The following is a 60514-nucleotide window of genomic DNA, read 5'->3' as shown; positions in this document are numbered from 1 at the left end:
AGTGCTCATCTCTGGGCACCCAGGACTCTAGGGCCACAGCGTCAGAAGCCTCATCTGTCACCTACTACCCTGTGCAGACAGAGCCCAGGGCCCTGGAAGGTTGGGGGACCAGCCCTCAGTCCTCCTGCCCATCAGTGGTCAGCCAGGACGGCACGCAGTATGCTGGGCACCCCCTCCTTGACAGGCCCCCCCAAGCACAAACAAGTCTCAGAGAGTTCGAGAGACACACAAGACTCAAGAACACCACATCCCACTAGGTTGACACAGTTCTGGATTTTATCCACAGTCATACGATCACAACTGATATATATATATATATTTGTATTTATATACCTTTAAATTACACAATCATGTACAAAACAGGTGCATTGCTGAGACCACAGCACTTCTCGGAGTGTCACAAGTGTTGGACGAATGGAGTCAGGAAGCCTAGGGCAGCAGATGGCGGGCGGCAGGGCAGCCCCAGCCCCTTGCAGAGCCAGGCTGTAGAATGGTGATTAACTGGGGACAAAACACATTAGTCGCCGAGCCCCATGGGGCGGGCCCGTGCAGCATTGAGGGTGCAGGTAGGGGCTACAAGAGATGGTGGGCACGGTGAGGGGTGCGGCCCCCACGCTTGGTGGTGAGTGCCCTGACACCAGCACTGACGGGTGGGGCTAGGCCCCTAGAGCTCGGGGTGGGGGGGACGGCCAGGTGGGAGAGCCTCCCACTCCGGGGTCCTGAGGAGCCAGGGGACTAAGAGAGAGTGGTCCCAAATTGGGCCATGGAGGTGGTTGCTCAGAAAGAATGAGATCTCAAGTCCCTGCCCCAGAAAGGGCAGCTGGAGTGCTGAGGGGGACAGGCCTGGGATCCAGCAGGGACCCCAGGCCCTCCCCACGTGCTAGAAAGCCACTGGCACAGACAAGGGGAGCCCAGGCCCCAAGGCGCAGATGTGCCAGCTTCCTGCCTTCCAAGGGTCCATGGTGAAGGGCAAAGACTCCCAACCCCAACTCCCACCCGGAGGAGAGGCTGAAGAGGCTTTTGGTCTGGAGTCAGATGGGCAGAGGGCTTCCAAAATCCTGCTTTGGGCTCTGAGGGGCCTAGGGCACATCTCAGGCTGCAGCAGACGCCCAGAGAGCAGACAGTAGCAAGAAATGGGAGTCCACCTGTCCCTGGGGGGTGCCATCACCCCCACCCTCCAACTCTCCTGACCCTCAGGGAGCTCTGCAGAGTCTGCCGGGATCCTCCATGCACACGCCAACAGGGTCAGGGCCTGGAGACTGGGGTCCACCACCTGAAAGTGGACTGATGGCAGAAGCAGCCGGAGCAGAAGGACTGAGGGGTGCCAGAAGGCTGGGGTATCACCCGGGCACCAGGTGCTGTAGAAGGGGGTGGGGTGTCTGCAGCCCTGAGGCTCAGAAGCTCTCCTGGTGCTACAAGAAGTCCCAGAGGTTTCCGAGAGACTCCTCTTCCAGCCACCCCCCCACCCCCCACCCCGGCTGCCTTGAGGTTTTTGTCCTGCCCTGGTCTGGTCTGCTTCAAGCCCCTGTGCCCACATGTGTGGGAGAAGCTGGTACCTGGTACTAATACTTGGTAACCCAACCCTGCTTTCCTTCACCAACCACAGGAAACACTCTGACTCTGGGCAGGTCCTTTGCCTCCTCTACCCCCACCCCCTACCTCCCCAAAAGTCCTTTGAGACCCAGGCCTAGAGATACGGAGGGGCTGCCAGCAGGGGAAATGCTGCTCCAGGGGCAAGGACCAGTTGAGGACGGGACAAGGAAGAAAGACACTGTGACTGTCCTGCTCCAGAGAGCCTGGGAGCCTCCTTCTTGCCAAAGCCACATCTTTCCCATTGGTGCTACTGTGTTCCTCCTAGTGGTCCCAGGCTGGAAAATCCCTTGGACCCTGCAGCATCTTCTCGGGAAGGCCAGAGAAGGGGAGAGAGGGATGGGAGGCCACAAGGCTGTCTGGCAAAAGGGCGAGTTGGCGGGGCGGGGGGAGGGGGTGCTGGCTGAACTTGGTGAATCTAGGAAGATTCACAAGGAGGGGGTGCACAGGGAGGGACAGAGGTGGTTGGGCAAGGTGCCCTTCTCCCCAGGGAACGGGAGGAGGCTGCTACAGTTGCTGGCTTTGCCCTGGGCTGTGAGGCCTCTCCCCCTGCCTGAGGACTTAGGAGAGAGGAGCAGGGTTTCTGCAAGTCACTGAAGGGTATGGCTCTAAGCAAGAGCCTGTGCCCAAATCGCCAACAGCTGGAAAGAAGCACCCCAACCGGGTCTTGGTGCCACAGCTGAGCCTGGTGCTGGGGTTGCTGAGGGCCTGGCCCCCCTACACTCATCCTTCTATACCCCAGTGACACTGTTACCAACTCCAGCTCACCCCGTCACATCTGGGGGCGTCTAGGGACCCCAGGACATGGCTATGGGAGAAGACAGCGACTGTTCCTCCTCCAGGCCCACCAGTCCTTAGGGGTGAGGCCAGGGGAAGAAGGGTACTCCCCAGGACAAAGTGGAAGACTGAAGACTGGGAGGGCCCCCTTCTCTGGGGTCTGAAGGGGAGGCCTTTGACAGTAGGGTGGTGGAGGGAGAGGAGCATGGCGGGACAGAAGGAAGAGGTCGGGAAAGCAGGCCCCGAGGAGAGGATGGGGAACAGGTGCTGGCAGCCTGGGGTTGGGAAGTGTAGTCTGTGGGGAGTGCGGGTCCAGGAGATATCCCTCAGGGCTCAGGAGACTCTTTGGTGGGATCTGAAGAGCAGAAGTAATGTCTCTGTTGGGCTAAGTACTAAGACCCTCACCTACCCTGGGGCCATCACCCTGAGTCCCACCACCCTGGCCTCCAGGCGGCCCTGCAAATGCTTCTGTCTCTGTATTTTTTGTTTTGTTCTGTTTTGACTTTTAAAAAAATAAAAGCTTGATCGGAAAATATGTCTGGAACTCTATGGCGAGGGAAGAGGGACGAGAGAGAAGGGAGGGGAGGCAGTGGACGAGGGGTGAGGGGGGTGTGGAGAGGAGCAGGGCAGCTAGATGGCCTCCACGTAGTTTGCAGGGTAGAGGCCCAGCTGCCCACTGTCCAGCCGCCCGCGGCACCATCCCTGCTCGTCCTCCTCGCCCAGCTTGGTGAGCTCATCTCCTAGGAAGGGAACACAGAGGAGCTCATCCACAGGGGCTCAGAGAGAGCTACCCCCACCCCCACAGTGCTAGGTGAGCTCTCTAAAACTGGTTAATCTGGGCCATCCCACTGCCCTCCCATCACTGTTCCAAAGCCTGCTCTGGAGCCCAGCCCCAGCCACATCCCGACACCCACGTGCGGCCCCCAGCCAAAGACCTGAACTGGGCCTCGGCCCTGCCCCCCAAAGCCCAGGCCCCGCGTCTGGGGATCCAGCCAGGCTTGGCCGGGCCCCAGCCGCACTCCTGCCCAATCCCGGCGCCCCCCGTACCAGCCTTGAAGCTCAGCTCATCCTGCTCCTGGCCGTCGTAGTCGTAGAGCGCACGCACACGCACTCCCTTGGCGTCGTCCTCAAAGGGGTTGGAGCCCCCGTTGGCCTCATTGCCCCCAAATGGGTTCCCACTCTCGTCATCTGACCACTCGGTAGCATACGGCTGGCCCCGGTCGTAGCTGCTAACGCTGGGACGCAATGAGAGGACCCTGCATAAACTGCCCCTCCCCTCGTCTCTAGGGCTGCCCTGTCCTGCCCATCAGGGCTCTGGCCCCAAATTCCACCAAGGCTGGTGTAGGGATGGGCCTCGTAAGAGGGGGTCCCAAGTCAGTGCCGCTCATTGACAGCTCTTTCGATAAATATGAGGCAGGACTATTAGCATTATTACCCAGCCCTTGAGTGAGGGGGCACTGCATGGGACCCCTGAGAACATCTGACCCTTCATCTGAGAAGGGCAGCAAGTGGATAAGGAGCTTGACCTTTTTTTGTTTGTCTTGTTTTGTTTTTTAAGATTTTATTTTTATTTATCCATGAGAGACACAGACAGAGGCAGAGACACGGCAGAGGAAGAAGCAGGCTCCCTCCATGCAGGGAGCCCAGTGTGGGACTCGACCCTGGGACTCCAGGATCACAGCCTGGGCCCAAGGGAGGCGCTCAACCACTGAGCCACCTAGGTGTCCCAGGAGCTTGACCTTTTGGACATCATATCCCAGCTCTGAGGCTTACTAACTAGCTGTGTGGCCTTGGGTAAGTCACTTAATCTCTCTGGGTTTCAGTTTCTCCATCTGCAGAATGGGACTCTCTACACACTTCTCAGTGTTGGGAGGCTTCCAGGAGTTAATATATGGAAAGGGCTTACAGCAGTGCCTGGCACGTAGTAGGAGCTCTCAAAGGATGACCTACCACTATCTTTGAGAGAAGCATGTGATTCCTGTGATTCAGACCATTTCTTGTCTCCTGAGGTAAAACTCATCTGCCCCAGTATGTGGGCCCCTCCAGCCCCCTCAGGAAGTTCTGCAGGAGGCACTCACCTGCCACGGTCCCCAGCCTGGGATGTGGTCTCCACCACTCCAGTGGCATTGGTCAGCGTCACCCCCTCTGCCTTCTTGGGCTGTTTCTCTTTCTTGGTGGCAGTGTGAGGAAGGTCTGGGTTCCACTCCTGGTGGGTACCAGGGGAGCAGTGAGGCAGGGAGACCCCTGAGGTCCCTTCCAGCCTTTTCCGACTTCCCTTCCCCATCCCCACACTTCCTCACCTCAAACTGGGGCCAGTTCATGGGCATACCAGGGCCGCTGGTGCTGCGGAACCACCTGAGGTCATCCTGGGCATCGGCCCCCCGGATAGCCTGCTCCAGCTCCCGGTACACATGGACATAGCTGTGCATGGGGGAGACGGGGAGTTGGGGGGCAAGATGCACCATGGTCCCTTCTCATCCTCGCTGAGGGCCAGAGGGAGCCCATTCAGGGCCAGCTAGGTAGAAGGTGGGCTGGCCAAGGAGCGATCCCTGAGTGGGCAGCCCCGGACACACCAGGGGGCACTCTTATCCCCACCTCAGCCACTCACCCATCCATCCGGGCATGTTTCCCCGGCAGCCAGCGCTGTATTTGGAGCCTCTTCCTTCTTGGCCCTTGCAGCTCTGCCCACCCCTCCTGTCCCAGTGACATCGGGCCCAGGGGGCCTTGCACACCACTTCCACTCCCTGCCCTCTGTGCCCGTGCCCCCCCACCCCCGTGCTGCCACGCCCAGCTACCTGCTATTCTCAGCTAGGTTTAGGTGACGTTTGATGTCCAGCAGCACCTCCTTGAGGAAGACCAGCCGCTTTTCCTCAAACTGCTGGCACTGTTCGAACACCTGCTCCATGCCCTCCATGTACTGGGGTGTGGTCTTGCCCACGTCATCCAGCACCTTCTCATACTTCTCCTGCGTCTACAGGCACCAGGGCGAAGGAAGGGTGAGGCCCAGGCACGCGGCTCCCAGCCCCCACCCACTCCCGGCAGCTCTCAGACCCCAGCCCTGGGGCACCTTCTGGACATCCTGCTTGCACTTGTCCACTTTGTCCTGCAGCTTCTTCTGCTGCTCGGGCGTCACTGACTGCTCCGTCTTGCTGTTCATCTCCCGTGTCATGGCCAGCTTCTCCTCTTTGCAGGCCAGATGGTAGGCCTTCTTCGCTGCCTCTAGCTGTGGGCCGGAGGGAACAGGAGGTAGAGCTCCTACTTATAATCAGGAACAGATGCGGTCACTCGTCAAGCCCTCCCACCTGCCGGGGGCTGGGGAGCACACGTCCTAAAGAGGCAGAAGGGATGTGGGCCCTTGCTCCAGGTATTTGGGAGCACTGCCCACCCATCTGTGGATGTTTCCCTGCACGGCACTGCCTGCTGCCTCTAGGGACACCCTCCCATTGGGCACCATGATGCCCGCCCCATCTGTGGCTATTTCTGCCATCTAGGCAATGCTGCTCCCCGGCAGGCACAGTCCCGGCGGGTGAGGTACCGCCCACCCTCTCCAATCAGACTGCCCCTCTGAGCTCAGCTGCCCACCCTCGCCCCAACCGCAGCAGCCACCCCTGGGCACCTCCTTCATCTTCTTGGCCCAGGGCTTCTGGGCCTTGCGGAAGCCGTCTTCAGCCTCCTTGGTCTCCTTGAAGCCGCCCATGATCTGCTTGTGATAGGCATCCTTTTGCCAGTTCTTGACCTTCTCCAGGTCCTCATTCAGCAGATTGTTCTTTACTTCCTGGTGCAGTTCGCTCACCTTGTCCGCCTCCGTCATGATGGCACCCCAGGCCCGCTCCAGGCTGCCATACTGTGGCCCTGAGGAAATGTCACAGGATCACGATGCCCTCATCACCCCCTGCTCAGAGGCCTCTCTCATGCCTCCTTTCTCTGAGGCTTTCCCCGTCCATGCCACATGCACAGAAATGCCCTCCCATGCTCTCTTTATAGTTTTATCCATCTTTCAGAGCCCATGTACCTCCTCCAGGAAGCTTTCTCTGACTGCTCTGTTCTCACACCCTGCGCTCACCCGGGCTTGGCCTGCAGCCCTCACTGCATCCTTTACACAGCATCTGCCCCTCTCTACTCCCTATCTCCCCAGCCAGCTGGTGAGCCCCATGGTGGGGGGCAGCCTGGACCCGGCAAGCTCTCACAAGCTCAGCACAGCACCTGGCACACAGCCGGTGCTTCAGGAATGTTGACTGAGTATAAAACTGAAGAAGCAGCTGGTGACTGATGCCGGGAGGCCACTGGAACCAGACATTCCACAGTCGTTTGTTTGTTCATCTGTATATTGGGGATCAACTCTGTGCCAGGCACAATGCTGGGGAGTACAGGTTTAGCCCCTGCCCTCATGGGATTTAGGGTCTCATGGAAGAAAAAAAAATTTAACAAATACATGTAAACCCTAACCTGAAAGTGTTCCAGATTAAAGGAATCTATACACAGGATAACTAAATGCAGGATGTGATTCTGGATTGGCTTCTGGACCAGCACAAACAATTGCTATAATAAAATTTGCATATGAGTCATATTAAATGTCCTGAATTTGATCGCTGAACTATGGTTATGTAAGCAAACGTTCTTATTCTTGGGAGATATATGAAGGATTTAGGGTAGAGTGGCATGTCTCCCACGTAAACAGTTTAAAAAAATGCATCAGAGAAAGAGGGACTGAGAATACAATGTGGTAAAACGTTAACTGGTGAACCTGGGTGAAGACTACATAGTTCTCTCTCTGATTCTTGCATCTTTTCTCTAAGAAGTTTTGGAAATAAAAAGGTCTGGTTTTGTTTTGTCTTTTTAATCCAACCTAAAATCGTACAAAGTCGAGTAGAACAGGGACAGGGAGACCTGGCTTGGTCTGGGAGGGTCAGGGCGCAGTGTGGGGCCGGGGCCGGGGCTGCAGGTGCATCCGCGTGGCGGGGCGCCCTGGGGCCCCGGACCGTGGGCAGCGCGCCGGGGGTGGGCATGGGAGCACCTTTCTCGAGGAGCTGGCGCCAGCGCTTGGCCCAGTCGGTGAGCTGCTGTGCGTACGCCTTCTCGATCTTGGCGCGCTCCTGCACGCAGTTCATCAGGTCGTTACACAGGCGGTGGCCGTCGTCGATGCGCTTCACCGTCCGCTTGTAGTTCCCCACCTGGCGGCCAAGGAGCGAGCACGACTCCCGCGGGCTCCCCGCGGCCCGCGCCCCCGCCCGCCCGGGACGCCGCGTCCTGCAGGGGGCGCCGCCGCGCCCTCCTTCCCCCTCCTCACCGCCTCGCCGCCCCGGAACGCGCTGGGGGCCCCTCCTCCGTTCACTTTCGGGGCGGGGAGGGGGGTTGCTCAGCACCCGGCGCCAAACCTCACGGCCTATACACTCCCTCACCTGGCTTGCCACACAATTTTCTTGCTGCCACAAAGTGCAAGATTTTTATAATTTGGACCCAGACTTGAATGAATTATTCATCTTGTTCTTGCAGCTAAACGTATTATATTTATAGAGTCATGTAAGTGTTGAGCTGAGCTGCAGCTTCTTGACATAATATTATGTTTTGTAGACATCTCATTAAACACTTATTAATACAGGCTTGGCAGTTTTTGCTTTGGGTTTAGGAAGCCGATCGAAAACATGTTATTCCTTGGTCTCAGATAGTTTGGGAGCCGCCTGAAATGCTGGCTTCTCTGGTCTCCACCTCTTTGTTGCTGTGGGGCTTCTGGAATTCACGCTACAGGGTAGGGGGTGGGGAGCCGCAGTGAAAGGCTGTGAAAGCTGTGAAGGCCTGCACCTGCCTTCCTGAAGGTCAGGGTCTGAGTGAGATTCCCTAGAGCAGCCAGTCAGGAGGAGCCTGTTCCACATCACAAAATGCAGCAGGATCTCTCCAGGGGCAGCTGTGGGGCAGAGGGGCTCTGGGCTTGGTGGGCAGTGGTTTTACCCCACTTCATGGCTACGGCTGCCTGTTGAACACCAAGGAATTTGGAGGGACCCGAGGGGCTGGGGAGCAAGGTTGTGGGTGGGTGGGAGCCTGGCTGCCACAGGGCCAGACCATCTGGTCTCCAGGACTGGGGAGCGTCAAAGCCTCACCTCCCAGAAGCTGTCAGTGGTCTCCTCCGGAGCTAGCGAGGCCTCGTCGTAGGAGCCAGACATGGTGTAGCCGTGGGGGGACAGGTGGGTGTGCAGTGGTGGTCAGCAGGCTGGGCTGCTCATGCGCTAGGAGGGTAAAGAGAGATCCCTGGAGAGGGGAAGTGCCCCATGTGGCCCATTCCAGGCCTGAGGCCCAAACCTGCTGTGGGGATGAGGGCTCCACAGGCTTGAGCCTTGCATGGGGATGGGGACTTCCTGCTGGGGGACAGGCTCCCCATCCTTACGGTAACCCCAAGAGTAACTTCGTAGCACCCCTTGTGTAGACCCCCCATCTTGCCTCCCTTCACTCCATATCCTCTCCCCCAGATCCATTCTTCAGCTCCAGTGTGGCAGCTCTTTTCAGAAGCCAGCCCCAACTGCCAGAACCATGGCACCCACAACTGTTTTTGTGCTCCTGGACTCAGTTAAAAGTCAGAACCATACACTTACATATTGCTTTATATAAACCTGCAGTTGGCCTCAGAAACACACACAGCTCCTCGAAGGCAGCAATCAGGCGAATCTTTATGCACATCCTGCCTCCCTTCCCCAGGACCTGGCATCCTGTAGGGCCCACTGAGGCTCCATGACCCCAGCTGGTTCTCAATCTGCCCCCCTTAGCACTGCCCCCACCCTGATCCACCTGAACCCTTGCACCAAATATACCCTCCTTAGCTCTCCCACCCAACAGAGTCCCCGGTCTCAGCCCCTAGAGCCTCAAGCCCCCCACCTGGAACCTGGACCTAAGCTCCCTGGGAAGCCGGCAGCAGGGCCCGCCTCCCATCTCTGGCCCAGGCTGGGCCCCTGTAAATGCCCTTTTGCCTGCCCCGGTGCCAGGCTTCAAAAGCCTCCATTAGCCACTTACGTGTCTCTTTAAGAGTCCCAAACATGCAGCTTCCTGGCCTACAGGTCAGACCACTGTGATCTGTGTGAGCACTGGAGTGGCTGTGTGTGGCCTGGATCTGTCGGCAGGCATCAAGGCTGTCCAATCTGGGCCATGTGCTGCCCCAGGGCTGGGATGCTGCCCTTCCCTGTGCCCCCACCCAGGCCTCGCTGCCAACCCATGCAAGAATGGCTCAGGAGACAGGACCCAGAGGGCCAGGGACCTGGTCTTCAAAGGGGCAGGGAGGCCAGGGCAGGAATGACGCCATGAGGAGCTGCCAGCCTCAGGGCAGGGGATGCCCAAGGGATGCCTCCCTGCCTCTGCACTGCTCAGGGACTATGAACCCTCTCCCGAGGGGCAGCCCAAGTGGCTCCGTGGTTTAGCGCCACCTTCAGCCCAGGGCATGGTCCTGGAGACACAGGATCAAGTTCCATGTCGGGCTCCCTGCATAGAGCCTGCTTTTCCCTCTGCCTGTGTCTCTGCCTCTCTCTCTCTCTCTCTCTCTCTGTGTCTCTCATGAATAAATAAATGAAATCTTTAAAATAAAAATTAAAATTAAAAAAGAACCTTCTCCTGTGAGGATACTGGGGGAGGGTCGGCCTCTGCGAAGTTCACACCCACCTGGGGGTCCCGGGGATGCCCAGCCCCTATGGCAGCTCACCTTCAGGCTCAGGGCAGGTGGCATCGCCACGTGAGGATCCTTGGTCAAGGACATCCCTGCCTTCCCTGGCTTCAGTCTCCCTGTCTGTCCAGGGGCTAGTGCCCTACTCCCAGTAATAACCCAGTACTGCCTCCTCTTTGCTCCTCCCAGGCTCTAAATATATTTTGTTCCACTCCCCTTCACAAAGCCTCAGACCAACCTTCCCACAAACTCATGCACAGTGGGGGTGGGTGGGAGGAAGGGCGGCATCAAGGGACAAAGAAACAAGTCTGGATTTTGATTTTTCTGAATTTGGCACTTTTCACCTACAAAGCAGCGTTCACTTCATAAAGAGCAACGCATGTAGATATGGGAAAGTGAAAGGCAGGGATATTTAATGAAGGACTTTCAGCCAGGTTAGATTAAGTATCTCTGGGACCAGAGCCCTCTCTAGAATCCTTGAAATCATACAGAACCGTGCTCTTTGGGGATTCAAATAATGCTCAGTTGTCATCAGGCTAGCAGTGGGCGCAGGAAGGGGAGGAGGGTAGGGACATGCCCTCATGAGAGCAAAGGTCGAACCCACCCAGGTAGTGGGGAAGTGACTTGACCAGCCTGGATCAGAGGGGGCGGGGTACATCTTCTCTCCCCATGACAGAGGAATGCCTCCCTCACCCAGCAATGCCACTCCTAGGAATTCACCTTCCAGCCAGCAGGGCGATGCTGCCTAATTCCATTTGCTGCAGCACTGCTTGCAAAAGCCAAAGGCTGGAAACATCCCTGCTTCCCAGCCAGGGGACTGCCTAAGGAGATTATGGTGCAGACACATAACAGAATGCTCTGGTCCTGAACTGAACCCTCCCCAAGCCATGCCACTAAGACAAAAGGAGCAGGGTGCAGAAGAGCGAGGCTGTGGATGCTTCCATATGTATGGGGGGAAAAATACAGACAGGGAACACTTCTGGAAAGCTGGTAGTGGTGGTTGCCTTCAGGGAACTAGTTGGCTGGGGAATGTGATGGGAAGGAGAGTAGGCATCTGGCATCTGTCGGTCCTTTATGCCTTTTAAATTGTGCCTTGTATGCATAAATTGCATATTTTTAAAAACCCTCTGGCCCAGGGCACTTGGGTGACTTAGTGGTTGAGTGTCTGCCTTTGGCTAGGGTCCCAGGAGTCCCGGGATCGAGTCCCACATCGGACTCCTGGCATGGAGCCTGCTTCTCCCTCTGCCTGTGTCTCTGCTTCTCTCTGTATGTCTCTCATGGATAAATAAATAAAATCTTAAAAAAAAAGAAAACCTTCTGGCCTGCATTGGAAAGGAGCTGAGGGAGCTCAGCCAGGACCCAGAGTGTACCAGACACACAGAGGAAGGGGACAGCTCTGCAAAGACCTGGCATGTCAGACGGGATGGGAATGCACGAGGGCAGAGACCAATCTCCACTCTATCCAGGCCCAGGGGCAGGAGAGTGGATTTGCTGGGGCCCCTCCCTCAGTGCAGGTAAGTCATGGGTCTCAGGGCTCCCAGCTGAGTTAGCATGTGTAGTTCTAGCCTTGGGGGTCCCTGCTGTGTCACCAAACTGCGGTGTGATCTCAGGCAATTCACATGACTTTGTCAGGCCTCGTTGTGAAATGAGGATGGTACGACCCAACGTGAGGCCTGGATGAAGTGGTGAGGGGCCAGGCTGGACCCGCACAGAGGCAGGCTCGGGGAGACAGGCAGGCAGCACTGGGGAGAGGATGCAGGAGGGGGCAGGCCCCCAGCACTGCCTGGCGAGACACCCTGCGCCCACCTCCTGCAAATCAGCCTCACACCCCACCCTGGGCGCAAGTGGGAGGCTTAACTCTGGCAAATGCCATGGTCTTCCTGAATGGTGGTCAGGAGCCGCCGTCACTGAAAACACTGCATTTCTCAGAGTCAGGAAGCTGGTGTGGCCAGCATCTATCATGCCCATGGGCAAGCCTGATGCACTCTTAGCAGAACCCACTGAATGGGCACGATGCCCATCAGACTTTTTTTCCTGGTGGTTGTAAAGCAATTGCGGCCCTACAAGCCCTTTATCATTGATAATAACAACTGGCATTTATGGAGCACATACTTGATGCCAAGGACCGTTCATGTGTCTTAATTCATCAAATCCTGCAAGCAAGCCACTACGGCAGGTGCTACTATCACCCCCACATTATCGCAGAGAGCATCCAGAGGCTGGGACATGACCGAAAGAGCTTGTCACCTCTCATTATTGATTTGTCACCATTGCTGTAGTGGGGGTGGCAGGCCCATGGCGGGGCCACGTGGGGCGGGGTGGGGTGCTATTTTTATACAGCCAGGGAAGGAGCCCGGTCTCTCTCGCCCACAAAGATAGTACAGCCCTCAGTGTGCTGACCAGGGGGCATGGGCTCTGCTCCAGCCCTACCACTTCCCGGTGGAATCCCAATCAAGTCCTGTCACAGTCCTGGTTTTCTAACTCCTCCGATGGGAAACAATATTTCAGTCTCATGTGACACTCAAATGGTAAAAGGGTAGGAAACTCTTATTGAAAAATACAGACCATTTATGGAAGTGTGAAGTTTGCATGTTGGCCTTGACCTTTCCTCTATAGGGAGAAAGGAGCCCCAGGGTGAAAGGTGTCCCCCTTAGGGCCCCAGGCTTCTAGTCAGATGCCTCTGAAAGCCTCTGGAGGGCTGGGGCCTGTTCACCCTGGCGTGAAGAAGGGACAGAGGATTAAGAGCATGAGCCCAGAGGGAGTAGGCCTGCTGTGGACAAAGGCACCATGTGGACTCGTGCATCAGAGGTCACTAACAACCATAGGCCTCAAAGTTGCCCCAGCCCATTTCTCTTCCCGCCACCACCCAACGCATCAGCAGATCCCGGGCCCTGCTCTCAATCACACTGGTCCCAGCCCCATCACTCTCCTCAGTGGCCTCTTCAGTGGCTTGCCTGCCTCTGACCTTGTGTCCTTCACCCCTGCACCCACTCCAGTCTGTTCCCCACTGCAAAAGCCAGGGGACTTTGGTAATTCCTAAGTCAGACCCCACCACTGCCCTACTCGGAATCCTCCCATGACTCCCCATTTCCTCCAAGTAAAAGTCTAATTATTTCCCAGGAGGCCCTGCATCTCCTCCAGCTCCACCGACCTTCTTGCTGCTCTAACCCCAGGGCCTTTGCACTTGCTAGGAATACCCCCAGCCCCAGATTTCCATGTTTGCTCAAATGTCCTGACCTCCCACCATCTCACTTGACACTCTTTTCCCACCCCTAGCACTCTCCTGTCTCCCTGTCCTCGCTTTAGTAATCTCCACAGCACGTGCTACCATATGCCAGGCTCCCAACATTAGAGTGCTCATCCTGTTTGTGTCTTCCTCTCTCACTGAAATGTCAGCTTGCTAAGGTCAGTAAATTTTGTCTGTCTGGTTCTCTGCTGTATTTCCAGCATCCAGAGCAGTGCCTGGCACATAGTTAAGTGTGTGATATGTTTCTGTTGAATGAATGAAAAAAAGCCAAGCACCTTCTGGAACATTCATTCATTAAATAGCAGAAATACTGAATTCTATACCTCAGAGGCAAATACGGCGTACAGTAGGTACTCAAGAAATGTTGATAATGATGTTGATACAACCAAAAGCCAGAATCTCACAAGAAGGCTTCCAGATCCCACCTGTCCTCTGTTCTCAGGCCGCTCACTTCTCCTGGCATCCCCCCTTCCTCTCCTCTTGGCCAACCCTCAGGGTCCAGTTCCAGGGTCTCTTCCTCCCAGATCCCAGTGACGATTCTGCCCTAAGGTGGTGCCCTCCCTCCTCGGGGATCCGCACCATATACAAAAGAGGCTGTTCTAGAACCCTCTCTTCACTCTCCCCCTATATCAGCTATGACAGTTGAGTACCTGCGATATGCCAGCCTCTTCCTACCCTTCACCTCCAATCCTCACGGCAGCCCACTGAGATGGGCAGTGACTCCCATCTTCTCTGAGACACAGAGAGGTTAAATGACTTGTCCAAGGTCACACAGCAGGGAGGACAGAGAGTCAGATCCAGGCCCAGGGCTGCATCCTTCTCCTGCCCCCCACCAGGTGCCCAGTGCAGAGCCAGCACCCCGCCCCCCCGTGGGTGTCACCCTGGCCCTCCTGCCTAAGGCACTCTCCCAAGGGAGCGGCTCAGCTCAAACCTGGACGGGGCCACGGGATGCTTGAGCTGCCTCCCCCTCACCCGGGGTGGGTCTCAGGTCCCGCACACATTCCCAGCGGCAGCCCTGCTCCTCCGGGTACCCTGAAGTGGACCTGCTCACCGCATCTGATGTGGGGCCACACGGGGACTCTTAGCAGCCTCTGCTGCCAGAAGAGCAAGATGCAGCAGGAAGGATCGGGGTCAGCTGTGAGGTGCCGGCCTCCGCTCTTCCTCCCCACCCTGTGTTCATTCCAGCCTCTGCTCCTTCGTTCACACCTTCCCCCTGCCCGGGGTGCGTGCCATCACTGCCTCCCATCACTGTCTCTCCCAAAATAAAATAACCCTGCTTCCCTTCCAAGGGCCCACTCAGTCCCACTTCCTCCAAGAAGCCTTCTCTGAATACGCCAGCCCTCACCTACTTCAACCCTACGCCCTGGTGCAGTTCTTAATCACACCTGCCACAAACCACCACATCTTGCTGGTTCCCTCTTGACAAGCAGAGAAAATCCTGCTATGTTAGCACAGTAGTTGAGAGCACTGCCTGTGGGGCCAGACAGATCAACTGAGTTCAAACCCCAGCTCTGCCATTCGCCAGCTGTGTGACCTTGGTAAGCTGCTTAAGCTCTCCGTGCCTCAGTTTCCCCATCGGCAAAATGGAGGGGAGGACACTGGCTACCCCATGGGGTTTTTGTGCAATGAGTGCCCTGGTGCAGGAGACCCCATGTTAACTATTGGTATTATTATCAGAGATGTTATTACCTGTGCTTCTACAGCTGCAGAGCTTTCAAAGCAGGAGACACTCATCTCCCTAGAGGGCTTCACACCCCCCCCTCAATTTGAGCTAATGCCCCCCAGAGACCTTTGCTAAAGACTGACTTGCATCCCCACTATATTCATGTGCTAATATTTATCCCCTCCCCAATGTGACTGTGGTTTGGAAACAGGGCTTTTAGGAGGTGATTAAAGGTACATGAAGTCAGAAGGGTGGAGTCCCCATCGAATAGGACTGGTGGAGGAAGAGAGATGCTCACTGTCTCCCTCTGTGCCGGCATTGAGAGAAGTCGGTGTGAGGACAGGGCAAGACGGCAACTGTCTGCAATCCAGGAGGAAAGACCTTCCCCGGAACCCAGTAGGCTGATACCTTGATCTTGGGCTTCCAGGCTCTGAGACTGCGGGAAATAAATGCCCATGGTTCATGCCACCCCGTCTCTGGTGTTCTGTGCTGGCCACCTGAGTTGAGAGTCCCTTCCATGACTGTTGGGCCTCATCTGGGACCCCCAGGTCTCCAGGTGCCCTGTGAGAAGAGTCCAGGCCTGGCTTCCTCTTGCCTTCTCTCTGGATATAAAATCCAGGCCTCACATCCTCCATCTCCTCTAAGGTAAGGCCCATGCGGCAGTCCCCAAGGGGCCCTCCCTTCAGAAATGAGTCCCAAGGTAGGGTGGAAGAAAGGGGATGGAAACACAAATGGGGAAACTGAGAGACAGAGTCTGGATCTGCATTGAGGCTGGAGGGCCCCAGAGAGGCCCAGGGTCCGGGGAACCAGGTAGGATCATCCTCAGCAGAATATGGTTAAAGCCAGTGATCAAAGCCACTCCACCTCAGCCACCCTGTCCTCTCCTCCCCTCCTCCCTAGACTCTGACCTTTGGCCTTTACCCTCCCTATTCTCTCCCTCTTCCACCATCCCCAGACACTCTCTCTCTCTCTCTCTCCTCCAGAAAATCATCACTAAAGGTGGCCCCACCCTGCACCCTGCCAGGGTCCCAGGCCAAGTGGATGAGGAAACATCTGATCCAGCGGCCTGTCCATCTCCAGGGGGCCCTAGGACAGTGCTGGTGTCCGTGCTGTGTAGCAGGCTTCACAGGGAATGAGGCTGGCCTCCCATGGAGCTTCTACCCGTGCCAGGCGGAAGGCCCAGAAGTGAATACATATCATCTTGCTTGCTAGGCAGTAGTGACAAGAGTTAGGGGGATGCCAGGCAGGTTGAGGGGGTCAGGAGCGGCCTTCAAGCAACGGGGGCATATGGTGCATACACACTCCAGCAGCCCCTCCTGGTAGGCTGAGCCTGGGGCGGGTCCTCCAGTGCCTCCCAGAGGTCCCCAGCAGGACTGCTTGCAACAGGCTCCCTGTCTCACCTACACATGCTCATTGTTTCCACGGGCCATCGCCCAAATCAAATCCTTGTCTCAGGGTCAGCTTCTTGGGAAGCCCAAACCATACCACAGATGACGAGGCAGGAGTGGGAGCTGGCGATACACAGGCCCCCATCCTCTGTGTTCTGGGTGCATCTCTCTCCTTGGGAGCAGTCATCCCGCATACCTGGCTCCCCGAGAGGGTGGGTCCTGTCCTGAGCCCTCTGCGTCCATGGCCTCCTGGAGGATGGGGGCCAGATCGGGCTGCTGCTCTGTAGGGGCAGCTCCCGATGGGTGCACTGCATGCTTCTCCCCCACCCCCAGCAGAGAACTTTGGGATGAATTCCCACCCAAAGGAAGCTACCCTCTGTCTTCAGTGGGACTGGGGGTGGAATGCATACAGCTCACTTTCCTCCCCTTCCTGGCCAGGTAGAGACATCTGGCGATGGCTGGAGCAGCTTCTGCACAACATCCTGTCCAGCTTGATGCCCCTTAGGCAACTGTCCAGCCATGGGGCCCTGCGCCCCTTCCCTTGTGATGGCCCAATCGCAGGCCCTTCATCACAGCACAGACGCAGAAGGCCAGCCCCAGTTTTATTCTGCAGTCCAGGTCCTTGCAGGGCAGCTCTGAGCTACGGTGAGCAAGACAGAAACCCCCATGCCCTCAGAGAGCTGACGTGCAGAGGCCCTGAGGTGGAAGCATGGCTGCCATGGTTGAGGAATAAGGGGGCCATGTGGCTGGAGGGGAGTGAGTGACAGGGAGAAGGAAGGAGTCAGGTCAGGGAGGTTGAGGTGGGGAGGCTGGGGCAGGAGGCTGACCCCACAGGGCCCTGTAGGGCAGAGTGAGACTTCTGACTTCCTCCCTCAGAGTGAGCTGCGGGGTTTGAGAAGAGGTAGGATGTGACTGGGCTTAGGTTTTGAAGGATCCTTGGCTGCCGGGGAGATAGTGATGAGGGCAGGACGGGAGGAACAGAGGGCAGGAGGCGGCAGGCAGGTGCCTGCAGTCCTTGAGGTGAGAGCAGACCAGCTCCAAAGGCAACCGGGGCAGGCACAAGTGGCTGCAGGCTGGAAATACTCTGACTCAGGAGTCAATGGGATTTGCTAATGGCTTGAAAGAGAGCGTGAGGCACAGAAGGAGTCAGAGACACTCTGGGGTTTGGGCCTGAGTGGCCGGCAGGTGGAGGACTATTTCCTGAGAAGGCAGCCAAGTAGGAGAAACTGGGGGAGCCTAGGACCTTGGCTTTGAAGACTTAAGATGCCCATAAGGAGCCTCCTTTCCCCCAGAGCTCCTACACAGGAGGAGCCAGCCTAGGGCTAAAGTATCCTTCCAGCCAGTCCCAGGACCCCAGCCCCTGGCTAAGCCCCAGGCCTCTGAGTGTCCTTTCAACCCCTTTCTGACACCGAGAAGACTAATTCAGAGAGGCTGGGTCTCACACTGGCTTCCACTGCAGGCCCACTGGGTGCAAAGGGGTAGACTTGGGAAATGTGCTCCAGGAGGCCATCCTGGTGGGCTCCCTGCCCCAAGTGTAGGGATAAGACAGAGACCCAGAGCAAGCACAGCCCCTAGGGACATGTAGGGCAGAAAACAATGAAGAAGAAGAATGTGGCCTAGAGAAGGCGGTGAGGAGCAGAGAAGGGCAGGGCCAGGCCCAGAGGGTCTGGGGGATGGGATGGCTCCTTCCAGCTCTTGCCAAAACAACCTGCCCCCTGTTCTGGCTGGGATGGAGGCAGGCTCAGCTGTAGAAGGTGAGGCAGGACAGATGACAGCCAGGCCTTGGTGGGGAGGGGGGTCCCCACCTCCTTGCGAAGGAGAGAGATGAGCAAAGAGGGTGGCGGGGTTCAGAGGAGCAGGGGGCCGACTGTGACAGTATATATGGGTTACCTGGCCACCAGTTTCTGGGCAGATTGACACGGCCACCTTTCTGGCCTTCTCACTCCCAGGCTGTCAGCCCCACGGCGGAAGCCCCCTGCGCCTAACGTTCAGCAGGTGCAACTAATGTTTGCAGAAATGAACGAGCTTCTTGGCGAGTATTATCCCACCCCATTACAGGCCCCAGGATCCCTCCCTGGTCCCTGCACCTGGTACTCTGACCCCCACGTGCCCAGGGAAATGGGAAGCCCCATAATGTGATGCCAAGGCCCAGCAGAGGACCCAGCCCAGCTCTCGGGGTACACTAGATGGGAAGATCCTTCTCTGCCCAGGCACATGGAGCAAACCAGGGCCGCACACACCAATCCCCTGCCCTTATTGGGCTAGGATTTGCCCCCCCAATGCCAGCCAAGGCCCTTCAGTGCTATCCCAGGGCAGGACCAGACCAGGTGCAACTCACACGATGAACTGCACGCCCTCTCCTGTCCTTTGGGCGCCCAGGTCCTCCCCGAGCCCCAGCCCCGCCCCCTCCTGAGCAGCGGGCAGAGGCTCCTCCGCAGTGCCAGTGCCGGAGCTCCCCAGCAGCCTCCAAGTCTGTCCCCAGGAGCAATGCAGCAGAGGGACAGACACGGGGGAGGGAGGACCACAGGCACCCCCACCCAATCCAACATGGAGACCCTGGGCTTGCTGGGGGAGGGCCGGGGGTCCCCCAGGAGGTCTGGGGCTCAGGACTGCAGGGAGAATGGGGAGCAAAGGGCCTGAGCTTGGGGGAGGAGAAGGATGCCTCTTGCCCGACCAGGGGGCTTGAAGCCCAATGCCCGAGATCACCTGGGGCCAGCAGAGGCAGCTGCTGTGGAGGGTGGGACGTGAATCTGCTGCTCTCCAACTGCCAGGGCCTAGCAGGGCCCTGAGTGGGAGCAGGGGATATCCTCACCTTTCCCTGCCCACCCCTCCAGCCTCAGCCTGGGGAGGGGTAGCCCTGTGGATCCCTGGAAGTGCCAGCCCCCCCGCAGCCCACGCCTCCAGCGGGGAGAGCGTTTCTACAGTCAGGACCTGTGGCGAGAGGGACAGGAGTGCAGAGGGGGAAGGCAGAGGTGGGGATTTGTCCTCCTGTTCTGAAGAGGGCCTCCCAGGATGCAGGCTGCTCCCCCCCAGGTCCACTGACCCCGGCCCCTCCAGCCAGTATGCTTCCTACCAGGTGCTTGGAGGCAGGGGGACCCCACTCTCCCTGCAGCCTCTTCCAGCTGTCCCCATCGGGATGCCTACCTGGGCCTGTCTGGGCACCAAGCCAGGGGCAGGTAGGTGCTCACCACCCCCGCTGGGCCAGGCCAGGGCCGGAGGGGCTGGCTGTCCTCCACCGTCTCCGTGGTGGTGGGCAGGGAAGGGGCCTGGTGCCCGGGTGGGGGGGCTCGGTCCTCTCGGGTTCCCTCCACCACCGGCTCAGGAAGGCAGCAGCGCCAGAACTGCAGAAGCCAGCTCCCCGCCCCCCACTGCTGCCTCCTCCCCTCCCTCCTCCCGACCCGCCTCCTTCCCCAGCCACCCACCTCCTTCTGCTCGTTTCTATGGCAACCGGGCAATGCTGCACAGCCAGCCTCCCTCCCGTACACCAGGGGACGCTGGCCTGCTATGTGGGAAGGATGTCACCTCGGGCGGGGTGAACAGACGGGCTCACAAGGCCACTCTTGACTGTGGGGGACCCTGCTCCAGGCCCTCTGCTTTCTCTCTCCCCAAGACCCTCCCTCCCAACATCCCTCGGAGACACTGCGAGCAGCACCTTCCCAAGCACTTGCCTTGGGTCCTTAAACTTCACTGCCTGCTGCTCCGTAAGCATTTGTTTGCTTCATCATTTACGCTCACTTGGTCATTCTTCACGATTTTATGTTGAGCCCATTCTGGGGTAGGCTGAGTATGGGATGCTCATCTGACAGTCTCATCCCTTTGAGAATCCATACCCTTTTTACAGACTGGAAAAGCTGAGGCCTCCAGTTGTAAAACAACTTGTCTGAGCATCTGGGGCTCCTGGGCTGGTTACTGGCAGGGAGGCCTTGTGATTCCAGTTCTGGTGCTGCTCCCACGGGGCCACCGCTATCACATACCCCTCAAAGAAGACAGCTAGGCTCGCACTGTACACGTGTGATCTACATGCGCCAGCCACGTGCCACACAAATGTACACCTCAACAACACACTTAAAGATACAAACACCCACATGTATTTGCACCCATGCAGTTCCACAAGTCTACGTGCACAGGTGACAGATGCATATGCATAACTAGAACTGTAACATCAGCATTTATGCACCTTTAAGAGACGTGTGCACACATCTTCTACATGGATCCAGAACACGTAATACATAAACCCTTTCTACACAAAATCAACAGCTGTCCACACAAGCCCCAGCCCTAGCCCACGGGAGGGGATCAGTGACACAAGCAAGAATCCAGTGTCAGAACCAGAATCCACTTCTGGGAAAGACCTGTCTGCTCTGCACCTGCCCTCCAGAGATCAGACTCTAATCTGCCCCCCTGCCTCAGCTCTGCTGCAGGAGGCCTGGGCTCGCCCTCCCCTAACTCTTTCCCTCATTCTGATAAGTCCCCTGCCTGATCCAGACTAAATCCTACCTAGAGCCCCTGCCTCGGCCCAGGGGGCTCACAGGTATCTCCACCCTTCCCCCCTCCCTCCCAACCCCCCCGAAGTTGATGTCAGGTCCTGAGACTTAGAATTATGACAAATACAGTAAAGGGGGCCCCTCCTCCTTGGAAGGAATCCCAGGCTCAGATGACCCTGCCATCCCCCAGGAGGGGCAATATCTGGTGGAGGCAGCTGGGATGTCAAGTGGGGATTGGGGCCCAAGACACACTGTGTGCCCTACAGGATGCACTGCCCCCACCCCAGCACCACCTTGGAAGGACCCTGGGAAGGATCATTGCCGACCCCGTGTCCCAGGGCACTTCTCAGGGGCTTCATACAGCCCAGAGAAGGCAGATACAATGGAAAGACCCAGAAGTCCACTCCAAAGCTGTTAATAATAATAGCCTCTTCCATATTTCATCCCATCTAAGACCCCCCTCAACCATGAAATTGCCACCAATTAAACCAGGGCTATAAGCTGTATGGCGCATGCAAATGAGAGATGTCAGCTGGGAGAGGGAAAACCATGTTGGGATAGGTGAAACAAGGCATCTCAGTCATCCAGCAGATGCTTACTGGGCACCCACCAGGTACCAGGGACTGTTCTAGGAACTGGGACACAGCCATGGGCAAAACAAAGTCCCTGACCTTGAGGGTGCTGACCTCCTGCCTTCCTGCAGCACCTCTGGCTGTCACTGCAGCCCTACAGGTGAGGTCACAGAACTGACAAGGAAACAAAGGCTCCAGAGACTGAGCAATGTGCCCCAGGTAATACAGCCAGTAAATGCCTGGGCTGGGATTCAAACCTGCTGCTTTGCCAAGCTTTTTCCAATGCTCTACATTGGCTCCATTAAGATCTGATTGGGACACATGGCAACAGCCACCCATTTTCTAGAAGTTTCACAGCCAAGTGTGCTTCTCATCCTTAGATTAAAGGCAAAAAAAAAAAAAAAAAAAAGATTAAAGGCAGAACAGGGTCATATGCATTTGAAGTGCCAGTCAAGAAGTGGGCATGAGTGAAGACCCCCCGCCAAATGACCTCAGAAGTCACTTATAGCCTGACCATCTGGAGCCAGAAGCCTGACAGCCATCCCCAGGCCTGAAGGTTCTCAGTGGAGGGTCAAGTCAAGACCCAAACCAGACAGTGGGGCTGGCACCTGAGAGCCAGGGCTCCCTGGAGAGGGGACACCTTAGTTGGGGGTGAGGAGGGATTGGGTTTCCAGGCACTGTAAGCAGAGCCCCCGACCCACCTGTCAGGCCCCCAGCCCCAGATCATCTTTCTACTAAAGAGCCAGCTCCATTCTGCATTTTGAAAGATAGCTGCTCTCGCCTCCACCCCTGCATCAACCGGACCCAGCCCCACCTGCTGCTGGGCAGACCCTCCAGTTCTTCCTTCCCAGGCTTAGACAAGCTCTGTGGGAGAAGGTGACCCTTCTGTCGCCCCCTCTCTGCCCAGCCTGCAGAGCATCCACCTCCACGTTGCCCCACCATCAGCCTGATCCAGTCTCATCTGCTCCTGGGAAGGCCCCCAAGCCACCAGTGTGCAGCCGTGTACTCTCCCACCTGCAGGTCTCAGACAGGCTCAGGGACATCCCTACACCACACACACACACACACACACACACACACACACACACACCCATGCCCGACCTCAGCTCTACTCCCGGACCTTAACAATAGTGCAGTCCCACAGGCGCGAGCAGTCAGCATGAGGAGGGGGCCTCATGCCATCCAGGAGAAGCTGACCCCTTCTCGTCCAACCCAGAAAACATTCATTGCCCCCTCCTTCCCAGCCCAACACAGCTATCCCACAGTTCCCCAGTGCCAGGGCAAATGCAATCAGGGCTTATTAGCTGCTGCTTTGCATCTCATTTGCATAATGTTCCCACAACTGTCAAAATGCCAGAATCCTCCCCAAACCCCTGCCCATGACAGGCAGGGCTGGTCAGCTCTGGAGAAATAAGATGGACAAAATTCCACTAAGGGGCTAAACATGGAGGGATAGGGAAGAGCAGAAGGAGAAAACCAAGGCAACTTCAAGTTCCAGACCCAGATAGGCAGCCAAAGGAAGAGCAGTAGATACTTACCAGGCACCTGCTAAGTCCAGGCACCATGCACAGTGCTTTATGCACTTTACCTATTTGTTTTTCACAATGAACCATTTTACAGATGTGGAAACTGAGGCTCCAAGCTGTTAAGGCCTTGCTACTCAATGCCTAAATCTCAGGACCAGCAGCTGGGGTGTCACCTGGGAGCTGGGAGGAAATGCAAAAATTCGAGTCCCACCCTAGACCCTGAACTGGAGTCTGCATTGCCACAAGATCCTAGGAGACTAGGGTAGGAGAAGTACTTGTTAAGGGAGCTGCCCTCTGATACACAGCCAGGAGATGAAACTGGTGCCTGAATCAGTTAATCCCAAATTAACAAATCTTTCCTGAGCACCTACTATGTGCAGCACTACACTAAGGAGAGGGACACAGGAGATAACCCAAAAGACAATATCCATAACCTTGCAGACATTTCATAGACATTCTCCCAAAGCGGGAGACACAAATACAACAAATACATAATTGCAGGTCAAGTGGTGATGGGGTGATGGGTGCTACTGAGAAAAATAATGTGGGGTAGAGAAAGGATGAATGAGATGACATGTTAGGATCCCTCTTTGAGGAGATGACATTTGAACTGAGACTTAAATAAAGGGGGAAGAGGAGGTATATGGTGATTTGCGGGAACAGTGTTTTCCAGCACAGAGAACAAGGGCAAATGTCCTGAAGCAGGAGTAAGCCAGGAACACTGAAGACACCCCAAAACTAAATGGATGTGTGGATGGATGGATAGGCAGGTAGACAAAGGGATGGCAGGTAGAAAGAGATAGTAAATAAGGTAGGGATAAAGAAGAGGCAGGCAGCAGCTATATCCTGCAGGGCCTTGTAGGTTATGGGGAGAATTCTACTTTCTTTCTTTTTTTAAAGATTTTTTAAGATCCTCCCTGCAGAGGGAGAGGAAGAAGCAGACTCCCCACCACACAGGGAGCTTGATGTGGGGCTTGATCCCAAGACTCTGGGATCATGACTTGAGCCGAAGGCAGACGCCCAACCAACTGAGCCACCCAGGCGCCCCTACCATCTTATCTAAGTATGAAGAGAAGCCATTGATATATTTTTTAAGATTTTATTTTTAAGTAATCTCTATACCCAACATGGGACTCAAACTCACAACCTCAATGTTAAGAGTCACACACACCACCAGCTGAGCCAGCCAGATGCCCCAAAGCCTTCGGTATTTTTGAACAAGGGGAAAACGGGATCCCATTTATGTTTTTAAAAGATCGCTGTGGCTTTTATGTGGAAAAGTGAGTAGGAGGAGGCAAGGGCTAAAGAAGCAAACCAGTTAAGAGGTTTTTGAAATATTTATTTCCAACAGAAAGGAGTGCTGTGGGCACTAAAACACACGTCCAAAAATATTTGTTCATAACAGCAAATTCTCTTCAAAGCAGCTCTGTTTATAATAGCTCCAAACTGGAAGAAACCCAGATGCCATCTACAGAAGGGCTGATCAGCAAATTGTGTGGTTTACTGCACAGTAAAAGTAGGTAGCTTGCTTTTTCATAGCTGTATAGGATTCCACTGGGTAAATTCCACAGTGTGGTTTGTATAAGATTATCAAACCTTATACAGCAATAAAAAACATCAGACTACACACAACCACATGGTCAATCTCAAGACATCATGCTGAGCAAGGGAAGCCAAGCTTAAAGAACATCTGTAGTGATTCTATCTACATGAAGTTCAAAAACAGGTAAATCTTGGCTTCTGGTTCCTGGGCCAGATGAAGCAGATACACTTTTTCCTACTTCTCCTGTGAAGTACAGCTAATGCCCTGGATGTTATATATAAAACAAACTTACAAAGACTCTCAAAAGGGAGAGAAGAAAGTAGACTAAGGAAGACCCAAGGAGCAACACAGCAGTGAGTTCTCTGGGTTTTCTTTATTGCCCCAAATATCTCAGATTTGGAGCTGGAGAAGTCAGCAACCCAGAAATACCAATGAGCATGGACAAAAACAGCCTTAAGAAAAGCATCTTCTCCCTATCTCAAGGACTGGGAAAGGCACAGTCTAGCAAGACAAAATCTTGAAAACAATAAATGCCCTACTCTAGCCAAACACTATAGAAAAAACTGTGGCCCCATCCCCTCTACATGACCAGACGCTGAGTGGAGAGCTGTGCCTGGTTGTAACCAGGACCCCATTCCCCTACCACCAGGTGGTTACAGAGAACAGGTAGGGAGCTGGGACTTCCATCCCCACCCAACAGTACCCGCCACACTGGGTAGGGGCCTAGGAAACCCAGTTAGGACCTTCACCATCCCCACTAGTGAAGACCACACAGGGAGCAATCATGAGCTACCCCTCTCTTCCCAGGCAGGGAGGTATCAGTGGAGGTCTGGTGGATAATGAGAACTCCCATTCCCACCCAGCAGTAAGGAGGAAGCCTTCTCCCCCACCAGGTTGTCAGCTGAGGTCAAGTGGGGGAAATTGGACTTCCACCCCCATCTGGCATCAACAGGCAGTCTTAGAGGAGACCCACTAAAACAGGAGGCTTGAATAAGAGCCAGTGTCTCATAACACCCCAATGTCCAGGATACAATAGAAAAATCATCTGTCATACCAAGAGCCAGAAAAAATCTCAATCTGAATGAGAAAAGGCAACCAACATATGCCAACAGCAAGATGACACAAATATTGGAATCATCGGACAAGGAAGTTAAAGCTGCAATCTTAAAAAGGCTTCCACAAGCATGAACACCCTAGAACAAATAACAAAATAGAAAGCCTTAACATGGGGATCCCTGAGTGGCGCAGCGGTTTGGCGCCTGCCTTTGGCCCAGGGCGCGATCCTGGAGACCTGGGATCGAATCCCACATCGGGCTCCCGGTGCATGGAGCCTGCTTCTCTCCCTCTGCCTGTGTCTCTGCCTCTCTCTCTCTCGTGACTATCATAAATATAAATAAATTAAAAAAAAAAAAAAAGGAAGAAAGCCTTAGCAAAGAAACAGAAGATACGAAGGAGAATCAAACTGAAACTTTAGAACTGAAAGGTCATTGGAGGGGCTCAACAGCAGGTTGGAGACAAGAGAGGATAGAATCTGTGAACTTGAAGATAAAACAATAGAAATGACCCAATCTGCACAACAGAGTGAGGATGGACAGGGTGGAGGAATGAACAGAGCCTCTGGGCCCTTAGGCTCATAACTAAAGAGCCAACATTCCTGTTGTTAGGGGGGTGGGTGGGCAGGAGTAAGGGTGAGGGGCTGAAAGTCTTCAAAGTAGTGACTGCAAAAATCGCTCCTCTCCATGAATCTCTGGAGTCTGTACTTACCCCCACAAGGAAAAGGAGAATGAGAGAAACTAAGGAATTTGTCTGAAACCACATAGCTCATGGTGATCTGAATCAGGCTTTCCCCTCCCAGGGGTTGTCTGGCTTAGGGAAGCACCAGAACCATCTGGAGGTTTGGATAAAATGGAGATTCTGGCCCCAGCCACAGAGATTCTGATCTAGCAGGGGTTTCAGTTATGTCACTGCATGATAAAGCTCCCCAGAATTTAGCGACCTAAAACAATGATTTATTGTATTTTGCAACTCTGTGGCTTGGCTGGGTTCACCTGGGTGATTGTCTCTTCTACAGTGGCCTCAGCTGGGGCTGCAGTGTCTGAAACAGCTTCTTCATTCCCGTGACTGGCCTCAGCTAATCCGGGCAGTCCCCATCCCCCCAGGGGAGGGATGTCTTTTCCCCCAGGCTGTGGTCTCTCCAGCAGGAAACCTTAAGACCAACTTACATAGTAGCTCAGGGCTCTAAGAGCAGACATTCCAAAAGTAAAAGTTCCAGTGTGCAACTTGTCTTTCAAGTTATCTTATCTATCAACCCTCTGCTTCTCTCAAGCTGGCCAACGTCAAATTGCCCATAGCAGGTCACATAGCAAACCCAGAGTCAATGGGGGAGGGGAGAAGGGTGGAGGGAGGGAAGGTGTTACACCAGGGTGTACATAGTGGGAGGTGGGGTTCACAGGTGACAGCAGGGAGCACCAATGTATCAGACCACAGTTAAGTCAGTGATGGGGCCCACGAATTTGCATTTTCTTAAGATTTTATATATTTATTTGAGAGAGAGAGCGAGCGAGAGTATATGCACAAGGAGGCAGAGGAAGAGGGATCCCAGCACTCTGGGATCATGACCTGAGCCAAAGGCAGACATTTAAACGCCACTGAGCCACCCAGGTGTCCTCAGATTTGCATTTTTAAGAATTTATTCATGAGAGACACAGAGAGAGACAGACACAGGCAGAGGAAGAAGCAGGCTCCTCACAGGGAGCCCGATGCGGGACCTGATCCCAGGACCCCAGGGATCACACTGTGAGCCAGACAGATGCTCAACCACCGAATCACCCAGGCATCCCCTGGATTTGCTTTTTTTTTTTACCTCTTTCCAGGTAAATCCCCACTGTGAGGGGGATACAGGCGTTCCAGTGACCACACTGCAAGAACTTCCTACCCTATTCCTACACCTATTCTGTAACACCAACATCAAAGAGGCTTCTCAGTCTCCCCGCCGGTTCTAGTCATTGATCAAAGGGAATGTCACAGACACAATCACTGTCTTGGAGGAGGCGGAGGTGGACAGCCCAGAGCAGATCCACACACTGGGTCACAGGAACACTGTTCAGATAGTGGCTTCTTCAGTAAGGGTGGGACTGTGGCTCCGAGTCCTGACTCAGCCCCAGTCCAGCCAGGTGACTTTGCACAGGGCACTCCCTCTAGGGGTACCGGTCTGCTGTCCTCAAAGTGAGCCGGTGGGACCAGATGAACAATCTCTGCACCACCGAGGGACCCTTTACATATTTCTTCACCCAAGAAGCTTCACGTTTGGAAAGACTTTTGTCTAACAAACTGCACGAGCTGAGAAATTTTTTTTAAACTAAACCACAAATTACTCCTGACTCAATTAATTACCAGGTAGAGTTTCTGATCAGCAAGGCATTACCAACATTTCTATGCTGAACGGATAAAACTCCCACCCAAAGCGAAGCATTCTGAGGCACTGGCTGGACTGTGCTGCCTCAGTCTGAGAAATGCTCAGTTTGGGGACATTTGGTAATATTCAAAATAACTGAGCTCCACTCTACCCTTCCCCCCAATCTCTCTCCCTCTCTCTCTAAAATAAATAAATAAAACCTTTAAAAAAGATACAAATGCAGACATGTCCAACACGACACATTTGACGGGACCCAAAAAGAGAGCTCCTACACATCAAATTCTAGGTGTTCTACTGCTCATAGGATGTGATGGAACTGCATTTCTTCTTTTTTTTTCCAAAAAAAAAAAAAATTGGCTCCAGAACAGTGCAAAAATCACACTTAGGGATACAGCCAACCATATTTTTTAAAGATTTTATTTTTAAGTAATCTCTATACCCAACATGGGGCTTGAGCTTACAACTTTGAGATAAAGAACCACGTGCTCTACAACTGAGCCAGCTAGGCTCCCCAGGATACAGCCAACCTTGAAAGTCAGGTACTAAAAAAAAAAAGAAAGAAAAAGCAAGTCATGTATTATGTTTAAAGAAAGATGACTGAGGTGCCTGGGGTTCAGTTGGTTGAGCATCTGTCTTTGGCCCAGGTCATGATCCTGGGGTCCTGGGATCGAGCCCCGTTTTGGGCTCCCTGTTCAGCAGGGAGCCTACTTCCCCCCTCCCTCTGCCCCCACCTTCACCTCTCATGTTCTCTCTCTTATTCTCTCAAATAAATAAATAAAATTTTTAAAAAAGATGACTAAGGTCTTGATAGAATTGCATGACCAATAGTACCTAGGGTAAGCCACCAAGTATGGCCCCTACTCAGAACGGGCCCCGTAGGGCTCCCCGCACCCTCAAAGAAGGAGAGCCAGGGGCCTTGGCTCATCCTGACAAACAGAAATGTCTTTGACCCTGCAAGCCCCGTGCGGCTATTTCTAAAGGGCTGCTCTGCAAGGGGGTAGTGTGGGAAGGGTGGGGGGCTGTCTGATTTATTGTGAAAGTAATTTTTAGCAGCCGACACTGCTGGTTGTCTAACCCACAGCCAGTCCTCCTTTGCACTTGCTGATTGGAGCCCCAGCTGCTTTACGAGACTCAGAAAGCCTCAATGGCCTAGGGCAGGCTTTCTCAACCTCAGCACAGAGATTTGGAGCTGGTGATTCTTTGTTGGGGGCTGTCCTGTGCATTGTAGGCGGTTCGACAGCATCCCTGGCTTCTACTCACTGGATGCCAGTAGCAGCCCCACTCTGAGTTATTATAACCAAAAACTCTGCAAACATTGCCAAATGTCTCCTGGGGCACAAAATTAACTCAGGCGGAGAACCTCTGGCCTAAGGTATGAACTCTGCCTGTAGACTTGATAAAACACAGATTCCTGGGCCTTACCTCCAAAGTTTCTGACTCAATAGGTCTGTGGTGGGTTGGAGAATTTGCATTTCTACTGGGCATCCAGGTGATGCTGAAGCTCCTAGTCCAGGGACCCATTTTGAGAACCATTGGTCCGGGCAGCCCGGATGGCTCAGCGGTTTATAGTGCCTTCAGCCCAGGGCGTGATCCTGGAGACCCGGGATCGAGTCCCACGTCGGACTCCCTCCATGGAGCCTGTTTCTCCCTCTGCGTCTGTCTCTCATGAATAAATAAGATCTTTAAAAAAGAGAGAGAGAGAACCACGGGTCTAAGCCATTTGTGGCACTCCTGTTCCCCTGGCCAATCAGACCAGAGGGAAAGAGCTTCCAGGAAAGGTTTCCTTGTTGACGGTAAGAGGCACTTGGGAAGAAATAGTCATTTGTCTTCTCAGACATTGTGGAGTCTGCGTGTGATGTCTGGAGCTGTAGCAGCCATTTTGTGCTCCCAGGAGCTTGAGGGCCAAACCTACCCACTGAAGATAGAAAGCTTGTTCCTGATGGTGGTTGAGTCACAGAACTCATACTAGGGTTAACCTCATGAAATCTTGATGAGCAAGATAGCAAGATTTCCTTTTAGTTTAAGCAAGTAGTTCCCAAATTTTACTGCCCATTGGAATACATGGGAAGCTTTAAGACTCCTCTCACATCAATTAAGTCAGAACCTCTGAGTGTACAATCCAAGAACCAGTATTTTTTTAAAGTTTCACCAGGTGTTTCAATATTTAATCAAGTTTGAGAACTTTTTTTTTTTTTAAGATTTTGTTTATTTATTCATGAGAGACACACAGAGAGACACAAAGACACAGGCAGAGGGAGAAGCAGGGTCCCTGCAGGGAGCCCAATGCGAGGACTTGATCCCAGGACCCCAGGATCACGCCCTGAGCCAAAGGCAGACACTCAAGCACCAAGCCACTCAAGTGTCCCCAGTTTGAGAACTCTTGCTACTGCAAGTGTGGTTGATGGACCATCAACATTAGCATTATCTGAGAGCTTGTGAGAAATGGGGAATCTCAGGCCCCACCCCACACTCTGGGACCTACTGCTCAGAGCTTATATTTTCACAGGTAATATGTAAACTGTATATACAATAAAATTTGAGAAACAATGGCTTAAGCCATTTTGAGTTGTTTTTTCTGTTACTGGCATCCCTGCTGTTACCATCTATGCAGCTAACACACCTGAACACAGGATTTACACATTTAAATCACATTGAAGTAATTCTTGCAAGAGGACCCCAACAGTCTTCCCAGCACTAGAGAACATTGTGGCCATGTCTCATAAAGCTGACCATGCCCATACCTATAACTTAGAATTCCACTTAATGGCATACCCTCTTGAGAAAAACTTACATATGTTCAAGAAAACAAACATAAAAATGTCCTTTGCAGTTTTGCCACATCAGAAAAGGGAGAAATGACCTAAAGGTTCCTAGTTGGGGAAATTAATAAATAAATTACCGTATATTCATATTACCATGACATTAGTTAACATTTTTTAAATTAACTAATTTATTTTAGAGAGTGTGTGCTTGCATGCAAGTGGGGGGAGGGGCAGAGGAAGAGAGAGAATCCTCAAGCAGACTCCCTCAACTGAGTGGGGAGTCTGATGCAGGGCTTGCCCCAGTGTTTGATCCCACCACCCTGAGATCATGACCTGAGCTGAAATCAGGAGTCAGACATTTAACCAATTGAGCTACCCAGGCGCCCAACATTAGTTAACATTCACTAAATGGATACTCTCTTTTATAAATGTTCTACATGAATTACCTTGTTTAGCCTCATAGCTTCCCTATTAGGCACGCATTATTAGAATCCCTATTTTACAGATGAGGAAACTGAGGCACATAGCAGTAACCTACCCAAGTTACTGCACAAAACCCACAGAACTAGGTAGGATTTTAAACCAAATAGTCTGGTCCTAGAACTGACCTTCTAATCATTATAGCAGCCTACCTGTGGGGGGGAAAAATCCCCCCTGACCTCCTGACCTTTCTACACAGACATACCCTTTTTTTCCACATACATACTCATGTCTATCACTGCACATGTAATATTTAACTGCAACTATTACTTTCATGACAATCTGCTAGCTCCTCTTAAAGTGCTTTTCAAATCCAGATGCACATCAGAATTACCTGGAACACTTTTTTTAAAAGATTGTGGTAAAATATGCATAACATAAAATTTACCATTTTAAACATTTTTAAGTATACAATTAAGTACATTCACATTGTTATGCAAACATCACTATAATCCATCTCTAGAACTTTTTCATCATCACAAACTGAAACTCTGTCCTCATTAATAAACTCCCTGTCCTCCCTCTTCAATCAGCTCCTGGTAATCACCGTTCTACCTTCCATGCCTATGAATTTGCCTCATCCAGGGACCACCTCATAGTAAGTGGAATCACACAATGTATCTTTTATGTCTGCTGCTTTCACCTAGCTTAATGTTTTCAAGGTTCATCCCTATTGCAGCATGGGTCAGTACTTCATTCCTTTTGAAGGCTGAATCATATTCCATTGGATGTATATGCCCCATTTTCTTTATCCATTCAGCCACCAAGGGACGCTGGGTTGTTTATACCTTTTGGCTACTGTGAATAATGCTATCAACTCTGTATTTCAGTATCTGTTTTGAGTTCCTGCTTTCACTTCTTTTGGGTATATACCCAGAAGTGGAATTTTGGTCATATCCTGTGTTTAACTTTTTGAAGAACTGCCAAACTGTTTTTCCACAGCAGCTGTACCATTTTACATTCCCATCAGCCATGCAGAAGGGGTTCCAATTTATCCACATCCTCACCAACAGTTATTACTTTCTGGTTTTGTTTTGTTTTTGTTTTTTTTTTTATAATAGCCATCCTAATGGGTGTGATGTGGTATCTCATTGTAGTTTTGATTTGCATTTCCCTAATAATTAATGCGGTTGAACACATTTTCAAGTGCTTATTAGCCACCTGCATCTCCTTTTTTAAAGGAATATCTATTCAAATCCCTTGCTTATTTTTAAACCAGGTTCCTGGTTCTTTGTGTTGAGTTGTAGGAGTTCTTTATATATTCTGAATATTAATCCCTTACCAGACATACTATTTGCAAATTTTTTCTCCCACTCTGTATGTTGTCCTTTTACTCTCTTGATGTCCTTTGACACGCAAAAGTCTTAATTTTTTTTATAGGGGGTAGGGGCAGAGAGAGAAAGAGAATCTTAAGCAGGCTCCCCGCCCAGAAAGGAGCCTGACACAGGGCTTGATCTCATAACCCTGAGATCATGACCTGAGCCAAAATCAAGAGTTGGATGCTTAAATGACTGAGCCACCCAGGTGCCCCAAAAGTCTTAAATTTTTATAAAGTTCAATTTATTTTTTCTTTTGTTGCCCATGCTTTTGGTATCATATCCAAGAAATCATTACCAAATTCGACATCATGAAGACTCCCTTCTTGTGTTTGCTTCTAAGAATTTTATATTTTTAGTTCTATTGATTCAATTTAGGCCATTGATCCATTTGAGTGAATTTTTGTATATGGTGGTAAAGTAAGGGTCGAACTCCATTCTTTTGCATGCGGCTATCCAATTTTCTTGCTTAGGACACTTTTTTTTTTAAAGATTTTATTTATTTATTCATGAGAGACACAGAGAGAAGGCAGAGACATAGGCAGAGGGGGAAGCAGACTCCCCTCAGGGAGCCCCATGTGGGACTCAATCCCAGAACTCCAGGATCACGCCCTGAGCCAGAAGGCAGATGCCCAACCACTGAGCCACCCAGGTGTCCCTGCCTAGGACACTTTTAAAATTCCTTCTGTACCCCAGGATCTCTATGGTGGGGCCCAAGCATCAGTAAAAAGAAAAGCTCCTCAGATGGTTTCCAAACACATCCTGGGCTACGAACCAATGTTCTACTGCCCTGAAATTTTAGTCCCAGGTCAGCCTGCATTGGTCTCGGCTGAGTTTCTAGCAAAGGTGAGGCCCATGGAGATATTCAATGGGGTTTATGCTGGGCCTGGGGTGACTGTGGGAGATTCTGGCCCTAGAACTTTTTAAACACATGGTTCTCCAGCGCTATGTCAGGTGCATCTAAGGAGATAAATAAGATCTGGTCACACGGTCAGCTCCAGGGGAACAGGTGTAGACTCTGGAGAAGCCACAGAGTCAGATGGTAATAGGGTGCCAAATAGCATGAGACAGGCTGTCCAAACCACGGAATCAGAGAGGTCCGGCTGCAGGGAGGGCTGCCTGGAGACAGGCTGGGGTTCAGCCTTGAAGGGCCAGACAGGAAGGAGAGTTTCACAGGAGGAGGAGCTCCAGCAGAGGCACATGGGTGAGTATACCTGGGGCAAATGGGGAAGACCTGCTGGAGAAACTTCCCAAGGAAGAAAGAAAAAGAAATAATTGTACCATCTGCCAGGAGCCTATCTGCTCATGCTTTCCAGGGTTGTGTTTCCTCATCTTTAAACTGGGATAACAGCAGCACTTGGCACACAGGGCGGCTGGGAGGATTTCGTGATCTGGGCCAGGAAAGGCCCCTGGAACCATGCCTGACACGGAAAAAGCAGTCAATAGTGCCAACTAGATATTTCTTCATTATTATCTCCTTTAATCTCGGCAGCAACCCTAAGAGATGGATACCATTATACCATTATCTCTATTTTTCCAAAGAGGAAATTGGGGATCAGAGAGGTAAAATCAGTGGCCCAGTATCACACAGCAGGAATGAGCCAGGATTGAAACTCTATTCTGTCCCACTCCAAAGCTACGCACAAATCTTCTGCAAAACTTGGAAACAGATGCTGGATTCCTGGGCCCCAGAGCTGGAAGGTGCCTCCCAGAGCTCCTGCATCTCCTTTCTCTTGTCAAGAAAGACAACCAGAGAAGGTGGGTGATGGCACAAAGCCAACCCCACAGGATGTCAGGCTGAGGGGGAACCGGGGCTGAGTCTTCCAGATGGACTGACAGGCAGGTCAGATCACCACGCTGGCCTCAGGTTCCACATGACTCGGTAGGCACGAGGTGCCCAGAGCTGCAGCCACATCAACTAAGAGTGCAGTAGGGAGCCCGGGTGCATCCTGGAGGAGGAGGCAAGGCAAGCGAGCTCAGTGGCCTGCCACCCACCTCAGGCTGCCTGAGGCCGCCCCCAGGGGCTCTGGTCCCCCTCCCCCTCAGCTTGGGCCTGCAACCCTGAGACACCCCTCCCTGAGGGGCCCCCACCGCAGTCTCCTACCCACTACAGGGAGGAATTCAGGCAACTACAGATGACCTCTGCAAGGGAGCAGAATGTAAAGTGGAATCCCTTTGCCTGTGCAATCTTCATGATTACCACAGCAACGATCCTCAGCGAGCCACTGTGACCAGGCTTCAGTGCAGGTGCTGAGCCCCCAATGGACTTTGGTTCTTGCCTCCCCCCTCCCCCCACACCAGGGCTGCCTTTTGTCCCTCCGCATAATCTGCAGCAACTGCACAACCTGAGGCCTCTCCACTCTCCAGCGATAACCACAGGGTGGGCTGCAGGTGGCTGGCCTCAGCCCCATTGCAGAGGTGAGCAAACAGAGGCCCCTCCTCACTGAGTTCTGGTGGGAGCTTAGCCTCTCACATCTCATCTGGGTCCCCTTTATTCCCACTCAGCAGTTTCCTGGGTGAGATAGAAGGACCCTCTGAGTCATTCTCCTCTAGAAACAGAGGGGAAATGGATACACGAGTAGCACCCATGGTATAATTTAGGGAAGCAGTTTCTAAATTTGGATGTGGGACAAAAATCTCTTTCAAAGAAAATGCACATTCCTAGTACCCACTCTGGAGAGTCTTGAGTCTGCGGATCTGCGGTACAACCCAAGTGTCCCTGTCTTGTTTTGTTTTATTTTTTAAAAGTTCCCTCATATGATTTCAATAACAAGCCTAAGCTTAGGAAACATTAGAGGGCAGAGGAAATAATCCCTGAATAGTCTCTGATCTTTTCCTCACTGTTGATTTTTCCAACAACCCAAAGCACCTTCTTTTTCACATCTAAATAACCCCTGGAAGAGGTAAGGGAAGAGTTGTGGGTCATTCACACTTTAGTATAAAGAAGTTTACTTAGTCACCTTTCTGCTTAATGTCTAGCTGACATTCTGCCCATTTAGGGGAAGAGGAGGGTGGGAATTAGGAGTGTTGAGCCTCAGTGGCTCAGTCAGTAGAGCGTCTGAATCTTGGTTTCAGTTCATGATCTCATGGATTGTGGGATTGAGACCCATGTCAGGCTCCCCACTCAATGAAGAGTCTGCTTGGGATTCTTTCCCTCTCTCTCTCTTTGCCCTTCCCCCTGATTGCACACGCGCTCTCTCTCTCTCTCACAAATACATAAGATTTATGTATTTAAGATTAATGTGTTAAGATTTAAGCCCCACCCTCCAAAAAAGAAAAAGGAGTGTTGAAGAAAGAGAAGAAAGTAGGAAGAGGGAGGGAACAGAGATGCTCCTGAGACAGGTAGTAAGAGTAAGGGGCTTTGAACTGAGCCAGATGACTTGACTGGTATGTCTCATGGTGGAGAAACCAGAGGGAGGCTTGAACTTGCCGTAACTAGCACTCCTGCCAGAATCCAGACGGTTACTAACCAGCGTCTGCCTGAGTTCCATGGGGGATGTCAAGCCCAGAACAGAGACCTGCCTGCACAGCCCACAACTGGGGAATGGTCTAACTCTCACAACTCAAAGTGTGGTCTGTGGACCAGCAGCACTGGCATCACCTGGATGTTTGTGAGAAATGCAGAATCTTGGGCCCACCAGATCCTATGACTCTGAATCTTGGAGCAAAGTCCCCAGGACACTTCTGAACTCATCAGAAGCTCCAGCCCAATTAGCAGTTAGCCCCAGAGAGCCCCGGGAATTACTTGCTTCCGAGAGAACATTAACGGGCAATAGGCAGGGGTCCCTCATAAAACAAGTGGAGGATGGGAAAATTGGGGAGAGGAGTGAAAGCCCACCTGAGCTGCTTTCTCAAGGAAGGGAGGGGGTCACAGGCCAGTAAGATGTAAAGTTAGGACCCATGACTTGGAGTCCATCACTAGGTGCATGGCTCACTTTGCCACGAATGTGAGGGCTGCTGTGAGGCCCAGGGGAGCTACAATGAGAAAGCATTTTGGAAACTGTGAACCACTAGACAGAGTGAGTCACTGCCGCTGCCTCCTGGTGTCCTCAGGAGACCCCGCATTAACCTGGCAGCAAGCTTACCTGTTTCCTTCCCATGACCCTTCAGAACTGGAATCTCAGGCTGAAAGGAGTTGGACAAACCAAGTCATGTGACGGTGTTATTTCCCGATAATGTTTTAATGCATCTGTCAGTATCTGAAGAAGGCCCCTAGAAGTGGGTACCAGGTACAGTCAGGTGGGGGTGGTCCAGGTTCTCCAAATCTCACAGCCATCCACCCACCAGGGAGCAGTAGCTCCCCACCATGACTGCACATAAGAATCAGTGCTGTCTGGATCACCACAATGGCTAAAATAAAAGGACAGATGGTTTCAAGTGCTGGCTAGGATGCAGAACAACACCTCCCCCAGTAGTTGAAAATGGCCACCTTGGGGCACCTGGGTGGCTCAGATGGTTAAACATCTGCCTTTGGCTCAGGTCATGATCTCAGAGTCCTGGGATCAAGCCCCACGTTGGGCTCCCTGCTCAGCAGGGAGTCTGCTTCTCTCTCTCTCTCTGCCTCTGCCACTTCCCCCTCACTCATGTGCTCTCACTCTCGCTCTCTCAAATGTATAATTTTTTAAAATCTTAAAAAAAAAAAAGAAAAATGGCCAGCTTGGAAAACCACTGGGCAAAATCTAGCAAAGTTCGCTACATGCATACTGTAGGCCAATGCTTCCATTCTTGGGTGTATGCCCAACGGTGATGAGTGCAAACGGCCACCAGAGCGCCAAGCATGAATGCTCACTGGGTGGTATTTGTATTAGCCCCACACCACCCAAATTTCCATTGACAGCAGAAAGATGAACTAAACTGTGTGCAGTGGCTTCAGGCCAAAGGTTCCCCTACCCCAGCTTCAGGGAGTGTTCACTGCTGACAATTCTTCTTCTTTTTTTTTTTTTTTTTTATTTTTATTCATGAGAGACAGAGAGAGAGAGGCAGAGACACAGGCAGAGGGAGAAGCAGGCTCCATGCAGGGAGCCTGACATGAGACTCGATCCCGGGTCTCCAGGACCACATCCTGGACTGAAGGCGGCGCTAAACCGCTGAGCCACCTGTGCTGCCCACTGCTGACAACTCTTGGTGCCTCCCCAAGATCTTCCCTCCACCTTACAAAAAACGCTCCAGGCGGGCAGCTCACATCCAATAACTGGTTGCAACCAGGCCTGGATCCATCTCCCTAACAAAGGACGACAGAGGTGAAGTACCTCCGCAGACTCAGAGCCCCCTCTGGGGTCAAGTGAGGCCTTTGTTCAGCTTCTCCCTCTCTGCCCAGTCCTGGGTCCCCCTCTGGTGGCTGGCAGTGAGCACCTCGGCTGGGCAGGAGAAGCACCAGCAGCCTGCAGCAGTGAAGCTTGTTAACACCTTCCTGGGCTGCAGGTGGAAGGGAGCAAGCTCAAGGGGCAATGCCTCTAGAGTTGGAGAGGTTGGGGGAGTAGTAATTATAAAGCCTGGGAAAGTGAAATGGACCGGCTATTGCTGGAGGCTCTTGTGCCCCAGAGAAAGACAGTGAAAGGCTAGAGTGATGAATCACTAATTCAAGGCCAAGTGTGAAAGCCAATGGCCTCCTTAGCGGCATATAAATTCTCCCCCGCAGCTGAAGGTGACAGAATCGCTGAGGAATAGAGGCAGGGCTTAATGATAAGGGGAGCAGAATGTCAGAGGAGGCTGGATTCTCAGCCCACAATGAGTCAGTCTGTGGCACCAAGGTCAGGCCTTGCTTGGGAGGGGTGGGTCTTGGAAGTGACCCCTCAGAGCCAAGCATGCTTTCACGTTGAAGATGGTGCTGAGGATCCTCCCTGGGATCGGCACCCCACCCCCACCCCACCCTGGGGCCCAGCCCAATGACCAGGGTAAGACACACCTCAGCCCGGCTGCAGATGGGGCCATCGTGCCCTGGCAGAAGCCAGGGGAGCATTCGGGTGCCATCCGAGGGCTGGATCAAGGAGTGTGGGGGCCAAGAGGCTGGATAATGAAGAGTTAATCCCACATATAAGAGAGAGAGACAGCACCGATCACAGTGTGAGAGGCAGAGATGCCAGGCCTGCCGTGTCACCCTGGAAGATGGGGGCAGAGCCTCGGACAAGCGGGCACAGTCGGTGGATAGGTCAGTCAGGCCAGAAAGCCCACCAGGGGTCTGTCTACCTCCTGTAGGACTGACGGACCCTCCCTTTGCCGAAGCCATAAGGGAGGTAGTGGCCTGAGCAGGCCCAGGAGCCCGACGAGCTTAGGGGTGAGTGTCCTTGAAGACAGAGACTAGGAGCTGTCGTTACAGAACTGGGCGCCCAGATAGCAATGAGATGACAGTGCCCCAAAATAAGAGGCCAGGTGGCAGCACTTACTCGTCAGAAGCAAGGTGGGTGCAACATCATAATTCCTGGCAAGGTCGGAGCCACAGCTGGGATGGCCTGAGCCACCAAGCTATGGAAATGGTTAACAGAATCCGGCGGCCCCAAGGGCAAGCCCATGGGCAGCCAGCAAGAACCCCGCCCACTCTAGATAATCAAAAGAAAGCAAGGCCTGATGAGCAATAAAAGTCATGATCCTCTGCCCCATTTCCAGACCTGAGCAAGGTTTCAGACCCAAGTGACTGCAGTAGAGACCAGGTCCCCCAGAGGAAGAGACCGGTGACCCAGATAATGATTTGACCAATCTCCCCTAGGGACTTAACACAGCCATTTATTGGGGTAAGCATCACTGGAGAGGGAGGAAAACCCAGGCTTTTCAAGGGCTATTAGACACAAGGTCCAAATAGATATCAGTCCCAGAGGCCCAAACAGCCATCATGATCGCTGTGTGATGGCAGCATATGAGGCCAGATGACACTGGCTTCGTGGCCCAGGGTGGGCTCACAGGAGTCCACTGTGTCTGCCCTGAGCCACTCTGCATGACCTTGGAGCAGTCATCTCCCCTGTCTGGGCCCCTGGCTCCCCCTGCAGGTGAAGGGGAGGCTGCAAGAGCAGGATGTAGACTCAACCTGATGTCCACACTCCTGTACAAACATCCCAAGGAGAGCCTTAGGGATCCACTAGACTCTGATCAAATCTCGACCCTGTCCCTTCCTGACAAGTCACCCTCAGGCCCATTTTCTCATTTCTCATTTTCTGCAAAGCGGGATGACAGCACCTACTTAACACAGTGGCTGTGAGAACCGCCACGGAGACCAATGTTTCACAACACCTCCTCCTTCTTCGCTCCAGCTGATGCCGGTGCTGTTTTTGGGAGAAAATGGGAGCAGTCTGCCGAAAACACCCCCGCACTCGCTCTGCCCCCACCCCACCCACCCCAAGCTTTGCCTCCCTCGCACCAGGTGCTAGCCCTTGCCCTCCTGGCTTTTCAGCCACGATGATCCCCCTCCCATGTGATAAGGGTTCCCCCCATACCAATTCTTTTCCCACCAAGGGAAAATTAAAAAAATAAAGCCCCCCCCCCCCCAGAACTGCACACTGCCCTCAGTTCCTGCCCCATGGGCCTGCTCCCATGGTTCACAGGGGACACTCTGGGAAGGCCATCCACAAGCCCTCCTTCCCAAAGCCCCCCCCCAGTCAGGCTCTGGCCCTCTCTGGTCACCACTGGCCGGCACCACCAAAGCCCCAGCCCCATCAGCCCTGACATGGTGGCCTTTCGGCTTCTGACACCACACTCTCACTGCCATCTTTCTTTGGCTCTCTACTGACCTATGCACCCAGGGCTCAGCCCTGGGACCCCTTTTCTCCCTTGGGCACATCTATTCTCCAAGTCATCTCCCCTAGGCTTTAAATGCCTCCCTTGTATATTCCAGCCCCAACTTTGGGCATTGAACTCCAGCCTGATAAATCCAACCATCTCCTCAGCATCCCATCTGGATGCCCAACAAGTTGACCTGTCCCCAAAACACTCTTGATTGCTCTGGAGTCAGCTCCAGCCCTGGTCATCTCCATCCCCCAAAATGACATCGCTGTTCACCCAAGTGCTCAAATCAACGATGTGGATTCCTCTCCTTCCCTCGCCCCCACATCCACTGACTCTCCTCTCCAACTATCCCCAGAATCCCCAGCTACTCCACACCTCCTCTGCCACAGATAGTAGGTCAGCACCATATGATGGAGTCCTCACTTGGAGGACTGTGTGGCCTCTTAGCAGGTCTACCTTCCACCCTTGAGCCTTACCACCTATTTGCCAGATACTCCTCTCGTTAAATCATAAATATGATTTTGCCATGTCACATACTCCCATACTCCTGCAAAGCCCTCCTGTCGCTCACCATTTCACTGAGAACAAGATCCAAGGGCTTGCCCAGCCTGTAGGTGGAACATGGAGGGCCCCAGCCTGTTTGCTTACCCTCACCTCTAGCCACTCCCCCATCCCCTTCTCCCTTCTAGGCACTTTGTCCTTTCTGTGTCCCTCACATACATCAGGCTCTTTCCTGCCCCAGGGCCTTTGCGTGTGCCCTCCCTGTGCTGGGATACTCTTCCCGATGTCCACAAGGCTCATTTCCTTGCCCTGTTAGGTCTCTAATGTCTCTGTCCCCTAACCCATCTAAAAGCCAGCCTGTCACTCCCTAGCCCCCTACTTCTGTTTTATTTTTCCTTTGCAACACTCATTACTCCTTGATGTTACTTTTTTTAATTCATAGGCTTTATTTTTAGAGCAGTTTTTTTTTTTTTTAGAGCAGTTTTAGATTCATAGCAAAACTGAGCAGAAAATACAGAGAATTCCCACATATCCCACTCCCCCGTTTCCCCTACCACCACTATCACATCAGTATGGCACATTTGTTATAGTCAATGAACCAACAGTGACATCATCACCAACCAAAGTCCATAGATGACGTTAGGATTCACTCTTGCCGTTGTACATTCTGTAGATTTTGACATACATATAGTGACATGCACCCACTGCTACGGTATCCTACATGATCATTTCATTGCCCTGAAAATCTCCTGTGTTCCACCTACCCATTCAACTATCCATCCCTCTAACCCTTTCTCCCTCTCCCCAAACCCTTGGCAATCATGATCTTTTTATCGTCTCTGTAAGTTTTGTCTTTTCCAGAATGTCATATAGTTGGAATCAAAAAGTATATAGCCTTTTCAGACTGGTTTCTCTCACTAATTTCTTCAAGGATTCTCCATGTCTTTCGTGGCTTGATGGCTCACTTCTTTTGAGTCCTGATTCATATACCATTGTCTAGACATATGAGTTTGTTTATCCATTCACCTATTACAGGACGTCTTAGTTTACTCCTAAATTTCAGCAATTACATACTTTCACATTCACAATAAACAATAGGTTAAAGGCACTGATAAGTCCTGCATAAAGGAAACTCTTTACCTTGGGTGTACCTCGTTTCTCCCAAATTTGACCACTGATAATACATCCAATGCATTGGAGAATGCAACCTTCCACCTCCTGGGGCCACAGGGGTTCATCGCAAACAAGCCCTCTGGGCTGGGGCAACCAAAGAAGCTTCTCCTTGAAAGAAGAGAAGCCAAGAGCCACAAAACAGAGCTGGAGGCACCGAAGTAAAGAGAATGGCTGAATCTAGGGGTTTGGAGGATGTAGGTTGGGCTAGGATGAGGATCCTAAGAGGAGTAATGGGAACTAAAGTGGGGACCTAAGTCTGGTGCCCCCTAGCCACATAGCAGCTGGGTGCCCCTGCAAGCCACCTCCCCCCTCTACTTCTCAATATCCCTGTAAAGCAAGGGGATCAGGCAAGGCTACTCCCTACAGCCCAAGGCCCTACTGCCCAGAGCTTCTGAGGCTCTGGGTAGGTTCTTAGGTTGATTTCTAGAATTCAAAAAGCATAATGCCTCCAACACCCAGACTAAGTCTCTAACTACCATTCCTCATTAAATGGATCCAGAGAGGGGCGCATGGGTGGCTCAGTTGGTTAAACATCCACCTTCAACTCGGGTCATGATCTCAGGGTTCTGGGATTGAGCCCTGCACCAGGCTCCCTGCTCATTGGGGAGTCTGTTTCTCCCTCTTCTCTGTGCTCCAATAATTTTAAAAATCTTTTTTAAAAATAAAAATAAGTGAATCCACAAAGAAAAAACAACTCCCAGAAATGAGGGGAAAAATTTGCAAGTCATATATTTAATAATAAGTGTCTCATATCTAGAATATATAAAGAACTCTAAAAAAAACCTCAACAATAAAAAGAGAGAGGGGCAGCCCGGGTGGCTCAGCAGTTTAGTGCTGCCTTCAGCCCAGGGTGTGATCCTGGAGACCCAGGATTGAGTCCCATGTCGGCTCCCTGCATGAAGCCTGCTTTTCCCTCTGCCTGGGTCTCTGCTTCTCTGTCTCTCTCTGTGTCTCTCATGAATAAATAAATAAAATCCTTAAAAATGAATGAGTGAGTGAATGAATGAATGAATGAATAAATAAATAAAATACCCGATTAAAAGTTGGGAAAGGAAGTAAAAAGATATTTCTCCAAAGAAGATACATAAAAGATATTTCTCCAAAAAAGATACATAAAAAGCACATGAGGAGATGTTCAACATCATTAGTCATTGGAAAATGCCTATCATAACCACAATAAGATGTCACTTTACACCCTCCAGGAAGGTTACGATCAAAAAGATGGATAATCCAAAGTGCTGGGGAGGATGAGGAGAAATGAACTTTCATACCCTGCTGGCAGAAATGTGAACTAGCACCATCTGGGAAACCACCTGGTTGGTCTTCAGAAAGTTAAAGGTATATTTACCCTGTTACCTGGGTATATATCCAAGAGAAATGAAAGCATATGTCCTCTTGTACATAAATGCTCATAGAGGCATCACTCATAACAACCAAAAAGTAGAAAAAAACTCAAATGTCCATTAAGGGATAAATGGATAAACAAAATGTGTATATCCATACAATGGATTATTATTCAGTCATAAAAACTAATGAAGTAAAAAAAAAAAACAAAAAACTAATGAAGTCCTGCCCCATGCCACCACAAGATGACCCTTAAAAACAGTACTCTAAATGAAAGAAGCCAGTCAGAGAAGTCTTATATGAGGGGCACCTGGGTGGCTCAGTCGGTTAAACATCTGCCTGTGGCTCAGGTCATGATCTTGGAGCCCTGATCATAATTGATCAGGATTGAGCCCCAAATCTGGCTCTGCACTCAGCTGGGAGCCTGCTTGAGGATTCTCTTTCTCTCTCCCTCTGCCCCTTCCCCTGCTCATGTGCTCTGTCTCTCTGTCAAATAAATAAATGAGGGACACCTGGGTGGCTCAGCAGTTTAGCGCCTGTCTTCAGTCCAGGGTGTGATCCTGGAGTTCCAGGATCGAGTCCCACATCAGGCTCCCACATCAGGCTCTGCTCCCAGAGCCTGCTTCTCCCTCTGCCTGTCTCTCTGCCTCTCTCTGTCTCTGTGTCTCTGCCTCTCTGTGTCTCTCATGAATAAATAAATAAAATCTTTTTAAAAAAATAATAAATAAATAAATAAATAAATAAGAGAGATCTTTAAAAAATAAGAAAAGTCTCATATGAGTCCACTGGCCATAAAAGAATTATCCAGAAGAGGCAAATTTATAGAGACAGAGTAGCCTGGTGTTTGCCAGGAGCTTCGGGAAGGAGACCTGGAGGAGTAGGTGCTCAAGTGCATGGGGTTTCTTTCTGGAGTGATGGAAATGTTCTGGAACTAGACAGTGGCAACTTCTAAAAGTGCACAACTTCATGAATGTGCAAAAAGCCACCGAATTGTACATTTTAAAAGGGAAATTATGGTATAAAATTATATCCCAATTTTTAAAAAAACATATATAAAATGACCCAGAGCTTCTTGAAGAAATGGCTGATGGCAGCTCTGAGAAGCCTAGAACATCTGCATTCCAGAAAGCAAGGATATTTCCAAATACCAGTGCACATGTGTGAAAAGGATGCCAGAGACAAGTTGAAGAGGCTCCCACTGGCCAAGGGTAGGACAATGTAGTGAATACAGGACTGAAACTCATCAAACTGATAAAAACCCATAGTGATAATAAAAATTAAAATCTAAAAAAACTTTAAAAGTCTGCTAATACCCCAAGGTCTGCGAGAATGTAGAGCACTGGATGCAGTGCACGCGGCCTGTACTCGTGTGGACTGGTACGACCACTTGGGATAACAGTTTAGCATTATCCAGTAAGAGTGAAGACACACATACACTGTGACCCAGCAATTCCACTCCTAGGCATGTAACCCACAGAAACACAGAGTGTGTTTATTTAGAGAATGTTCAGGGTGGCATTTTTCACAATAGCCACAAATCAGAAACCACCCTGACGCATGTGAATGCTAGCCTGGGTAACTAAATCACGGTCTATTCACATACTGAAACGCTATACAATGGCGAAAATGATGAAAGAATCACTGCTACAAAGAACACTCCAGATGCATGGTAAAAAGAAAATGCAAATCCTAATTGAAAAAAAAATAGCCATGAAAGGATAGTAATTTTATTAATTAAAATTCAAAGACAGAACTATTTGATTCTGGATGCATACTTAGGTGGTAAAACCAAAAACAAAGCAGCTAATAACACTATTTAGAACAATGGGTCCCTCTGGGAGGCCCAATGAGGGAGAAGGATGCAAAGGGGGCCTTTTGCAACTATAGCAATTCTCTGGTTTGACCTCCAGGGTTAGTGACTTGGATGTTGGCTTTGTATTGATTTGTTACAATGCATAACCTATTTTATACACTTTTGTATTTTAAAATGGGAAAAATACTCACTGGTCACCATTGGAGGTTGCTAGAGCACCAACTCATTTATTTTGAAACTGATAAAGGGAAAGAAGCAAGCCTTTATTCTACTATACATACCACATTTCAGAACGAAGAGGGAAAGTTCTTTACAGAAGTCTAGCTAATGCAAACAAAATGATCAAATTAGAAAATCACCATCTGGTGAGGAGGAAACTATGATGGAAATCAGACATTAACTTGCAGTAAGGGTGGGGTGGCTACAGCTCTCGGGGCTCCCACCTCCCCTGCATCCCTGTGGCTGCTGTGAGCACCTCACTTCCCTGCAGACCAGAGCTCTCCAGCCATCCAGGCCAGGCTGTAAGCATAGTAACTGCCCCATTAGCCACACCAACAGGGTAGTGGGCTTCTTTGCATGTGCTTCTTTGCCTGCTACTTCATGTCCAGAATATGCACAAATATTCCTGGAGTTTTTGCCAGGGGGGCATAGACCCCTCCTGGTGTGGTCCCTGGAGGGAGTCTCGAGGCCTGAGGAAAGAGCCTGGCCTCCAGCACCCAGCTCAACTGAGCAATAGTCCACAGCAGCTTGGATAGGATAGAAAAGAGCCATAGGGGGAATGGGGGTCTCAGGAATCTGGAGCTGATGCAGGTTGGGGGCCCCGTCCCCATTCTCCTGACTCACAGATCCCCATCACCAAGGCAGCCAGGACAGGGGACCCTCCCTCACCTTATATACCTAATGCACCAGTGTTGCAACTTATTTTCTCCCAGTTGGGCTTGTCTTGACCCTGTTTGGGAAGTAATGAGACACGAAGGAAGCCCGTTGTGATTTGCCACCCCACCCCCAGCCCTGTCCAGGGACACCCAGGCCAAGCCAGCTTTGCAGCTTTCCAGGCCAGTTGGTGCAAGTGGGAGGGGGCCCCAATGCTCAGGCCACCTGGGGCTGGCCCAAGGGCCCACCCAGCCAGTCAGGGTCATGACAAAGGGACTGGGGGAGTAGGCGGGGGCAAGAATCCAGGGCCCAGTAGGGTGGGGGAGAGCACCCATCAGAGGTGCCCTATCTGGGGCCTGTCCAAGTGGGGCAGGTGAGATGGCAACTGGTCACCCAACACTTGGGGAGCAGGAGAGGGTAGCAGCCTGGTCTCCGATGGAGCTGCTGATAGAGGTGACACCAGATAGCCTGCTGTGGGTGGGGCCGGGGAGGGGAGGTGGATGTGGGGAAAGCCATGTTCAGACCTAGTGTGAATCCCAGTTCTATCACACATTTGCTGGAGACCCTGGCCCAAAGCCTTAAGCCCCTCTGCAGCCTCAGCCTCATGCCCCTCTGCATGGGGTGCTGTGAAGCTGAGGCATGTTATTCCACAAGAGGAGTCTAGCACAGTGTCCAGCACACAACAAGGGCTCGACAGCTGTCACATGTTTTCATTCTGGAAATTGGAACTTAGGGCTCCTCTGGGGTAAAAAGGGTGTAGATGGACCCATCCCCAGACAGGAAGGGGGCTCACTCGCCACAAATGGCCAGCACTCAGGTCAATATGGTACCCAGTACTGGATACCTATTTGCTGAATGAATGAGAGTGATAGGGAACAGACAGCTAGCTAAGGACAAAGCACAAGCCTGGGGCAGCACATTGACATGTCCTTGAAACAGGCAAAGGGACCTTCCTCTACGGACTCAGCTGCCTCGATGTTCATACTTTGCTAAGAACTAAAGGCAATCTCAGCCCGACCCCCAGGATCCTGTAAGCCTACAGGATATATTTTTATATGTTAAACATATAAAAATTCCTTTATCTCTAAACCTCCAGGGGCAGCCCGGGTGGCTCAACGGTTTAGCACCGCCTTCAGCCTAGAACCTGATCCTGGAGACCTGGGATCAAGTCCCACATTGGGTTTCCTGCATGGGGCCTGCTTCTCCCTCTGCCTGTGTCTCTGCCTCTCTCATTCTCTCTCTCTCTCTCTCTCTCTCTCTCTCTGTGTGTGTGTGTGTGTGTGTGTCTCATGAATAAATAAAATCTTTAAAAATAAATAAATAAGAATAAACCCCCAAGATACATGTTGGCAATCATCCCCCAAGCACCTGGCCCACCCAAATATATCTGAAGGTCTCATGACTCAGGTTTTTTTTTTTTTTTTTAAGATTTTATTTATTTATTCATGAGAGACACACAGAGAGAGACAGAGACACAGGTATAAGAAGCCGGCCTCATGCAGGGAGCCCGACATGGGACTTGATCCCTGATCTCCAGGATCATGTCCTGGGCTGAAGGTGGTGCTAAACTGCTGAGCCATCAGGGCTGCCCCTCAGGTTTTATTAGATGGTAATAAGTGACCTTTTCCCAACAACAGCTGGCCCCCTCAAGGTCCTGGAAACCTTGTTTCCAAAATCCCTTAGACACTTACCCTATCCCTAACTACCTCCCAACTCCCAGGAATATAATCAGCCACCCTTCACGGGCTCGGGGCAGCAGCTCTTCCTGTCCATGGGTTCTGTCCCCCTGCTTTAATAAAACCACCATTTTGCACCAAAGACATCTCAGGAATTCTTTCTTGGTCGTCGGCTCCAGACCTCACCCCACCAGACCTCACCTATATTCCAAACTTCATCAAGAGGAATATCAAGAACCAGCAGCCACTAGAGGGTCCCAAGGAAGAATCTGCATGCACATCCCAGGTCTGTGCCTACTTGGCTATGCCACCCCAGGCCAGTCATTCCACCATCCTGCCCTCAAACCTGGGCTTCTTCACCTATCACACAAGAAAAGTGGTCATTAATAAATACCTCCCTCTGGCACCTGGGAGGCTCAGTCAGTGAAGCATCTGCCTTCGGCTCAGGTCATGATCACGGGGTCCTGGGACCAAGTCCCATGTCCCGCTCCCTGCTCCATGGGGAGCCTGCTTCTCCCTGTCTTCCCCCACTTATGCTAGCGCGCGCTCTCTCTCTCAAATAAGTAAATAAAATCTTTTTTTTTTTTTTAAAAAAAGAATGAATAAATAAATAAATACCTCCTGGCAGTTGATGGCTGGGCTCAGGGCAGCAAACAGATACAAAGAAAGTGGAGGAGGGGTGCCAGATACCCTGTACCGTGGCCCCTTCTCCTGAGAGTCTCCCCAGGTTTCTAGGTGAGCAGTCTCACTCAAGACGCCTGGGAGGTGATGTCTTCCCCCCAATGACTGCCTGGTAAAGGGGTAGAGAGGCCTGGCCCCAGCCCCATCCCCGGCCCCCTCTCAAGCACCCCACAGCACACCTTCCCTGCCCTACCGGGCAGATACCCTCCCTCCGCTCTGTGAGCATGCCTGTAGTAAATCACTTGCCCAGGAATCCTTGTCTTAGGTCAGACTTCCTGGTGTCTGACCTAGGACAGGAAGTATTTTATAAACTCTGAAGCATTGTTTTATTTTCCAGGAAATGCTGAAAAGAGAGGAGCTGACTGGAGCCACGCAAGTGGGAGAGGAAGCCTGGTCTATGGGCAGTCATGCTGCCCTGCCCTCCTGGGAGCTCACAGGCGGGTAGGGGAAAAAGAGGGGAAGGCAACAATATTTTAACACCAAGGATGGGCAAATGCCAGGAAGGAAGCTAAAGCCTGGGCGGGGGTGCAAGGGCCGCTATTTTAGATGAGATGCTCTGGGAAGGCCTCTCCAAAGAGGTGACATGGGTAGGAATGTGAACATCACGAGCCATGCTGACCAGCCAGGCACAGGGAGTAACAGTGCAAAGGCCCTGAGGCAAGAGGATATCCAATACATCCTCATCCCAGTGAGGAAGGAATGGTGCGAGATGCGGTTAGAGGTACTACGCAGCCAGATCACACAGGGGCTTGTAGGCTGTCACAGGACTTTTTATAGAACTTTGAGTTTTATTCCAAAGAAGAAGGAGTCATTGAAATTTTGGGCAGAGGAGGGATGGGATCGGATTTTTTTTTTTTTTAAGATTTTATTATGAGAGACATAGGCAGAGGGAGAAGTGGGCTTCCCCTATGTGACTCGATCCCAGGACCACTCAACTGCTGAGCCACCTAGGTGCCCTGATTTAGGTTTTAAAAGGGTCTCTTTGGCTGCTAGGACAAGGAGGGAGGCCGGAAGACCATTACTGCAATAATGCAGGGAAGCTAGAGTGGAGACTCAGAAGCGGGGGTTGGGGGTAGCAATGGACGTGGTGAGAGGTGGTCAGATTCTGGGCGTCATGAAGGTAAAGTCAGGAGGGTTTACTGATGACTGGATGATGAGGAGTCAGAAGACAGATGCACCCAACTACCCAATTTAGTCCCCTGCCAGGGGACAGAGGGACATGTTAAACTACACCACAGGGATCCGGGATGCAATCAACAAAATCCAGACTACAGGAAATTCTCAGGACAAACAAGCTGGTTTCTCCAGTAGATCAACTGTCGAGGACAGAAGAAAAGATGAAGAGGGAAACCACAGATCAAGAGAGACTTAGATACATATCAACCAAAGTATGTGGCCCTTATTTGGATCCTGAGTCAAACTAAGTATGAAAACAAAACAAAGACATGTTTGTAACAACTGGGGACATGAACACTCGGTGGGTATGTGACAATATAAAGGAATAGTTTCTTCTCAGGTGGAATAATGGCATTGCGATTATGTCAGAAATCCTTATTGTTTTGAGACACATCTTGATGTATTTGTGATGAAATGACGTCTGGGATTTGGTCTGAATTGGGGAAGGGGGCAGAAATGACATGAAACTGGCCATGAGTTGAAGCTGAGCAATGGATACATAGTGGTACACTATCCTATTCTCTCTACTTCTGGAAATGCTTATATTTTGCCATAATAGAAAGCTTAAAAATAAAGAACAGAAGAGGAAACTGAGTCCCAGGAAAGATGCTGAATGGCCCAAGGTCCCTCCACGAGTGGGTGTGAGGGCCAGCACCTCGTCTGCACCACCCCCTCATCCCCCTGCTCCCAAGCCCATGCTCCTCCCCTGCCTCAGCTGTCTCTCTTGTCCTCCAGTGGTCAGTCAAGGCTAGACCCAGGCAGGTGAGGAATAGGGTACCTCGCCCCTGGGGAGGACCAAGCAGAGCAGAAGAGGGCTGAGGGGTTGGGCCATCTGTTCCAGAGAGTCCAATGAGGAGGCCAATGGTTTAAAATATTTGCCACATGTTCCACTAGCCTCTACTCTCACTTCCTCCCTCAGATTCCTGTGCTCATTTCCTCCCCAGCCCCTACATACAACCAGCTCCCGCGCTCCTTTACATCTCTGTCCCTGCTGTCACTTTGCCTGGAAGGCACCTTCCACCTCTCTGAATCTACCATCCTTCCCTTCAAGATCCACCTCCTGCAGAAGACCTTCCATGGCCAAGCACCCTCAGCCTTCAGGAGCATGCCTATCTTCCCTCCCTAACAAGACGAGCCGCGGCATAGAAGTTAAGAGCAGAGCCTCTGGGGGTGCCTGGGTGGCTCAGTCGGTGAAGCATCCAATTCTTGGTTTCAGCTCAGATCACAATCTCATTGTCCTGGGATCCAGTCCCGACTCAGGCTCTGTGCTCAGAGAGGTGTCTGCTTAGGATTCTCTCTCCCTCTCCCTCTGCCCCTCGTCCCCCCATTCAAATAAATAACTAAAATCTTTTAAAAAGAATTTAAAAACAGCAAAGTCTCTCTGGATCCAGATCACATGGGTGTGAATCCTGCCTCAGCCACTTGCACTGTGAGCTCAGGCAAGTCACTTAACCTCATTTTCCACATCTGTAAAATGGGGATGACCTTGTAAGGTGACTGAGGAAAACTAAATGAGTTCATCAGTATGGATAAACAAAACAGTGCCTGCCACACGACAGTGGACCTCAGGCCCCCGCCCCGTGGGGCATCCCTGGCATTGCTGTCCAGGGCCCACCTCCCACCTTCGTGTCCCCTGCCCCCTGCCAAGACAGCTTACACGCTGCGGGTGCCAATCACCACTTTCATGGAGACTTGGCTTCTACGATGCTCCTTCTGCCTTCCTGGTACCCAGACTTACCTTACCCACATGCCCACCCAACCGGGTCTCATCCACCCACGATGAGGACGTGAAGAAAGAGAAGAGAAAGACACCCATGCAGGGACCAGTTCAAAACTAGCCACAAATAAAAATGTAAGCCCATCTGACTCAGATGCCATCAAACTAAGGGGAATGCAATTTAAATGCTCACTTTTTTTAAAAAAATTTTATTTATTTATTTATTTATTTATTCATGAGAGACACAGAAGGAGAGAGAGGCAGAGACACAGGCAGAGGGAGAAGCAGGCTCGATGCAGGAAGCCCGATGTGGGACTCGATCCTGGGTCTCCAGGATCACGCCCTGGGCTGAAGGTGGCGCTAAACCGCTGAGCCACCGGGGCTGCCCTAAATGCTCACTTTTTTAAAGATTCCTAAGAAGATATTATCACGCATAATATTAATTATGTTTTTATGAGGAGTGATATTCGTTCTATAAAATGCAAACAGCGGGATGCTGGGTGGCTCAGATGGTTAAGCGGTTAGGTGTCTGCCTTTGGCTCAGGTCATGATCCCAAAGTCCTGGGATCGAGCCCCACATCAGCAGGGAGTCTGCTTTTCCCTCTCCCTCTGCCTACCCCAAACCCCCCTCATTCTCTCTCCCACTCTGTCCCTCTCTCCCCATCTTTCAAACAAATAAATAAAATCTTAAAAAATATATAAAATAAATAAAATTAAACAGCACAGGCTGGCCGAAAGAAAAAGGAAACATTTCCATCCTGCCTGGCACGGAGCCTCCTGTTACCTGTCCCCAGAGGTCAGTTCAAAAAACACCTGAGTATACAGTCTAGTCTTCTGAACATGTTTATGCAATAGGAACACAGAGATACATGCGTACATTTTTAAAATGGGATCAGACGAAATACATCATCCCACAAAGTCACTTGCCTTCACTTGCCCATACATTCTGACCATCTGTTCTTCTCTCTCAGCATCCCTAAAGCATCTAAAACAGTGCCTGGCACACAGGAGACATGCAGTGGAGATTCACTGACCAAATGAAATAATTGAACAGCTGCTCAAAATCCCACTGGCTGGAGAGGTCCTAACTCTGTCCCTCCCGTTGGGCATGTAGCTCTGCTGCACTGACCATTTCCACTCCGCTGTCTCTGCACCCTGGAACCTGTGAAAGAAACTGCCAGGTCAGAACTTTGATAACTATTGCCAGAAAGGCAGTGCCAACCTACTTTCCCGGCTGACAGGGAGTTCCAGTTTGTCACACCCTCTGCCACATAAGAGCTTTCTTATGATACAGATATCTATTTCTTGAATGAATTAACATTCTTTAGGGACTCCACCCTGGATCCTCAAATTTCCTGTCCCTCTTGAATAAATGAGAGGATGTATCCTTTATCATTTCTGAATGGCCCTAGGGAACCCAAATCCACAAGTAAGGCATCATTCTCTAGACAACAAACAGGTTACATATGCAAAATTTGAAATATTTCATTGACTTCAAAGATGGACATATTGGGCAGCCCTGGTGGCGCAGCGGTTTGGCACTGCCTGCAGCCTGGGGTGTGATTCTGGAGACCTGGGATCGAGTCCCACATCAGGCTTCCTGCATGGAGCCTGCTTCTCCCTCTCCTTCTGCCTGTGTCTCTGCCTCTCTCTGTGTGTGTCTATGAATAAATAAATAAAATCTTTAAAAAAAAAAAGATGGACATGTTAATTTTTTTTAACTGTCAACTCTAAGCAAGTATCCACTGACCCCTCCCACAATACAAAAGAAGAGAGAATTAGAACCTCTACACTGCCCCCCTCCCCCTCCAGATTTAGCAACTTAAAATAAAGGACACCTACTTATTGTTTTAAATTTTTTATTTATTTATGAGAGTCACACAGAGAGAGAGAGAGAGAGAGAGAGGCAGAGACACAGGCAGAGGGAGAAGCAGGCTCCACGCACCGGGAGTCCAACGTGGGACTCGATCCCGGGTCTCCAGGATCGCAGCCTGGGCCAAAGGCAGGCACCAAACCGCTGCGCCACCCAGGGATCCCAAGGACACCTACTTAAATGTGACTTTCAAAAAAAAAAAAAAAATGTGACTTTCAGATAAGCAACAAATAAAATTCTTAGTGCAAGGATGTTGCATGCAATATTGAGGACAGGCTCCCGCTAAACAAATTTGTTGTTTATCTGGAGGTCCAATTTAACTGGGTATCCTGGATTTTATCCTCTAAGCTTAATGCAGCCCCCACCCAGCATTTTAATATCAAGTGTTTTTTAAATAGCAGCCGAGGCTTCCTCTGCCTGCCCAGCCATCAGGCAGCCTGCTGCCCCTCATGGCGGAGAAGTCTCCAGAGGAACTACCCCCACCCCCACAGTACACCCCCACCCGGAGATGGCCCCACTAACTTCCCTGACACTGGTGTTCCCATCCCCTCAGAGCCAGCGGGTTCCTGCTCATCTTCTCCCCTGGCCCATCATGCAGGAACCCATCTGTCCTTTCCGGGGGTAAACACCACCTCTCACCCCGGCTGCTGGGGGTGATGTGGGGCACAGGACTGTCAGGTGGCAGCCTCCAGGCACTGCTGCCAATATAGGGCCACCTGCTTAAGGGCAACCCTGCCCCCTACCCAGCACCTGTTGGCTGCTTAGGTCTAGACCCCTGACAGATCCAAGTTCAGCTCTAAAGGGTGACGCCAGGGATGCCTGGTTGGCTCAGTGGCCGAGTGTCTGCCTTCGGGCCAGCTCCTGATCCCGGGGTTCTAGGATCGAGTCCCGCAATTGGGTTCCCCACAGGGAGCCTGCTTCTCCCTCTGCCTGTGTCTCTGCCTCTCTCTGTGTCTCTCATGAATAAATAAAATAAAATCTTTTAAAAAAAAATGGTGACTCTAGCTCCAGAGCACACCTGGATCCCTGGGGTTGCCCATTTCTTCCTTCATCCTGTCCTGCCTGCTCCCTTCCCTGTCCCACCTGCCCACTAATGCCCCCCTTCCACTTTCTACCCCACCTGTGTTCAGTCCCCCGATTCCCCCCTTCCCCGCCCGCCACTGCCGGTTCCCTGCCCTAGTCTGCTGCCCCTGGCTGGAAACCAGCCACCAAGTGCCTACATCAGGTGGGTGCGGCACATACAGGCTAATGGATTTGTTTGGCTTTCTAGTACTTTCTCAATTCTCCACCGCAAGCACATATTCCTTTGGTCATAAGAAAATAAGAGGTTTTTTTGTTTTTAAACTTCAGAAAAGTGTAAGACCAAACCAAGCATCCCTCCTCCACCTGGCACACTCACTCCTACCCCATCCCTCCACCTGTTCCCCTGGGGAGGACTCTTCCGCAGATCACTGACCTCTCCCACCTGTCCACCAGGTCCACAGGCGGTTTCACTTCTCCAGTGAGGGCTTTCTACCACCAGCCTATCCTTGTTGGGGGGCAGCAGAGGGGGGTTATGCAAATTTATGAGTGGTTTCCCCAATTCCCGTGGGGAGAAGAAAAATGCTTTCTGTGTCCTGAGGTTGGTGATGTGAGGGACCCATATGCACTCATTCATTCTACAAGTGACCTAGGGCTACATGGTCCCAGGCACTGGAGACACCAGGGACAGAGCACAGACCTTGCCCCTTGGACTTCACAGCCTTGCAGTGGGAAGATGGAGTAACAAACCCAGCGCCCCAGAGGGCACCGCATGAGGGGTGGTGAGCAGGATGCCCAAGTCGGGAAGCTTCTGGGAGGAACAGAAGTCTCAGCCACCCCAACTCCAGGGTGAGAAGGAATGTGGAGGGAAGAGGACAAGAATGTTCTCGTGGGGGAAGAGCCTGTGAGCAGGCGTGCAGGTAAAAGAAGCATGACTTTCTTGAGGAACTGAGAGCAGTTCAGAGCAGCTGGAAGGCAGAGGGAGGGTGAAGAGAAGGAGGAAACCCAGACTTGGGGAGGACAAAAGTGCCACATTAAGGAGACTGCCTTTAGTCCTCAGGGCAGTGGAGAGCCATTGAAGGATGTAGGGCAGGGGACTGACACCGGGTCAGGTGTGCATCCTATGAAGGTCACACTTGCTGCTTACTGGATTCTTATTCTCAGCAGCCCCAACACACAGTCACAGTCATGCACATCCCACCCACCCTGCGTGAACTTCAGCCACGGAGTGCCTGAAACCCGTGTCTCCAAGGAGACAGCAAGCCCCCATCAGTCAGCTCCATAGCCCTCTTGCTCTGGCAATAGGGAATACAGGCTAAGAGCCTGGACTCAGGAGCTGAGGTTCAAATCCCAGCTCCTCCACTTCCAAACTGTGTGATCTTGGACAGATAACCTCTCTGTGCCTCAGTCTCATTTCTCAAAATAGGAATGATAACGGTATCTACTTCAAGCTACGGTGAGGACTGAATGAATTATAGTTGGGACAGGACCTGGCACATGACAAATGCCTTGTGCTGTTAGTTTTTACTGCTGTTACTGCACCCTCTTCTGGGGACCCCCCCAGGGCCAACCCCCTGCAGGCACTGACTAACTCATTCTCCACTTGTCTCCCCCTATCCCTGAAGCACCCCTCCCATATTCTCTTACCCCTGAAGCACCCCTTCCATATTCTCTTACTCTTTCCATTACTAGAGGTCAAGACAGAGCCAAAGACCGGGAACCTCTGGTTCTACAACGATCACATTCTGACCTGGCACCGGGGCCTCACCTTAGCTCCCTGGGGCCCCATGGAGAAAGCACTGGACTTGGAGGCAGGAATTGAGTGCCACCCCTGGCTCTGCTGCTAAGCTTCCCTGGGCCTCAGTCTCCCCCTCTGTAAGGCCAGGACAAGAACAAATTGCAGATGTCTTATCAGCATGGCTGTCAAAGGAGCAACAAGGTGCTGAAGGTCCACATCTGTCGCAGACCCCTGGACCTTTGGCTTCTTCTTCTTCTGGCCTGGGTTCCTCCTCCACACATGGAATCATGAGATTTGCTCTGAGCTCTCTATGAGGACCCTGGAAGCTGAGGATGGCCTGGCTGGGGCCTTCCCAGACTCCTTGATGCTGACCAGGACTTTCCCATGATCTGAGCTGAGCACCCCAAGAGGAAAGTGCCCACTCAAGGGCAGGAGGTTAAGCCAGACCTTCACTGGGACCTTCCCCAAGTTTGGCTTAGACCAGGGCACTCAAACAAGGAGCCCAAAAGACCCTCTTAGAGCCACTGGGACTGTGCCTTTTATCTCCAAATGCCATAGTAGCCATCAGCTGCAAGACCAGGAAGGGCCAAAAGGGGACTGTCTGACTTTGGTGGCTCTCCTTCCGGGGGATGGAAAGAAAGCTCAAGAGGAGACTCACTCCCCATCTGCAGGTTGCCAGCTATCTCCCATACTTCAAACCCATTCATTCACTCATTCCACAAACATTTACTTGGTGCCAGACCCTGGCCAGGCGCACAGTCAATGACAGAAATGAATCAAACAGATTCCTACCCCGAAGGCACTTCTGGTCTAGAGGGTGACAGACGCGCCATAAATAACTAAACCACAAGGAGACTAGGTGGGAGAATGCAGGGCAGGAGGCAGGCAGGGATTTCACCGGAGCATCAGGAAGCATCCTGCGGGGGGGGGGGGGGGGGTAGGTTGTGAGCGGTGATTTGCATGTGATGGGAAGGTCAGGTGGGTAAAGGCCAGAACCTCCAAAATCATGGACAGACAATTCTGTTTGCACCTCGGCTGTGCCACAGCCAGGGCAATGTGGGTTATTTATGGTTATGCCCAGAGAAAAGCGGCCACATGTGTCACTGCACGTGGGGTGCAGAGCTGGGCTGTGGGGGCGGGGGTGGGTGGGGCTTGAGGCCGGGTCTGGCCAAGCTCTGGGGTCTGCCACTGCGGCCCTCACACCCTGATGACCTTTTAATATTTTCACGCCCTCCTAAGGCAAAAAGAAGACGGAGAGGTAGTTCCGACGGGCAGCAAGTGGCCTGGGGGATGGGGAAGAGAGCGTCGGGAAGACCCCGGCTTCGGCGTCTTCGCAGGCTGGGTAGCATCCCCCCCTCCGCGCCGGCCGCGGGGGGGGGGGGGGGGCGGAGGGACGGAGCACGGGGCGCCTCCGCTGCTGCGCCTCTCTCGGCCCACTCCGGTCCACACAGCCGACGCAGCCAGCGGGCACGAGCCCACCCCCCGCGGAGACCAGCCCGCCCCAGGCAGGGCCTCGGGATCCCCGGGCCTGGGTCCCAGCTCCCAAGGCCCCGATGCCCTGCGCTTCCCGGGTAAGGCCTCCGCCGCCAGCTGCCTGCCCGCGGGGCCCGGCGCAGGGGCCTCCTGGCACCGCCCGGGTGATGCCCCCGCCCCCGGGCCCGACCCCTACCTGCGGGCAGCAGCGCCTGGGCGGAGCTGCGCGTCCGGGGCGGCCTCAAGCCCGGACGACTTCCCGGGGGAAGAGGAAGCTGCGCCGCCGCCGCCGCCGCCGCCGCCGCCGCCGCGTCTCCCCGGCGCGCGGGGCTGCGGGGAGGAGGAAGGTCAGAGGCGGGGGGGCGTGCACAGATGCGCGCAGATTAGAGGCATTTTTAGCGAGCCAATGGCAGCAGGCGCAGGGCGGCGCGGTGCCCGCGCGGGGGAAGGCCGCGCTGCTGAGGAGGCAGCGCCCGGCTTAGCGGCACCCGGCGGGGGGGGCGGCTCCCCGGGTCTCGGGCCGCCCCCTGGGGCGCTCGGGCGGGGCTCCCGGGCTCTGCGGGGCCGGGCGGGTGGCGGGAGCACCCCCGTTCCTCCTGCCCGCAGCCCTCCTGCAGGCGCGCTCGCGGGGGGCACTCCCCTCCCCTCGTCGCCCTTCCCACCTCCTGGGACATCCCTCCCGCCCCGTCGGACCGTCCGTCTGTCGGTTGCTGGCCTCTCCCACCCCCGTCCTCCCCCCACCAATATCCGCTCTCCCAGAAGTGCCCCGTTGACCCTCCAGGGGCAGCCACTAACCCTCGCGCCTTAGTTTCTGCCGCACCTGCTGTCGGGAGACAGACTCCAGGCCGTCTCCTTGGGGTTCCCGGGGAGGCTTGCTGTGACCCCTAAGGCCCATCGCTCTTCTTGACTTGAACCCCAAGTGTGTCCGGGAGCCTGGACACTGCAGGGGGGACTCGGGCAGCTCTCTCCGCTGCAGACACGTGCAAGGGGCTGATGATTTATTCAACGCAAACAGCACCCTCCCCCTCCCCCCCAAAAAAGAAACAACAGCAAATCTCTGCCCTTAGGTAGTTCGCATTTGTCACGGAAAACAAATGTTGAATATAATAAATAGGATAGAGATATTGTAAGATGGTAGGCACAAAGTAGAAAAATAAAGCCAGTGAAAGGGAAAGATAGAGTGTTCACAGGGCGATTGGATCTGGGACGTTTGTGGGGAGTAGGGGTGGCTGAATTTGACTGTAAGCCCCTCACTAGGCATCCAAACTCTCCTTTGCCACAGACCTCACCACCCTCTGTTGTACACCTGGGCTGGTCACACATATGTCCTGTTATCCCCCTCCCACCCATCCTCACCATAGCACCAAAATTCATGACCCCAGTGATCCAGGGGAAGGCTGAAGAGCAGAGTTTATTCATTCAATTGGAATTCTCTGAGCACTGAGTGCATGGTAGGTGTTAGAGCCTAGAGGAACTCAACACCTAGTTAGGGAGGCCAGACGACAGTACCTACACCAAGGATGAGGGGGACAGCCAAAGCCAGTGGACAATGTCCCACAGAAGGTCAAAGGGCTCTGGTTTAGGGCCATCCAGAAAGGCTTCCTGGAGGAGGCAGCCTTCTAATGAGTGTGCTGGGATTCTGATGAGCCAGATGGGGGGAGAGGCAACGAAGGATTACTGAGACGGGTCAGCAAAGCCAGGAGACATTTGGCAGGTGGCTGGGCTGGGGTCCCGGAGCAGGCTGGACCCCCTCCATGTAAGGGATGTGCTCATGTCTGGAGCTGATGAAATCTCACCATCTTTGCCACCCCAGTCGCCTTCTGTCAACCTGGAATTTCCCATTGCCAGGAGGAAATGTGTTGAACTTGTGGAGGAGAAAACAGACTTCACTCGGTTGTTTGTTTGCTGGGTAAAAAAGGACATATTGTTGAATCCCTCTGAGGTTCAGCCTCCTTAATAGCTGTGTGACAACTTACTACAGTGATCTATGCCTCAATTCCCTCATTTGGAAAAAGAGACAACCACAGCACCTGTCCCACAGGTCATGTGAATGTTACACAAGACAATAAAGATGAATTGCTTAGCACTTAAGTACTCAGAGAATTTTGTTGTTTTTATCATCATGATAATGACACTTGCTTCACAGAGTTTTTGGAATTAGACAAAGGGTTTAAGGCACCTAGCCTAGTGCCTGGAACATAATAGGTATGTAATAAATCATATATATTATTATCATTAACTATACATACCCCCACATCTCTCCCCTTTGGGTCTCCATGGCGCTGCAAAATTCCCGTTAGAATTTTCTCAGTGTGTGGGCAGCCCGGGTGGCTCAGTGGTTTAGCACTAACTTCAGCCCAGGGCCTGATCCTGGAGACCTGGGATCGGGTCCCATGTCAGGCTCCCTCATGGAGCCTGCTTCTCCCTCTGCCTGTGTCTCTGCCTCTCTCTCTCTCTCTCTCTCTCTCTCTCTCTGTATGTGAGTGTGTGTGTCTTGTGAATAAATAAATAAAATCTTAAAAAAAAAAGAAAAGAATTTTCTCAATGTGAAGAGGCTAATTCCCCATGAGCTGTTTAAGCACACTCTAGGATGGCTAGACTACAATACCTGCCCCTCCCCTACATCCGCCTACCCAGTGCATCATCAGAGCCTTGGTGTAGATGCCCAGGACTGGCATGTTATGAAAACGTAGCGAAGGGCAGCCCCGGTGGCTCAGCGGTTTAGCGCCGCTTTCAGCCCAGGGCCTGATCCAGGAGACCCAGGATCAAGTCCCACGTCAGGCTCCCTGCATGGAGCCTGCTTCTCCCTCTGCCCGTGTCTCTGACTCTCTCTTGCTCTCTCTGTGTCTCTCATGAATGAATGAATAAATAAATAAATAAATAAATAATCTTTAAAAAAAAAAAAATTAAAACGTAGTGAAGTCCAGAGCACAGGACACTGGCTGATCAAAGATGCTCAGTTTCCCCTGGCAGCCTTGGTGGAGGATGGCAAGAATGGGAAGAGTACAGGCACCCCCAGGGGGTGGGGGTCATAATACAGAGGATAAGAAAGGCTGGGGGGCTGGAGGTTGATAGAAACTGGACCCAGTTAGGGCAGTTGTGGGGAGAAGAATAGAGAAACAGACCTGATTAGGCAGGTGATGGAGGGAAGTGAGGAAGTTGACAGGCTGGGCTTACTCCCTTTGGAGTAGAGGTGTGCCCAGGATAGAATTAAGACCCTGGCAAGCCCCAGCTCTGGAAAAAAAAAAAATAAGAGTAGAAAACACACACACATGCACATGCACACACACCTGTCCATGTGTAAACCCAAATAAAATGTTATTTTTGAAATTGACACAGAA

The 60514-nt window shown here is 52.2% G+C and overlaps 1 protein-coding gene across 9 annotated transcripts; it reads right to left on the bottom strand.

Moving 5' to 3' along the window:
• Window positions 1-254: 254 nt before the first annotated feature.
• PACSIN1 (protein kinase C and casein kinase substrate in neurons 1) lies at window positions 255-58199 on the bottom strand. Of its 9 annotated transcripts, none has more exons than XM_072730430.1 (11): window positions 57370-57492; window positions 52104-52231; window positions 8463-8610; window positions 7382-7538; window positions 5984-6219; window positions 5435-5590; window positions 5163-5338; window positions 4668-4788; window positions 4446-4573; window positions 3415-3602; window positions 255-3107 (listed from the first exon to the last, which is right to left on the bottom strand). In XM_072730430.1, the coding sequence occupies exons 3-11, from the start codon at window positions 8523-8525 to the stop codon at window positions 2998-3000; spliced, it is 1335 nt and encodes a 444-aa protein (XP_072586531.1). In that variant the 5' UTR covers window positions 8526-8610; window positions 52104-52231; window positions 57370-57492; the 3' UTR covers window positions 255-2997. The 9 variants fall into 9 exon arrangements, with proteins under 9 accessions (XP_072586531.1, XP_072586522.1, XP_072586511.1 ...); XM_072730421.1 differs by having other exon boundaries at window positions 8463-8588; XM_072730410.1 differs by lacking the exons at window positions 52104-52231; window positions 57370-57492 and adding an exon at window positions 57994-58199 and having other exon boundaries at window positions 8463-8588.
• Window positions 58200-60514: the final 2315 nt, after the last annotated feature.

This window comes from Vulpes vulpes, chromosome 1 (assembly GCF_048418805.1).
Source record: "Vulpes vulpes isolate BD-2025 chromosome 1, VulVul3, whole genome shotgun sequence".
NCBI lineage: Eukaryota > Metazoa > Chordata > Mammalia > Carnivora > Canidae > Vulpes > Vulpes vulpes.
Note: the sequence above shows the minus strand (reverse complement) of the source record. Positions and strands in the feature narration are given on the sequence as shown.

Excerpts from the sequence above, each read along its gene's own strand:
- PACSIN1 (XM_072730410.1), bottom strand. The coding sequence starts at position 8,525 with ATGTCTGGCTCCTACGACGAGGCCTCGCTAGCTCCGGAGGAGACCACT. Across the intron at positions 7,539-8,462 it reads CCACTGACAGCTTCTGGGAG|GTGGGGAACTACAAGCGGAC; the intron begins GTGAGGCTTTGA and ends CTTGGCCGCCAG. Across the intron at positions 4,574-4,667 it reads TGAACTGGCCCCAGTTTGAG|GAGTGGAACCCAGACCTTCC; the intron begins GTGAGGAAGTGT and ends GGTACCCACCAG.